Raw genomic sequence first — 72,089 nt, 5'->3', positions numbered from 1 at the left:
TGAGGGACCGGTCTCCCGAGGACCGGTCTCACCACCAGGGACCGGATGCCTCAGTATTTCCTGGCAGGCTACGCGCACGGGGACTGGTCTCTCCTTCAAGGACCGGTCCCCGAGAGCTCAAAATCTGGGACTTAGCCAGATTTTCAGATTACTCTCTCGGGTCCCTTTTAGTCTCACTCATGGACTCTAATGTGCTTAGGGTCCACTCAAACTCGTTCAATTCTGCGTTCCACTCGTTTTGACGGAACTCGGCACGATTTACGAAGGATGTGGTATGTTACATTCTCCACCCCTAAAATTCAGTTTCGTTCGCGAAACTACGAAGATTGAAATTTAAATTTCATACCTCACTTCGGATCCTCGAAGAGGTGAGGATAACGCTCCCTCATTTCGCTCTCGAGCTCCTACGTTTCTTCCCGGTCATCGTGCTCGCGCCAATGAATCTTGACATATGGGATTTTGCAGTTCCGAAGCTTTCACACCTCCCGATCGACAATATACGCCGGGAACTCCTCATAAGTCATATCCTCTTGAAGTTTATCGGTATGTACGAGAGAATATGATCCGGGTCGTACACATACTTGCGGAGTTGAGATACATGGAATACATCATGTACTCCCGCCAACCTCGGTGGTAATGCCAACTTGTTGGCCACCGCTCCAACTCGTTCCAAAATCTCGAAGGGTCCGATATAGCGGGGGCTCAATTTCCCGCGAACACCGAACCGCTTAACTCCTCGCATCGGCGATACTTTTAGAAATACGCGGTCTCCTACCGCGAACTCAATATCCTTTCGCTGCTTGTCGGCATAACTTTTGTGCCTTGATTGCACCGTCACTAACCTTTGTCAGGCAAGGCGGACCTTCTCTTCCGCCTCCCGTACCACGTCCGGGCCAAGAACCATTTTCTCGCCCACATCGCTCCAGTGTATCGGCGAGCGACACTTCCTTCCATACAGGGCCTCGAATGGCGCCATCGCAATACTTTCCTGATAACTATTGTTATATGCGAATTCCGCCATCGGTAAATGATCATGCCATCCGCCCTTATAATCAAGTACACACGCTCGAAGCATGTCCTCAAGTATTTGAATCGTCCTTTCCGATTAACCGTCACTTTGAGGATGGAATGCCATACTAAAGTCGAGCCGCGTGCCTAATGCCTCTTGTAAGCTCTTCCAAAAATGAGATGTGAACCTAGGGTCCCGATCCGATACAATAAACACCGGAACCCCATGAAGTCTCACCACCTCGTTGATATAGACTTGAGCTAACTTATCGCCCGACCAAGTAGTGTGGATCGGCAAAAAGTGTGCCGATTTTGTCAACCGGTCCACCACTACCCATATCGCGTCATGTCCACCTTGTGACTTAGGCAGCCCCGTCACAAAGTCCATTGCGATGTTTTCCCATTTCCACACGGGTATAGGTAGGCTCTGCAATTTTCCCGCTGGAAATCGACGCTCTGCCTTCACCTGTTGGCATGTGAGGCATTGTGCCACGAACTCCCCTATATCCCTCTTCATGCCCGGCCACCAATAATGCAATTTCAAATCTTGATACATTTTGGTGCCGCCCGGGTGGATGCTATAAGGAGATTGATGCGCTTCTTGCATAATCGCCCTCCGAAGATCATCGTCCTTGGGCACGCACCAACGGCCCCGATATCGTAGTGCGCCGTCGGTTTCAATGTCATAATCATCGACACTACCACTTTCAACTTTGCCCCGCACCTTTTGGAGAAACTCATCCGATGCCTGTAATCCTTTGATTTTCTCCAACAAGGTTGGTTGCACGATTAGGGTGGCAAGTGTTGCCGGCACTCCCGGCGCCACAACTTCTAGTCCAAACCGCTGCATCTCCTTTTGCAACGCCGGTTGAGGCGTAATCTCCGCCGCCAAATTTTCTGCCGACTTTCTGCTTAGAGCATCGGCTACGACGTTAGCTTTCCCGGGGTGGTAGAGAATCGTGACGTCATAATCTTTAAGTAACTCTAACCACCGCCGCTGACGCAAGTTTAGCTCCTTTTGGGTGAACAAATATTTGAGACTCTTATGATCGGTGTAGATCTCACAATGTTCCCCGTATAAGTAATGCCTCCACAGTTTTAGCGCGAATATGACAGCCGCTAGCTCAAGGTCGTGCGTCGGGTAGTTCTTTTCATAATTCTTCAGTTGGCGCGAAGCATAAGCTATGACTCGGCCGTTTTGCATCAAAACACACCCGAGACCGATGTATGAGGCATCACTGTATACGACATAACTTTCTCCCGGCGTCGGCAAAGCAAGCACCGGAGTAGATGTCAATCTTGTCTTTAGCTCTTCAAAGCTCCGCTCACACTCGGGGCTCCAAACAAACTTCACCCCTTTGTGCGTAAGGCGCGTTAGTGGAGTTGTTATCTTAGCAAATCCCTCCACAAACCGCCGGTAATAGCCCGCAAGTCCAAGGAAGCTACGAATCTCCGCTACACTTGTCGGGCGAGGCCAATCTTTAACCGCCTCAACTTTCTTTGGGTCCACCGAAATGCCATCTCCGGATACCACGTGGCCCAAGAAAGTAACCTCCGAAAGCCAAAACTCGCACTTCTTTAATTTTGCGTAAAGCTTTTCCTTCCGGAGTATGTCCAACACGAGCCTTAAATGCTCCTCGTGTTCTTCTTCGGTCCGAGAATACACCAATACGTCGTCAATGAATACCACGACGCACCGGTCCAATAGCGGACGGAAGACTCTATTCATCAAGTCCATGAATGCTGCTGGGGCATTAGTAAGCCCAAACGGCATTACCGTGAACTCATAATGGCCATACCGCGTACGGTACGCCGTTTTGTGCACATCTTTGGGCCGTATCTTCAACTGATGATACCCCGACTGTAGATCAATCTTCGAGTACACTTTTGACCCTTGCAACTGATCGAACAGGTCATCAATTCTTGGCAACGGGTATTTGTTCTTGATCGTCACTTTGTTCAACTCGCGATAATCAACGCAGAGTCGAAGTGTGCCGTCCTTTTTCTTAACAAATAGCACCGGAGCTCCCCACGGGGACACGCTCGGCCGTACGAAGCCCTTGTCGAGCAAGTCTTGTAACTGAGCTTTCAACTCTTTCAATTCCACCGGTGCCATTCTGTACGGAGCCTTCGAAATTGGCGCCGCCCCGGGAATCAAGTCAATCACGAACTCGACTTCCCGATCTGGGGGCAATCCCGGTAACTCCGCTGGGAATACATCCGGATACTCCCGCACAACTCGAATATTCTCCAATTCCGAGTACTCTTTTCGAGAGTCTACGATGGTCGCCAAGTAGGCCTTACAACCGCCCTTGATCATCCTTTTCGCCCTTACCGTCGACACAGTGGCTGCAAAGCGTTTACCCTTGCACGCCCGGTAGGTAAACTCCTCTTGGTTGGGCTCACGGAACGTGATCACCCTTCTTTCACAATCTATAACCGCGTAATACTTGGAGAGCCAATTGATCCCCAAGATTACCTCGAATCCCCACATTTCCTTCAACACTAGAAGGTCGATCGGCATAATCCAATCACCTATTTGCACTGGGCAGTCCAGGCACTCATCATAGACATCGATCGAGTGCTCGGGAGTGTTCATCGACCAATACTCCTCATTATGAGTGATCTCTATGTTATGGGCTTGTGCAAATGATGCTAATATGAATGAATGAGATGCACCTGTATCAAATATGGCTTTAGCCCTAGTGCCTCTGATTAGAATAATACCTGCCACGACGTCGTCGGGAACGATGATTGGTGGCTCCTCCACCTGAGTGGCAAAAACCCGCCCACTAGGTGCTCGAGAAGCCTCCGGCTCACGAGGCGCCGACGAGCGTCCAGCAGATACGGCGGGTGGCAGTCCCGCCAACTGTCGCTGTGTGTACTGAGCTGAAGCTGATGACGGGGCTGGGGACGCGCCGCCCGGGCACTCTCGGCTCATGTGCCCCGGTTGGCCACATCGGTAACACCGCCCCTCCCGCTGAGGGCAACTGGTGGCTCTATGCTCCCCGCCGCATATCACACACGGGTAGGTAATCTGGCCCTGTGTCTGACTCCTACCTCCCCGCCATTGCAATCGTTGTGGTCGCGAGGGTCGCTTAGAACTCGACTGACCCGCCGATCCACCAGCAGGTCGCTTCTTAGTCTTCTCCCTTTCCTTATCCTTCTCAAATGCCTCGCGTTCATCACGCGCGATTGCATTCCCGCGCTCCACCCAAAGCGCGCGATCGAGCAGCTCCTCGTAGGTCTTCAATCGGAAAGCATGTATGACCTTAAAAATCTCGGGTCGCAACCCACGCTCGAATACTTCCGCTCGGTCCCTATCTCCATGGACCAAGTCCGGCACACAGTTAATCATGTGCGTGAACTCCCTCTCGTACTCCCGCACTGAGCGGCTTCCCTGCCTCAGCTTCCTAAAATCCTCCTTGATTTTCCTTTTGTCGCTTTCGGGGAAATACTCCATCAGCAGCATCTCCCGAAACGCTTCCCAAGTAAGGAAAGGGTGCCCTAACGAGCGATTTTTCCTCGCTTGGTTCCACCACAACCGAGCCGACCCATCGAAACAATGGGCTGCCAAATGAACCTTATCCTTCTCGAGGGTATAAATGTCCTCGAATAAGGCCTCCATCGCGGCTAGCCAATTCTCCGTCGTCCACGGATCCTTCACGTCACCGTTGAAGGTTGGAGGGTTGAATCGCTTAAATGCCGTCAGCGCCGCCAACGTGCGCTCCTGCACGGCCTCAAGTACATCGAAAATAGGAGCCGATGAACCNAATGCCCTTTTGCTCACAATAAGTCTTAAACGGATCAGACAAGTACTCACGACCTTGATCAGTGCGAAGAGCCTTTATATTTCTTTCTATTTGATTCTCAGCCACTGTAACGAAGCGCTTAAAGCAATCTAAAGCTTCAGATCAGCGAAAAAGAAAATACACATAGTTATAACGGGAATAATCATCAATGAATATGAGAAAATAGCACGTACCATGCTAGTCCCTCACATTCATTGGCCCACAAATATCTGAGTGGATTAGCTCCAAAGGATGAGGGACACGAGTAGCCTTACCAAAGGGCTTTTTACATGCCTTTCCAACCAGACAAGATTCACACAGAGATAGATCAACTTAGGCGAGAGACTCAAAAAGGCATTTTCGATCCAGTCTATTCATTCTTTCTTAACCTATGTGGCCTAATCTGGTATGCCCTTTAACGGATTCATCACAAAGATTAAAAAAAGAAGCAAATGCAAACGAACCATCCTCCAAATTTAATTTAAAGAAACCATCAACTAATGTAACATATTCAAATAAAGTACCATGAAAGAAAATATCTAGGCAGTCTCTGTCAAAATGGTACTTCAAAACTTTCCAACTCCACCCTGAAGAGATTGATTTTGACTTTTTTGTCCTCTATTGTTGTGATGGTTCTTGCGCTTCGGTGTGATCCTATCGTATTTCTCAGAGCGTGCAACAAGAGCGACAAACCAGTTCACTCCCAAGCGCTCTTCCTCGAGCTCGAGATGATGCGAGATATCATTAAACGTTTTAATACTCTCACTGTACGCTATCAGGAGCTTTATCTGGGACCATTCATGATCCGACAGTGAACGAATCACCGCTAAAACTTGTTGCTCATCAGTAAGCTCGTTTTTAGCAACCTTAAGGTTCTGAATTATGGCGCTCATCACACGAAGGTGCTTAGCTATTAAATGTTTTGGGTCATGAGTGTATTGCTGAAACTTCAAATTTAAGGCACGTAGCCTCGTGGTTGAAGTTTGCCCAAAAGCAATTTTAAGATTGTCCCACATGTCCTTGGCAGGCCGTAGGTCTTAAACTGTCCAATGAGGTCGTCTTGCATGGCACATGACATAGTGTACCGAGCAGTTCGATCCTCCTTGAACCATTTATTATAGACCTCTTTTCATGCTCAGAAGTTGTCCCTTCGGCAGGCATGACTCTTTTGATAGAGAGAGTTTCGAGAACCCCTTGTTCATTAAGCAGATATTGTATTTTCCTATGCCAAATGTCATAATCTTTCCATCTAGCTTATTACCCCTGGTAAAGTCAGTTATGATATTTATGGAAGCCATTTCATTACATTAAAAAAAACAGATTTGGACATTAGGCACATTTCCAAAAATTTAACAAGATTGACACACTATCCTCGACACAACGGGATCAAAAATTTCGCTATGCTCATAATCATCACCCTGTGATGAATCAAAATATTGCAATCTTATTAATTTTTTTATTAATTTAGGAACTTATCCAAAATAATTGGAACTTATCCATTTTAAAAGAACACATCCCTTTTTCTTAAAAAATAATTTAGAGAACTTATCTCCATAATATTATCACACAGATAAAAAAAATAAACACTTATGCCAAAATTTAATTTGAAAAAACGTCAACACTGCGCAAAACATATTTCTTTACATGACCTTAGTTATTACATCACTTTTGTAGAATAAAATCTACTACATCACTATAAAGGTGTACATTTGAAAAGGAAATGTACTATAGGAATGCTGCACACGTCGAACCTGTTTTTCTAAAATTAAATTTTATTGAAAATACTGAAGACACACAAGTACTTATGTGCCCGAAAAAAAATACACAATCTTGCAACCATAATATGCTACATAAGCATTTGCATTTATATCCATATAGGATAAATAAAATAAACAACACACCATTGCTACACAAGCATAAAAAAAATGTATCGCACAAGAACATAAAAAAAATGTGTTGTTGTGTTGGAATTTTTACCACACAGGAAAAAAAATGCATCACAAAAAAATATACAGATTTTTTTTTGAGCAAAAACAAAACAAAATTAAATTAAAAATAAAGTAAACTGTAGCAGTGAGCGGGGGCGGCCCATAGCCGCATGGGCCGAGCCAGGCCCAGCGCCTGCGTGGGGCGGACTATGCTTTGGAAAGGGCCGGGCTGGGCCCGTTGCCCTCACTGGGACGCGTGGGCCCTCGCGGACCGGGCTGCACCAAGCAAAAGGCGTAGGCCTATGCGAGCCAGGTCGGGCCCAGCTCCCGATCAGGGGCGCGCAGGCCCGCTCGGGCCGGGCCGCACCCAGTGTAGGGCGTGCGCCCGCGCTTGCTGGGTCGGGCCGGGCCAGCTCAGGCCGGGCCGCTGGCTGCACCCAGGCGCGCTGGGCGGGCTTGGCTTACCCACCTGCTGCGCACAGGTCTGCCAGCGCACGGAGGGTTGGGCGGGGCTCGCGTGCCCTGTTTCACCGCGCGGGTCCGCACCCGCCTATGTAGCGGGCTAGGCCGGGCTTCGACGCCCACCCGCAGAGTGCGGGCACAAGCCCGCGCCACCAGCGGGCTGGGCCGGCCTACGTGCCTGCCCGAGGCCTGCAGGACCCACACGCTCGTACGGCAGGCTGGGCCGGGCGCGCATTGGAATCTGTGGCGCGCGGGTCGGCGCCTGCGTGCCTGCAAAGGGGCCGGCTAGCCCAATGCCCACGCGTGGCATGGCCCTTACAGCAATTTTTTTTAAAAAAAAATAAATGCAGGAAGCAGATTAAACAAAAATACAACTAATGAAAAAAAATTTGTATGTCTCATGATCAATTTGAAAGAAAACTGTAACTAATTTAGTTTTTTCTTTTTTTGTTTTTAATCGATTTCGCATAGAAAACAAAAAAAAATGTAGAACTAATCTACATAAAAAAAATTGATCGACGAAGCATGCGATCTAAACACACACATCACAGGTATGATCATAACGCGAAAACAAGCATACGGCTCTGATAACAATTGTTGGAATTAGAAGGCAGCGGAAACTTACAAACTGGATAGCCAACGTATCCAGGAACCGGAAGCAGATCAGGTTGCTTATTTTACTAGCCTTCTTGAATCGTCCTTGTCTCGATGCTTCTAGATCTCCCATGTATCTCGCCTTCTCTTACGCCTACGCCTTATGTCGCGGATTGGATGCATCGGACACGGATCGGATGCACGTCAGATGCGACAGATGTAAATCGATAAGGGCTGCCAGATTCCTCACCTATATTGTAAGGACTGAGATTTGGCAATGTAGCTAAACTCTCTGTTGACGATATTTTTGTATGTAATTTAATTACATAAGCACTCGTCAAGTTTCTAGAGAAAATGAGTTAGGATGGAGAAGTTATGCGACCTTTACTAATCACTTAAAGTGAATAGTAACTCCGGTTTTTCGGAAAGGCCAATCAGTGGAGATGGCTTCTGGTGCATATTGGGCACCATTCATAGTGATCCAATAGCTCGTTTTCGATGATTCGACTATCCTGGACCCAATAGCACTGACGGATTTCGGTTCTGATACACGATTTTCATGAAAAAGGGATTTTATCGCAAAAAGGAGTTTTTAGAGATTGGAGAGTGGATGGGTTTCGTCGCAAATCGGCGACCAAACCTGACGAAACAAAGTTGTAGATTCGATGCCCTAGTCGTGCTGAACGCGCTTGCGTGATCCGATCGAAAATCCAACAGACGGATCTCCGGGAATGGCATAATGTTCGCTGAGAGGTCGAAATTGGCAAAACGGAAAATTTGCAAAAAGCCCAATATTTTATGTATCGTTTTGCCCGATTTCGAACGTCGAGGTGCATACGCGCGAAATACACCCGCTGTGAAGGACTTGGCTGAAAAAAATCAGCTCTGGGGGACCAAACTGTAAATTGGCCAATATATATACTCAAGGCATCTAGGTTTTCTTGCACGAAACCCTAGACCTAGCAGTCTAGCTCCCTCCAGCTATGCCTCAGCCGTCATCAACACCTCTCCTGCCCTCGCCGCGCACACCCTGGCCGCTGGCGAGCGTCTCCCGCCGCCGGAAAAGCCGGTGTTGCTCTTCCTCTCCATCATCCTCTCCACCATCTTGGCTATGGACCTTATCGAGTAAACCACACTGGTCGGGCCACCTCCCACGGCCGAGACCCGACCTCTGGCGCCATCCCCACCAGCCCCCGCCGTCCGCTCGCGCCGCCGACGCCGCCTAGACGATCTGCGGCCACCTGCGGGCAGCTCGAGCCGAGCTTGAGCCAGTTCATGGCCGCGAGCTGCCGCCGCCTCGGGTTTGGCTGCGCCGCCCTTCTAGACCTCCGGCGACTTCCCTGCGCATGTCCCCGCCATCCCCGTTGGCCGCCGCCGCCACCCTAGCTCCCCGTGGTCGCCTAGATTAAGCCCATGCCGAGGCTCGGCCCGCTTCGCCTCCTGGTGCTGCCGCGCACTAGGTTGGCCGTGCCGCTCTCTCTGGCCTTCGGTGACCCACTGTTGTCGCCCCTGAGCACCCTCGGCCGCCGCCTGGCCGCAGCTGCACAGCTGAGCCCGAGCCAAGCCCGTGCAGGCTCGGGATGCTCCGGCACCGTCGCCGTCGCCTTCCGCCGCCGGCCGGCATGAGTGCCGGCTCTGCCTGGCCTGCTGCACTCGTCCACCGCCGGAGCTTCCTGTCGGCTGAACTAGGCCTGTGCTCTCCTAGGGTTTGTGTGGCTAGGGCATTAATGCCCGTCGTCGCTGCTGCCTTCCGTCGCCGGTCGAAGGATGCCCTAGCCTCCCTACGTCGCCCACGCCTGCCTACCGCCAGTGCGCCCGGTCTTCATTATACCTCGGGCACATTTCAGCAATCATCACATTGGGACACGGTTATTAATGCTATTTGCAAGGCAGGGACAAGGACAAACCGTGTATATATGGAGTCCAAGGATCTAAAGCTCGAATATCATATTCTGTCCTTGGTGATTTGCTACAACGTGCTACCTACAATCAGGACAAAAAGGATTCGCTGGGATAGGCTTGTCCTTCTCTACTTACTTGGCCACCCGAAGCGTGCTAATGGGTTGAATGTCAACATTCCATTCCTGATGTGGCAGAAAATGGTGCACGTTATTCAGTCTTCAGGGCAGCGTGAGCTACTTCCTTTCCCGATTCTGATCACGAGTATTCTATAGGATAATGGAGTAGACATTACGTGTGAAAAATACGACTATGGCCTAGGACCTATTGATGGAGTGACTTTGGCCAAGTCTGTTAGCACTTTGAAGACTTTCCAACTAACAAAAGCACATCATACAGATGCTTCTAGTTCAGCTCCTCGACCTGCAGAGCACGAGGGTTCGTCGAGCTCAAGGGGAGTTATTACTGTGGAATCGCTTCACCATGAGGTTTGAACTATAAAGAAGCGGGTCGAGCAAGGTTTCAAGAAGCTCGAAGAAAAGTACAAAAGGTTAGAAGATGGAATGAAGAGAATTTTGGAGAAACTTGGGTGTCGCCACGACAATATTTTTCCTAGCAACGCTGGCCCAAGTTCCTCACATCTGATTGAGCCACCCACAGCTGGAGCACCTGAGGGTGTTGGTGGAGAAGATGATGATGATGATGATGACACTGAGTGATTTCTTCTCCATGATTTAGTTTGCATGTCTTATCTTTACTTTTAGGATGATGTTTAGTTTATTTCACTTGTCTTTGCATTTTCTTTTGGTCTGTACATATGACATAACTGCGTTTATATTTCCTAGTATGTTTTCTTTCTATATGTTATCTTTGGCAATTTTTGACAAAAATGGGAAGAACATAGATGGACAAGAGAGTTGATCAACGGTGGAGAAATTTGAAGAACAAAGAGGGAGAAGAACTTTCGACAACTTTTGACGATGAGGATGTAGATGTGAGGTTAATGGTTAATGTTTTTAACTTTCTACATCATTTTGCAGAGTTTGTTTTGCAGGAAAATAAGACTTCAAGACTCCTAGTTGCGTCTAAGTCATAGAGTTTGTTTTAGGAGTTTTTATGTAATTCTTGAATCATATGTATTTTGGATCTTACACGCGAGGGGTTCGATGTTTTTGTGATGACATTGAACTACGTTTTTCATTTATGATGTATTTTTGAGTTTTGTTACAAAATTGGCAAAGGGGGAGATTGTTAAGTATTTTGTGTTGGCAAATTTCGTGATTTGGGTCGGAGTCTTGAAGGGTTTGGTGCGTGATTGTTGAAGATCGAAGAATCCAAGATTTCGAGAACTCAGAAACATCTCACTGCATGAATCACGATACTCAGGTAAGTTTTTAAATCATGTTATGGTGATTCATACTTATTTATGACATTAGAATCATATAAATCGATGATATATGGATTATAAGTGGGTTTTGGTACTTGTGAAATGAGTATAACAATATTTGATATTGTGTACCGGTACTAGATTTCAGTTCCTCAAAACCGTATTGGAAAATTCAGTTTTCAACACTGAGTACCGGTACCTCATATTGGTACCTCAAAACCCGAGAGAACCCGAGAGATGCAATTTTGAAAATTGCATTGAGTACTGGTACTGCATTGGCCGGGTACCGGTACTGCGGTACTGAATTGGCTGCGTATCGGTACTGCATTGACCTGGTACCGATACTCAGTCTCAGGAATTTTTTGTTCCGTCATGAGGTATCGGTACCAACTTACTGAGTACCGGTACTCAATATAAAATTCCTTATATAGCTTCTAATCCGACTCTAATTGATTTTAAGGTCTATAAATAAGCTATAGGGGTTTTCTAATTCATTAAGAAGCACGAGCATACATGATAGAGTAACCCTAGAGGCTAGGTTTTCGTTCTAAACCTATTTTCCACAAATTAACCTCTTTTAGTTTAATTCGAGGTATTGAATTCAATATCTATATGTCGAATTGATCTAAGCTTTGCGGAGAGTTTTTATTCCTGGTTCTTCAACGACTCTCTAAGCAAAGGATCACCATGGACATGATATTCTTCATGTACAGCGTCGTGGATTCGGCGTGATCAAAGGCGGTTCGAGGATTCGGATTGTGAGCTCGTGGAATCGAGTGGCTTTTGTGGATTCAGACGTGTGCGTGGCGTTCGTGGATTCGAACGTGAAGGCGTGGACAACCTGGAGGCTTGCACGAGATCCATAGGAGGTTAAGAAAGGTCGAGTCCGTGGAGTCGGTAATCACCCTGTAATCTTTTCTATTAGTGGACTGTGTTTTGTGTGTTGGTCCCGTGGGTTTTTCTTCAAATTGGAGTTTCCCACGTAAATCTCAGTGTGCTATTTTTATTTTTCGCATTTATTTTTATTGCATTGAGATTTGCGATTTGGACTATACACCTGTTCACCCCCGCTCTAGGTGTGATATTATTTAGATAGATCCTAGGGTTTCCGTAACCAACATCATTCGGGAGTGGTGGCGGTGTACCTGTATTGACATCAGTGGCAGGGTGACATCCACCAGGTGTAGCCACTCCTGTCAGCCTAGGCGATTGTCTTAACTACCGGTGCCCCGGACACTCTCCCTACTTAGGACACAAGAGTTACTACGAGCGTCTCTACGGAGACGATACTAATATCTGTTACGGTCACGACTTATATGGGGCTACTAGAGTGTAGCCCAAGGTTTTGATAGCGGCCGTTTAGGCAATTGCAATGTTGGTTTTGCTTTCTCAGAGCTTGGGTAGGGTTGTGATGCCTACCCCTCATTCTTGATTGTGGAATCTCCGATGTGGGTCTTTTGAACTTTAATTTGTTCAATCGTCAAACTAACGTGTACTAGAACTGGATAGACACAGTTTGTCGTCAGATTTTATTGTGCATACATAGTATGCAGTCATCCTAACACCTAAATTGGTGTGTTATGAGATAACTAGTGGTTTTTAGTATAATTCGTCTTGACTCGAGATACTCCAGGGTATTGTCGAAGTTCTCGGAGCTTTGGGTATAGTTCGGTTGTGGTGCGGAAATCAGTTAGAGAAACCGTTTCCTAAAGCCTCAGTTTGTGCGGTTCGCAGCTTAATGTTACTAGCAGCTTTTGGATGTTGAAAGCTAGGGGACTCCCAGTAAGTTGGTTCAAGGTTGATCTGATTTCGAATGTCGACTTGCAAAGTTGATGTTTCAACGGTTTTGATTGAGGACTTTTGTTTCAGTAAAGATGTATCAGGTGGCTTGATACTTTAATATGTCACGCTTTCAATTTGTTGTTGGTAGTGGATCTTCGAATATTTTGCTTTTCTTTTGATAAGTACATTGGCTGCAGACAATATACTGTCGAAAGTTGGGACGAAATACTCTTTCCCCGTTTGGGACTTTTGGATTGGGTCGGTGTTTTCTCTTGCAAGACGAACTATAGAGATTGTCTTGTGGCAAAGCTTGAGCAATAGTCACCTCTGACCACGTAACGAGCCTTGGATTATTCCCTGGCAGATTTTGTGCAATTGATTTATCGTCACTGCAGCTAGTTTTGTCTCTGGTTTGAGCTTGGTTGTTGGCTTTGATTATCGTGGTATGATAGCGTATAAGGTTTGCGACTCGACTTATCGTGTAAACCTCGGTATGGTATGCTTATCCGGTTATTTGGTGACAGGTGCGCTTGGGTCTCACGGAGATAGGTGTTTGGTGTTGCTGGGAACATTGATCACTAGGGTCTCTCCTGAAGGATCAAATGGCAACTAAGAAGGGGGGTGAATTAGTTGATAACTAAAAACTCAAGTAAAATTAAATCAAGATAAAAATTGCACAACCAAATAAAAGAAAAAATCAAACTCAGAAAACACAGATGATTTATCCTGATTCGGCCTTTCTACCTACTCCAGTCCGGTCCTTCTTCTCCTTGGGGTACTGATTTTACTATCACTTGGCCTTTTGAACAGGGCAAGACCAAAGCCGCTTACAATCACACAAGACTTCTTTTACAACCTCTCAAGAAGCTCACAATTACAAATCAATGAATAATTAGAACTTAGAGAATTTTTCTAAAGTTGTATTACAAACAACATTCAAGCCCCTCTTTAAATGCACTAACCATCATTTCAAAAATAGTACAAAGTATGATTAAATCATAATTGGTTTTAATTTGAATTTTAACCATATTTGCAAATGTATTTGAATTAATTCCAAAAATAAATTTGAATTCATACCATATTTGCAAAACTCATTTGAAATATTACTATCACTACAACAAATAAGGTTTGTTCCAGCGATTTTTTAGCCAGCAATTATACTAACTGCTGCTAAAACTATATTATACCAGCGCTTTTTTATTTTTTTCATAACATTTAGTAAACCGTTGGTATAGTCACTATAATATGAATGGTCTAATTATACATTAGCGACCATTTTTTTAAACTATACATCTTTACTAACTATTATTTATATATTAAATAAATAAATTTACTTGTATCCTAATAAAACCCTAACCCTAATCCTCATCGAAACCCAACCCGATCCCACTCCCCTGCACCCCTTCTCTCCCTCACCCCCTCAACCACTTCTCTCCCTCACCCCCTCCTCCTCAAACCTACGGCGACCATGGCCACCACGGCGGCGGCGACGATGACGATGACGACCCCTTCCTCCCCACCGGCTTCGTCACCGCCTTCTCCGCCTGGTCCCTCAAGCCCGCGCCCGTCTTCGCCCGCTCCGCCCTCTCCTTCTCCGGCTACCTCGTCGACCTCGAGCGCGCCCTCCTCGGCGGCGGCTGCGAAGGCGGCGGCGGTGGAGGCAGTGGTGGCGCCGATCCCTCGGGGCCGTTCGTCTCCGTCGACTACAACATCCAGAAGGGTTCGCACTCTCTTTCGCCCTTCCAGTTTACCTTCTAAATCAATTTTTGTTGTTATGTTTTTTATTTTGATTTCGACGATGATGCGATGCGACAGAGTAGACGCTGCATCTGGTGCTGAGGCTTCGGGGTGGGATCATCGAGCCCTCTCTGATGGCTCTTGCGAGGAAGTACAACCAGGACAAGATGTTTGCCGCAAGTAGGATCGCTGCTTCCTCTATCTCTCTCTCGCACGATTTCCATTTGTTTGATTTCTTAACCCCTATGTATGTATGTATCTTGTTTTTGTATTAGATTATTCATGCTATTAGTTCTTGTAAGGGAGTAAGATTATGTCAACCTCTAGTGCAATGGAACAAACGTTTTGATTTGATTGGTTCGGCACAAACAATCCCCCTAGTTAATGACCGAAACTTAGTTTAACACTTTACTTATAGTTGAATGTGTTTTAGAAGGGCCTTGTGCTGATTAAAGTACATGGTTCCATGCAAACTTTTGGAAGTAATTAAAGTAGTAGTTGAGGTCAGTTTTACTACTTGCGATTCATTACTGCTGTAAGGTTCATCTGAGTGAACTTAATCTCTTTAGCTTACTACCTATGCTTCAATATATTCGGCCACGCTACACTAGGTTTTTCTAATGTAATACCTTATTATTCGATGACTGTAGTCTACTTCAGGACAATATCTTTGGCAAACCTCTTCATCTCTGTCTTACCACCTGGGGACAACATGTTCTTACTGCTGTAGTTCTTGTAACGCATGCTCCAGTAATGCCATCTACTGTCATATTGTTGTTAGAGTTCTATTTCTGATTTTAGGTTGGAAATGCTTCGTTGGGTTTTTCATTTTATTTTATTTTATTTTATTTTATTTTTACGTTGCAGGTCTATGTGTGGAGCAAGCATAACCCTTTCATCCACATGAGTTTCTTGGGCCATTTTACCTTCACTACAACTTATCTACCATGGCTGAGTTTTCTTGCTGATTCTTCAGTGGCCTATTATTCAAAGTGACTATCTGTCACCATGGAGCGGCTGACTGCAGCTTACTATTAAATCTTATCATTATTGATGTGCAAGCTTTTCATTGTCTAAAGGCCAAAAATTAGTTTGTTTTTTTTCCCTTTTTTTCCTTCAAATTTGCAGGTGCTTCTTGGGTTCTCAATTCTTGTTGGTAGCAGTACATGGGTGGATCTCTTGGTAAGCTACTTTTAAGGTCTGAGATAGTTGTTACCCGTAATTATTGAGAAAATTTTATTCGATGACTTGGTATAAATATGAAGTTAGAGACAGTTTGTCGAAAATGAAGTAGAAGATAAAACTGTCAATAGGTCACTGATTCGAACTAACTGTCTTATTTGAATGTGGGAAATTGAATTGTTGTTTTACAATTGTTTGCATCTATCAAAGATCAGTTTCTTATAATCAGAATCATAGCTCGATTGTGTCTACAAGGTATTATAGGGCATGTAAAATCCGGGCTGTCGCTACTTGTGTGTGCGTGAGCGTGAGAGTCTAATTAAGGTGAATCCGTTTTTCTCTTCTCTTCTTATCCTCTTTCTCTATCTCCCTCTCTCAGATTTCATCAAAGAAAGAGAGAAAGTAAAAGAAAAAGAGAGAAGAAGAAAAAGAAGAAGAAGAACTTGGAAATGAGGGCGAATTCTCTTATTTTCTCCTTCCATTTCCTTTCTTTTCCTTCTTCCCTTTTTTCTTTCTCCTCTCCGGCGTATCCGTCTACGGCGAGAAGCGCATCTCGGTTCAGGTGATGATTAGGTCCAACGGCCTTCTTTTTATGTGTTTCTCCTCTTGGAATCTCAACGAGGGTTTAGAAGGGTTCAGCTTGTGAGATTCGATGTTGGTGTTTGTGATTTAATTTACGTCATTTTGTTTGCTATTGTGATGTAATTAGAAATTTCTATCTTGTAGAACGAGGACGGATCGAAAGTTGAGTACAGGGTGTGGAATCCCTTCTGCTCGAAGCTCGCCGCAGCTATTCTCGGCGGCGTTGACAACATTTGGATCGTAAGCTTTCTCCCTTCTTAATTTGGTCTTATTATTAAGTCTTTATTGCAGTGTATAATGAAGTTTGGATTTTGTTTATGTTTGTATTAGTGCTGTTGTTGTTCTAATAGCTAGACTTGTTTATGTATTTCAATACTAAGGCCATTGATTTGTTCAGTTATGGGAAAGCATAAAATCATTTGTACTCACCTTAGAATTCTAGAGTACAGTTTAAGCCTCTGTAACCATTTTGTTTAACTGTGACTGGGTTCATGTGTACTCCTTTATAGTTGTCTCTTCTAAACACATTTTTACTCTATTGTCACCTTCTCCGCGTTGAGCTATTCAAGTTGTCCTACTTATGCCATTCTGGTTAAGCTATCTTCATTCATCATCTTACAATATTTCTAAATAACTTTGTTTAAAGTAAGTAATTGTGGATATTAGATACAAGTTATTCTAATGGTTCCTTAAGCTCTCTTTGATTGACATCATTTTTATGGGATACATGAAAATATTGTCTCTCTATCTTGATTTGTTGCTGATTGAACTGATAACCAATCCTTTTCTTCACAAAATTAGCCAGGTTGTGCTTGTTTTATCTTCACTACTAAAAATTTCTTGCTAATATTTGCTTCTTCTTTTTTTTTTTTGCATTTCTTTCTTCCTAGGATGTATTTGTTTGTGCTCACTCTGCTTTTTTTGTTTATACGCTCACTCCGTTTCTCTATCTATGATCTCTTCCTAATTGTGCTAATTTTGTCATGTTCTTTTCTTCTTTTATTTGTTAACCTCAGGCTCCCGGAACTCGCATATTGTACCTTGGAGTTGCATTGGGTACCACCGTCTCTCATATGTCTGACCTTGTTGGACCTGTGAGTTTTCTCGATTGAGCCATGTATTCTATTGCCAAGTTTGCTAAATTATATCTGAAACTAAATTGGTTTGATAGACTGGAGTGGTCTTTGCTGTTGATTGACCTTGTTGGATACTGCATGTTGGAGGAATTTGGATGTCTTTTCATCGCATTTTGTTTCCTACTGGTATTTTCAACTGTCTTCTGTCAATTGAGCCTCTTATATATTTATTTAGTCGATATGGTCTCTTAATCTGCCACCATGCATTTCCTATGTTATTAGTATTCTTCTTATAATTTTTGGTGGACCTATGGTTCGTTTGTTTTCAATTTAATTTCCAACGTTTTGCAACATTTTTTTTTTTTTTTTGTGATGCGCCAAGCATACGAAGAGCTCACTCGGATTCCCCTTTAGGACATCATAATGGATGATGCAATTCGAGTTTCTGATGTACTTTTTCTGCTAGATTTTTTCTTTATTTTCCCTTTTAACTTTTGATTTTGATTATCCTATATTTGCTCTCAGGGATGTAGGCTATGTCTTGCTTTCTTTTTACTAATAACCTATGCATTTTAAACTTTCTTAAAAAAAGTTACTTCTCATTTTTCCCTAGTAATGCTTTTCTTCGTTTATGTCGTGCAATTGAATTAATTAATCTGATGTGTCCTGATATTTATCAATCCTCATTTGAATGGTGTAGCTCCAGAATTTGTTGTGCAGCAGTTCATTTTTTTGTCATTGATTCTATTGAAAGGGCAAAACTAATATGTTGCCTCTAAGTAATTTTGGGAGCTGGAATGTGTAACACATTTGTTTCACATGGAGAGAGAGAGAGAGAGAGAGAGAGAGAGAGAGAGAGAGAGAGAGACTATAGGATGGTTGCTAAGACTCATTTGAGCAATGCGACCTCAAATGCACGGAGGGCATTATCCTTTGTGGCCGTGATCAGTCTGATGCTTGTGATGATATATATGTTTTTTCTTAATCAATTCCTCATTTCTGTAGATACAGAAGGAAGTGTTCTTCATCGGTTCATGGGCACTATAGTTATATAAATTCACATGCGGTAAATGTGAAGATTTATTTGTATCTGTAATTGTTCTTATCTATCCATTCATTTGCTTTTAGGATCTGTTTTATTCAGTTAGATTCCTGAATTCTTTTATAGTAGTAAGCTTGTTGAGTAGAAAGTACTTTAATAGATGAAATTCAATTTTCGATACTTTTTTTTTTTTTGCTATATGTTACTTATGATAGATTTCTTGTTGGAATGAGCTTATGCATCTCATATGTTTTAATTTTCTTTGTTTCAGATTGAAGCAACAAGCAGGATTTGATGTTCGCATTTGAAGAATGTTTAGCTGGAGCTTTTTACTCTCTTTTGTCTTTGCTTTCGAACATTTGGAGTTCAAATAAATTTTCTATTGCATTAATTTCTATTAGAACATAAAAACTTGTTTTGCTGCATTTTATCACTGCTATAGATCAAGATTGTACCATCTGATAGTTTTGTTGCAGCCATTTTATTATTTTGTTATAGACTTCTCTATTGCAATTTAGTAATATGACTTTATTTTTTCTTTCAGATATTACAGATTGTTGGTTTTACAATTAATATCAAATGGAAAAGTCCTATTGTAATTTGTTGATATTAGTATTTTTTTTCATATAGTTTCAAATTGCCAACGGTCAAAAACTGTCGGTATATATACTTTACGCCAGTGTTTTTTTAGTAGTTTTAGCGACAGCTTAAAAACTGTTGCTAGAGATCATTTTCACCAATGGTTAGTAAAAATGCTGGAAAAAGGTTATACCAGCAAGGATATTGTAACGGTCACCTGCACTTTTACCAGCAGTTTTAGAACTGCTGGAGCAAATATTACCAGCGATTTTTGTATTCTTTACCAGCAATTTTGGCTGCTCGTATATGCCTATTTTTTTGTAGTGTATATTGAAAAGCTCATCTGAAATTATACCAAATTCGTAAAATCCTTTTAAATTAATACTAAAATGCAAAACTTTTGAATTCATTCTACATTTGTAAAAGCTTTTGAAATAATGCCATACTTATATTACTTATTTATATCATATTTCATATTTTTTTAATTCATGCCATAATAAAATCAATTTTGAATTTATACCATACATAAAATCTCTTTCATACTATATTAAAATAATGGCTAATTTGACATTAAGCTCAAATCAAACCCAAAAGGTGAATTGGTCAACTTGACTAGGTTGACCGGCTCAAATCCGATAGATTGTAAATAAGTCCTCCAAATTATTGTTGTGGCACTTGCATTCAATTTGGTATAATTTGATCTTGTCTAGGCCAATTTGAACAATTTGATTGAATAGTTACCTTTGATCAATTCTGGTTCGGCTTGAGCCACTTCAAATTCAATTACAACCTGAAATTGCTAAGTAACAAATTAAATCCAAAATTTGTTTGTTATTATCAAAATTTATTATTGGATAAAATCCAACACCTTCTAGGACGGCAGCGACAGGGTCTCGTCGAGACAGGTGTTGGGCATCACCGATGGTTATTATTGCATATTGCGACTAGCAACCTATGCATCAAGTTATGGACTTACAAGGACCATATATTGGTTTGATTGTACCGGATTAAGTTGTTGAGTAGACAAAATTGTCGAGCTCGATTGGTAATATCATCCTTGGACCTTTTTGCCAGGCAGAAAGTGAGGTCTTGGACCTGGGAGTGTCGAATGCCGCAGATGGCTTTTCGATGATAAGGGTCTGACTTCGGTTGTTTTTGTTTTAAACTGGTGGGAGACCGTAGTCTCCGAGGTGAGTGTTCTTGACTCAGGTTTTAGGACAACGATATGTATTCGCTCGTGGTGAGCTGGTTGATGTTGTTGGCTGGTCAGAGTGTGTCATTTTGGCCTACGAAAATATACTCCAGACTTGTGGTGTTGCTCCGTGACTTTTCTACGTAAACTTTTGACGTAGTCAAGTCGGTTACTGCTACGCGGACCAAGGTTGGGTGAACCTAGAGTTTCTGAGTGGTGAATTATTATCTCAGAATTGGCTAATCTTGAAATCGGATAATCCTAGTCGCGGAACTGTTTTGTCCGCAAGTTATATAGGATGGTATTGATCCTGGCAGATTTTGGTCCGTAGATTTTGGAATGGTTTGTTTTCCCTCGTTTCGTCCGAGTGGAACCGCAGTTCTATTCTCCCCTACTTTGAAGGTTGATCTATCTAGATTTAAGGCTAAATAGAATTTGGATTGGGAGTATCATTAAAACTCGAAGGAGGAACCATATTAGCGGTTCGGTATACAAATTTGATTATGGTAGGTGCGTAGTCAAGTTTCGAGAACGAAACTTCCTTTAAGGGGGGATGATGTGAGGGCTAAGAATTTGACTGTGTAGCTATACTCTTTGTTGACNAAATCGATAAGGGCTGCCAGATTCCTCACCTATGATGTAAGGACTGAGATTTGGCAATGTAGCTAAACTCTCTGTTGACGATGCTTTTGTGTATAATTTCATTATATAAGCACTCGTCAAGTTTCTGGAGAAAATGAGTTAGGATGGAGAAGTTACGCGACCTTTACTAATCACTTAAAGTGAATAGTAACTCCGATTTTTCGGAGAGACCAATTAGTGGAGATGGCTTCTGGTGCGTATTGGACTCCGTTCATAGTTATCCAATAGCTTGTTTTTGGTTCGACTATCCTCGACCCAATGGCATTGACGAATTTAGGTTCTGATACATGGTTTTTGTGAAAAAGAGATTTTATCACAAAAAGCGGTTTTTGGAGATTGGAGAGTGGATGGGTTTCATCGCAAATTAGCGACCAAACCTGACAAAACAAAATTGTAGATTCGATGCCCCAGTCATGCTGAACGCGCTGGCATGATCCGATCGAAAATCCTGACAAACGGATCTCCGGGAATTGCATAATGTTCGCTGAGAGGTCGAAATTGGCAAAACAGAAAATTTGCAAAAAGCCCAATATTTTATGTACCGTTTTGCGCGATTTCAAATGTCGAGGTGCGTACGCGCGAAATACACGCGCTGTGAAGGACTTGGCTAAAAATAATCAGCTCTAGAGGACCAAACTGCAAATTGGCCAATATATATACTTAGGGCATCTAAGGTTTCTTGAACGAAACCCTAGCCCTAGTAGTCCAGCTCCCTCCAGCTGCGCCCCAGCCGTCATCAGCACCTTTCCTGCCCTCGCCGCGCTCACCCCGACCGCCGGCGAGCATCTCCAACCGCCGAAAAAGCTGGTGTTGCTCTCCCTCTCCATCACCTTCCCCACCATCTTGGCCATGGACCTCATAGAGTAAACCACACGGGTCGGGCCCCCTCCCAGGGCGAGACCCGACCTCCGGCGCCGTCCCCGCTGGCCCCTGCTGTCCCTGTGCGCCGCCGGCGCCGCCTGGGCAATCCGTGGCCACCCACGGGCAGCTCGGGCCGAGCTTGAGCCAGTTCGTGGCCACGAGCTAGCGCCGCCTCGAGGTTGGCCACACCGCCCTTCTAGACCTCCGGGACCTCCCTACGCACATCCCCGCCGTCCCCATTGGCCGCCGCCGCCACCCTAGCTCCCCGCGGTCGCCCAGATCAAGCCCGAGCCAAGGCTCGGCCCGTATCGCTTCCTCGCACCGCTGTCGCACTGGGTCGGACGTGCCGCCCTCCTCCGACCACCAGCGACCGACCGCCGTTGCCCCTGAGTACCCCCGGCCGCAGCTGCACCGCTAAGCCCGAGCCAAGCTCGTACGGGCTCGGATACTCCAGCATCGTCGCCGCCGCCTTCCGCCGTCGGCCGACGTGAGCGCCGGCTCTGCCTGCCCCGCCGCACTCGTCCGCCGCCGGCGCCCCCACCGCCGGAGCTCCCTGTCAACCGTGGTGAGCCTATGCTCTCCTCGGGTTTGTGTGGCTAGGGCATCAATGCCCGTCGTCGCCGCCGCCTTCCGTCGCCGGCCGACGGATGCCCTAGCCTCCCTACGTCGCCCGCGCCTGCCTGCTGCCGGTGCGCCCGCCGCCGAGCTGTCGCCGGCCGTGCCATGGCCCCCCTTGCCCGGTGAGTTTTATTTTAGGCAATTTGTGCATTATTTCTGATTGGGATCAATGTTTCGGCGACCCGAGGCTGTTACGATGCCTCCGGAGGTAAGCACGATGATCGTCGGTCAGTGCTGATCACAGTGCTCAGCTCATTTTGGGTCAACGAGCGCCGGATGAGCAAATTAGAAGCGTTTTAGTTTCAGCGCGAAGTGGTCGTTGAACTTCGAGTCGCTCCCGCGCCTCCCACAGTGGAAGGCCATGCTCTGAATCATGAGTACGACTTCCGGTACGTTGAGACCTATCAGCGGGTGTCCGGCCAGGCTCGAAAGTCCTCGATTTGCGTTGTCGGGCCGTAAAACCCCGAAAATCATATAAAATGATTTGATTTTATTCAACCACAGGGGCTTATATGCAAATTTACTCTCCATGGCTGCTGTGGGCAGTTTGTACGGGTAGCGGGTGACCTCTAGACTGGTTGTCTAAGGCCCCAGGCCTTTTCGGAAATCGGATGTTGATTTTCAGTGCGTTTTTCGGCGAAATCCGCCGACGAAACGCGATTTCGGTTCGAAATTCTTCCGACGGTGCCTCACAATAAATTATGTTGTCGCTGAGCCTTGTTGGCTGGTCACCGGCGTCGTTTCGAGGGTTCAAAAATGACGAGTGAGCAATGGTGGGTTCTAGTGTCGAAATTGACACTTTCGGGAATCCGGATTGGAACGATTATCCGACGATAATCGTTTCGATGTGATGATATGCGTTTGCTGCCAGGTCACACAAATTATTGTGTTTAGTGGTAGCGGGTGACTCGTGGCACGAGTTGGTGAGTTTCGGAACAGTTCGTGGGTCCCGGCGGAGTTCCGGTGCGATTTTCGAGACTTCCGACGAGTTACAGTAATCGGTTTTGGAAAACCGATTCCCGTGGGTTTTACAGATGGGATTGTGAGTTAGTGTTTCTCATTTGTGGGTTAGATACTAACCCGGTGGACCCTCCGTAGGTCCGGTTGACGTTCTTCCACAGACGGGAGATAGGCGCTGCACACGTACAGGTGGGTACTTCGACCCGAAGTCAGTACAGTGGTGCACACTAGGTGACATCTTCTTCCCTCTCTTTCATTTTACTACCCTGCATATATATGTTGAGCCTAGTGCCCTTGTTATTTATTTATCACTCTACTTGGTTGTTTACATATTTAACAGCATGAGTAGAAGTAGAGCAAGTTTATTATTACACGTGAGATCTGTGACCTAGTCGGTCGGTTCTTGTATCTCGTACTATAACCTATTCGGTCGGTTCATAGTATTTAGCATTATGACCTACTTGGTCGGTTGGACTACTTGATAACCTATGAGGTCGGTATACCCTGAGGGGTAGGATTGTTGGCTAGTGGCTGACAGCTAGTTCTAGATTATACCGATGCATGACGTGACCTTCTTGTGACCTATTTGTTGGTTCTTGTGCATATATGTTAGTTGACATTGAGTGGTCGGTATTTGCATACCTTCGAAAGGATGTTGAGTTGATCCATCCTAGTTGACCTGAGTGGTCGGTACTTGTATTCATACATGACATGATTTGACATTAGTTCACTTCATAGTCGGTGACATTCGTATTCATACTTGATATGTTTTGGCATTAGTTGACTATAGCTTGTACGGCATGAAGGAGTCTTAGACAAGGTTACTAACCCGGGGTACTTCAGTTGCCTGCCCAGTGGGAGGTGAGGTGTCATAGATAGGGTTCGCCACCTTGAGTTCTCACCCCCAGACTTGATATAAGCCGTGCTTAGATAAAGTTAGCGACTTTGGGTGCGGGTTGATGTGTCCCTCCGGAGTAGTACTTGATTTGCCGTCCATGAGACCTATGGGCGAGCTTAGGTCAAGTCTTCATGACAGGCCACAGGGATTTCGTATATTTTGGACTTCTCGTATGTCCAGTTGATGCATACATACTCCCTGTTTTACTTTACAGTAGCGGTAATTACCTGTTCTATCACTGTTCTCTTTCCTTCCAGTGTTATAGCTACTGTATTTGTATTATCTACTTATGACTTTGATAATCTCTTTCTGCCGGTGAGTACTCCTCGCCTTCATCGGCTTGCGGTATCTACTGGGAAGGGAGACATGTGTACATGTTCTCACCCCCCACCCCCTTTCAGGTGACATTGCTGGTTCGAGTTGGGACGGTGCGTGAGGCGAGTATTTAGCGGTCGATAGAGCTTCCGACACGGTTGGTTTGATTTAGTTTCTAACCTTATTTTTCCAAAATAAATGACTTAGACATGTTATGGTTCAGTTGGATTTACTTTATTTGGATTCACGTAGTTTTGTGAAATTAATAAAGTAATTATGGTTTTCATATGAGCTTATGAAAATGGTTTTCTACCCTTCGTGGTAGCGTGTTTTAAAAGAAAATGTTTCCGTATGGGAAACAATTTTAAAATGGTTTTTCTTAGTTTTCATGACTTTTAGTGTTTTAAAATGAGTTTTCGGGTAGAAAACATTTTAAACTAATAGATGTGAATTTATAATTATTTTTGATGAAATGATTGGTGACTATGAATGGTGAATGTATGTGTATGCTCATACAGTTGTGGTTGTATATTGTACTTGTGCGATGCCGTATAAATACAGAGGAGATTCTGTCCGTGTGAACAGTAGACTCTCTATATTTGTGACGGATTCGATATACCTTGGGGTCAAGGTTTTCAAAAAAATAAAAATAAAAATGGACACTTCCGCATTGACCGCATTAATTTTTAAATCAAAAAAGGACCCCAGGGTGTGACATATATCCAACTCCAAAACCTCAGGAACGTAAGTAGAAATTCGGAGAGAAAGAAGAGAGAGAAGAAGGAAGATAAATCATAGATTCTCTTCAATCGAATAATACGTGAGAGAAGGGAGGATGTATTTATAAAATATTGGAACCCCCTAAAATATCCTGATTCTCATATAGAGATTTAGATTAGGATATCCATAATAGATATTCACTAGGAGATACGTTTCTTAACTAACAAGAAACGTATAATCTATTCTTATACTTAACATATTAGGATAAATCACAATCCACATCTTATGCGGATCGGGTTAAATTAAGACCCGCCAATGTGGACACACCACATGGCAACATCCTCTATGTTGAGATGCTTTTTCTTGTATCTTAAGTTTGGCTTGAACCTATCCTCCAGTTATGCTTAACCTTCATCCGGTGTTGCTGAATCTTTCCAGTAAATGAACCATCTTTCAATAAAATCATTCAAAAAAGGCAATTAGGACATCAATGGATGATTTATTAGCTGCAAAGCATTGATTTTTGAGCTAACCAAGTCATTGCATAGGCCACATGCATTTGTGTAATTTATTAACTGTATATGATTTTGTGCCTTTTAGGCCGATCTTGCTCTCGTTCATGCTCTTAATTCTTGCCAAGGGGCACAAGATCAATACGATCTTTTCGCTGTCTCAACTGGCTCGTGCAATACTCTAGCTTTTTCAGGCCTCGGCTCTAGCTTGGGCCGCGCACCGCTCGCCATCGGAACGCCCCGCGAGGCCGAGCATTGCAAGTTCGGAACCACTTCGGCCGCGCACCAGTCGCCAGTCGCCATCGGAATCCTTCGCGAGGTCGAGCGTCGGAAGTTCGAAACTACCAACCCCCGCCGCGCGCCGCTCGCCACCGGAACCCCCCGTGAGGCCGAGCGCTGCTCACCATCGGAAGTTTGGAACCACCCCGGCCGCGCGCCGCTCGCCGCTCGCCGCTCGCCATTGGAACCCCCCACGTGCCTGCGCACCACTCGCAATCTGATTTCGAGGTCCGCTGCCGCACGCCCACTTCATCTGGTACAAAACTACAAATTTATATTTTCCATGAGACCATGACTATGAGTGAAGTTAATATTTACTATTATCTGTATGTGAATTGCCAAATTTACATTTTTTTTTTCTTCCTATTCTGTAGCTCTTTATTTTTATATTCTTAAAAATTATGATTATTTATACTAATAGTATAAATATAGAGGAAGAAAATTTAATTTAATAGCCGAATTTTTTATCCCAAATTTTTAATTGGTGAACATATAATATCTGTATAAATCACATATTTGAATAATTGACGAATCTGTATTTTAGCTGTATTTTTTAATAAATTTAAAAATTAGGATCTAAATTTTATCTGTATTATACCTGTACCGAATTTTTGACGAATCCGAATTAACTACTAAGACTGAAAGTCTGAAACTCGCTAATAATAACCCCCAACTGATGGGGAAAGGGGAGGAAACTGCAGATGCTCTATTCTTCGGCTCCAGTGGGCGGCGGCAGCGGAACTAGGGCACGCACCGTCATTGCAATGCAGGCGGATCCCAATCCCATGAAGCGAAAGAGAAAACCCATAAAGAGCAAAAATCCGAAGAAGAAGACGACGATGACGAAGCCCTCGGGGGCCATGGCGGCGGTGGCGGAGGCGAAGCGGAGGAAACCTAGCAAGAGGATGCTCAAACTTTTTAAGAAGAGGGCCCAAAACTACCACTCCGACTCTGACGACGACGATGAAGAAGAAGTTGTCGAGGAAGGGAGAAGAGGAGAAGCGACGCCCAGTGGTGGGAATGATGAGGATGGGTCGACGGATTCCGAGAGAGGAGGAGGCTCCGAAGGCGACGACGAGGGTGATGGCGAAGGAGGACATCGCGGCGGGATCACGAGGTTTGATGAAGGGTGTAGGGCGTTTAGGGTTGCTTTCTCAAAGATTATGAAGAAGAAGCTCCCCTATGATGCACTGGTTCGTGTTCTTCGAAGCAATTTACATTCTTTTTTTCGTTTTTAATTTTTTATAGTTTGGTTATGAGGGTTTGGTTTCCTGATTAGGGTTTTGTTGTTTTTCTTTGTTTTTATTTTGGTGGTAGGGTCCTATGTTATCGGCGCACAAGAAGCTGGTAGTGGAGAAGCTGGCGGAGGAAGAAGCAGAGCACAAGGCAAAAGGGGATGCGAAGAAGGAGAAGATTTTGGTGGGTTATTTCTTCAGAAGCTCCGATCGACATATTATGCTTGTATATTGAGAATTTGAATTAAGTCATGTACTTGTGTTTGTGATTGATAACAGGCATCGGAAAAGGGGCATGTAAAGCTTGCAAGTTTCTTGGATGCAAAGGAGAAGTCTCTTATTAAGATCGCAACAAAAGGAGGTATATAGTTGGCAAATAATGTGCTACTTTATGTCTAAGTTAAAACTATTATGCTGCTTTGCTAACTAAAAACTATTCCACCTTGCATGTTTGGTGCTGAGATTTCAGTTGTAAGGCTATTTAATGAGGTAATTGAATAGTTTGATTGTGTTAGTTCCTTTTTTGTTACTTAAGATTTGAATAAAGAGTCTGGGGTTTAATTTTTACTTCAAGCTGTTTTCCACAGGTTAGCAAGGCACAAATTTCCCAGAGAGGTTTAAATCCTTCAAGAACAAAAGTTGCAAAAGGTACTTTTTTCAGTGCCTTTTACTGCTTGTGTTGTCTTTAACTCTTTGTTGGATACGTATTCGTAAAATCGTTGAATGTACAGAGGCTATAGGCTTCATCTTCTTTCTGTTTGAAAACGTTGTAGCATGGGAATTCCTCTATTGTAATTGTTGTTGTTGTTGTTTTTAATTTTCCTGTGATGGTTTATGCTATAATAAGAGAGTATGAGTTTGAGTATGTTATGATCCTATCAATTAGATAATCTGTCATATGTTCGAGTCAAAATTGAGCATAATCTGTAGTTAACCTTCCAGGGTCATCCACAAAGTAACATTGGCGAGCACGATCATAATCCTTTATATAATTTCTTACGTACATTTTATGTCATTTAGGATTATTCTTAGTCCAACTTTTTCTGTAGCCCTCCATGTTGAGATGCTTTTTCTCGCATCCTAAGTTTGGTTTGAATCTATCCTCCAGTTATGCTTAACCTTTATCTGGTGTTGCTGAATCCTTCTAGTAAATGAACTATCTTTCAATGAAATCACTTAAATAAGGATATTAGGCCATCAATGAATGATTTATTAGCTGCAAAACATTCAAGCCTTTTGAGCTAACAAACTCACTGTATAGGTCACATGGGTCTGTGTAATTTATAAGTGTATATGATTTTGATATAAGTGTGTACGTATAAGCTGTGACATGTAAAAGTAGTGCCCTTTACTTTGCACGAACTTATATATTCAAGCTAAGAGCTTTTGTAGAACAAGGATCTGCTATTGCCTAGGATATATAGTTCTGCTGTGCCTAGGTGGTGGACTTGTTGAAGCTCCTAAATAAGGATAGCATAGGGTGTTAGGCAGGTGCTTATGTGAGAATATATGTCTGTTTCTAATGTACACAGGACAAGGAGATTTATAGCTTGTGAATTTGAATAAGAAACACTGTTATGAGTTATTGTAGTAGGGAAAGATAGAAAGAACTCTTAGGCGGATCTTCTACTAATAGCTCTTTCAATTGAATTTGGTGTTGCTGAAGTTGTTCTGAGTTATAATATACTATCGAAATTAATATTTATGTGTTATATTATTGTGGTTAATTGGTCTTCTTATATTCTTCTGAAAATTGTTTCTTTAATTTCTTAGAGTTGGCAAAGCAAAGAAAACAGACCTTCTCTCCAGAGCTAAAGAAGTCATCAACTCAAGGTCATGGAGACCACTTGCCATTCAATTCATCCAAGGTACTCATTGTCACTTGTATGGTCACCTTTTTTTTTAAATGGATTACTTATTGCAAGAGTTGAGTATTTCTGTGTTTGACTTTAACTAGGAAGAAATAGTAAGTTTTTCAAGTGCCCTGCTTCTGATGAACTTTGTTACCTTTTCTCTGCTTTACAATTCGCAGATGTTCCCTTTTTGAGTGTTTCGTGTCACACATTTTTATCTTGCTTCTTCCAGATTTTCATATAGATTAAGCAATTATATATTGTTGGAAAGAAGATGTTTCAATTTTCTTTGCAAAGATGTTATCAATTTTCGTTCTTATTTTTTAAAAAACTTTGATTTAATGATGAACAAATTAAACATTTCCTATGATGCCCACATTTGGCATTTCATTATTTAGTATAATAGAGAAGCTGACTCCCTTTGGAAATCGGAAAATAGGATTTAAAGACCATTTGGTCAACTACATAAGGCCACTAGTTGTTGTCAGACAGTAATTTGGTAGACACTGCTTACTTTGCATTATGCTGGAGATACAGTTTCTTGAATATGTGTATGTGATATCCTCACACTATGTAATCAAACAGTTGGGATAAAATGTGGTCGAATTTACGAGAAGTTGTTGTCGAACAGTAATTTTGGCCTTTTAATTTATCTAGTCATGTCCTAATCAAATGGCTTTTTATCGTTTGGCTGATTTTGACTATCTTGGACTGTAATTCTAATAGCGTGGCTGCTTTCAGCTTTCTAATTCTGTGGAGAAAGAAAATGATGATGAGCCTGGGTGGGCGCCATTACGTGATAGTTACATGCTTACGAGTTCAAAGTTGAAGGACTGGGACAAAATGCCAGTAAGAATTAACTAGGCATTTATTTATTTTTCTTTTCTGCAGAATTAACTGAAGGTGTATAGTTTTATTTTCAACTATTATTTCCCTAAAAACATAATAATATTTTCATTCAGGATCCTGCTGCATCAGTTGGTCAGGATGTGTTTCCTATGGAGAGTAGCTCCTCTGACGAGGAATAGAAGTCCCAGAATAAGGTAAATGCAGTCATTTCATCATTCCATAGAAATAATATTCACTCTTATGAAGCTCAATCCATAGGTGAATGTAAATTTTGTTCTTTACTACCGTATGGAAATAGAGTAGGGTGATGCTTACATCTAATCTATGATGGGAGCAATTCAGAAGTACTATATAAATGCTAGATTGGGCCAGAATCAGGCCAACCACATTTAACTTGGCAAAAAATATGGCTGGGCTCAGACATTGCTCAGATCTATTAGCACAGCTATTACACAAGCTGGGCCAGATGTGCTCAGAAGCCTTGCTATTCACTGTTTTTTGTGCATGTATCAGAAGACTGCATATTCCATTATCCCCTGGACGACAGAAAGCAACCAATAAGAGGACTCCTGTCGCTCCACTGACAGATTTACCTTGATTTCTTTGAGCATTGAGATGCTTTTTTTTTTTTGATATCAAATTTGTGGTTTTCTTCCATAGCACATCATGTTTGGGTGTATTACCTTAGTCATATAAAGTCTGGGTATCATGATAAAAGTGTAGCATCAAATTCATAAGTGAGCTTATCTTCCTGTTCTTTTGCATATATATCAACTAATAATCTATGTTCCGCGTTATTGTTATGTTATTCTTCTTTTTAAATCTCCAGGTTGTAAGTGGCTTAAAGGCAAGGTCACCAGAAATTTTTGTAATGATAAATCTCAGTTTGTTATGATGCTTAAGTTATTGAAATCAAGCTGAAGAGTTATTTATGCAAAGTAAAGGCTGTTACTGTGTCATGTGAAGGATGTACGGAGCTTCTCATCAATTTGGATATTTACCTCTTATAATTTCTAATTACGTTGTACCATTAGGAGTAAATGAACCAACTACAATTCCATTTAAGCATGTTGCAGGTTCTAGTCAACACTTATGTGGCTCCTTTTTTATTTTTTCTCCTTTTTTTTTTTGGTTGGCTAAGCAAGTTGCAGATGGTTTAGTTCCTTGCTAAAGGTTCCCATTGGTTCTGTGATGATAGTTTTGTTTGGGGTAACTATTCTTCTTTTGACATGTAACTGCGAATTATTCAAATTGTTCATGGACAAAAGAAGTGTACAAGCAAAGAACTTGTCAGGAGTTTGTGTACATATAATTGCATTACAGAGGGATGAGTTGGTGCGTCGAAACATGCAACCCTGGATTGGGTTAGAATCCTTGTCGGCTGCATGTAAGGTCTTGTTTTGTATCTCAGATGATATATTAAGAGCTTACTTAGGCATTCGAGATTGGATTAGATAAGAAGCTCCACTTGGGAGAAATAAAGTCGTGCTTTCGATAAGCTTTTCAGTAGTCAAACAACCTCTTCCAAAATTGTTATTCTCTTTTACATTATGCACAATCTGATCGTTTGATGTGATGCACATACATAGTTGAAATAAATGTTTATTAAATAAAGCTTCGTTTTGAGTATTGTTGTTTTCATTCTTTTGTAACTTAAAAGTGTAGAAGGTCGAATGTTATAGACATTTATTATGGTATTTATTAGGCAACAAAAATAAAAATATTTTACCAAAACAAATTTATTTATTGATAATAATGAATTTATATTGGAGCAACATATGTATGTATAGTAGGTGAGCACACCTGGTACTCAATTCAATATATAATTTAATGAAGGATTGGCTCGAGATCCGGTTACTTTACTAAGTTTGGTAAATAAGCCATTAGCAGGCCTATGTTGGGCTTGTTCACAGCCCATTATTTACCAACTGAAACTTGCTAATAATAACGCGCAACTGATGTGGGGAAAGGGGTGGAGGAAGCCGCAAATGCTTTATTCTTCGTTTTTAGCACTGTAGACGAGAGAGTGGGAGAGACACAAACTACTCAGCTGGCGCGCGCTATTCCTCGGCGGAGGCCGAGGCGGAGGCGGAGACGGCGATGGTGGCGCCGCCGCAGCCGCAGCGACGGCGAGGATGCTGGTGAGGTATTTCTCGAGGAAACAGGGCAAGGACGTGCGGTGGATAAACCCTAAGGTGCCGAGGGAGGAGGCATCGGAGATCTCCAAGGGACTATACCAGATCTGTCAAGGATCACGGGCCTCTCACCGCCGCCAACACCTGGAACTTTGCCAATGTAGTAAAAATGGCGACTTGGCTACTAACTCTTCTCTTCTCTTCTCTTCTCTTCTGTGGCGATGAAAAAAAAGATTGTTTTTCTTCTATTTTTTTGTCAATGAAGTGGCTTTTTGTTTATCTGACTTAATTTGGAGTTTGTAGGGTTTTTTGATGGGTGGAATAGTATAGGTGTGAGGGTTGGGCATGCACGTAATGTGTTTGATCAATCGCCTGTCTGATCCCGAGTCTCGGAAATTTAACCTTTAATAGTTGCTATAATCGATTTGTATTGCTGGCTCCTTTATCATTGTGTTTTCCTTGGCATTTCTATATATTTGTGTTAGTTTCATGTTGTGACCTGAATTTCAGTTGGTTGATAAGGAATATATCATATATGTTATTGATTATACATAAGAGGAGAAACCTGATTGGTTTAATAATGCACTTAGTGGGAATTGATTGGACGGTTACTCGCCGCAAGTTCACTTATGTTGGTTAATGGTCAGAATGGAATGTTAAATCATTGTGTACTAGTTTGTCATTTAAAAGCAGTTATTTTTTTGTTTCCTGCTTTTACCATTGTGCCTATATACTGTTTTAGTGTGCCGCCAAGTCCTTGTAATGTCGTAATGCATCTTGATTTCTGAAATTAAGGTTGTAGGGATTTATTCAGTAGTTGCATGTGCTGTTGCTCGACATATTGGGAAGAGAAATTCATATGCGATAATCTGAATAATGATTTATAATTTCGCTAGAGAGATCATTTGGTTACTAATATTTCATTACTTTCTAGTTGTGGTGGTAAATCTGATCATTTGGTTACTAATGTTTCATTACTTTCTAGTTGTGGTGGTAAATCTGATAAAGCTTTTCCAAATGATGCCTGAGAAAGGGTGATGATAATGCAAAGGAATGAGTAGTTAAAAGGTTCCCAGTTTTATACTTGAACACCTAGCTGGCCGATCGGATTTTTGCTATGTATATTGGTTTTGGCTAGCTAATTTGTTGACTACATTTTACCTGGGAGAGGAAGTGATATCTCTTCAATATCAATTTGTAACTTTTTCCGCTTGACTAGCTTTCATTTACACCATGACAACCACAATAGAAATACTTGTTTCAACCATCAGAAGCTCTCTTCTCTTCTTTTCTTTTCTCTTTCTTTTCTTCTTCTTCTTCTTCTTCTTCTTTGGTATGAGCCAATTTATGGAATATTCTTATTTACTTACTGGAAAGTCACAAAGTTTTAATGTTGTAACTTTACTTTTGACATTTTTGTTGTTTTTTTTTGGTATTATGCAACTAGCACTCGATTCATTCATTAAGGAATCTAGGCCCTGAACCTTTTTCTAAACAACTCATCTACCATGATTAGTTATTGACATGAAGAACATATGCATGCCTATTTCTCTTCTAATAAACAGAGTTCTTAGGTGTTTGGCTATCCTCTTTCATTTAATGATGTGTAAGATTCTTCTTTATCTAAAGGCAGAAACTTATGACACTATTTAACTTTCAATAAGGATGTGAGTATTAATGGCTTAAACAGCAAAACCCACATGAAGATAATGCTTAAATGGATGACAGGTCGGAAGATGCTGAAGCTGTCATGTACCCACATTGGCTCTGCCAAAAAGTTCCTTTATTCGACTCTTCCTGAAGATCTGAAGGATGCTCAACCGACGACTCCTTCGCCGGTGACTGAGACCTTGCAAATTTCAGTACAGGGTAAGAAGGAGAGGAGGCCGAAACCGCCCCCACCCAAAAAAGGAGGTGAGGCTTTATGTTGATCTTATATACCAAGCTTATATTCTTAGCTTTTTTGTTGGATTTGAACTTCTTGTTTGAGAGGGAAGTCACTGTTAAATTTTCGTGTTGAATCTCACTTGAAAGCATTGATGAACTTACTGATTTCTGATGAAAAACACTGCATGGATAATTTTGATATGCCCCTGTTGGTGATCATTGAGGTATTTTAGTGTTCTTCTCTGGAGGATCATCGTGGTATTTAGTTCAATGGTATCTTTTAATATTAAACTGTTATTCATTAGATAATGATACACTGGTACCTGATTTTATTGAGCTGTTGTTCATGTTAGTTTTGTTTTTCATTGCATCAGGATGTGCTATAAATTATTTAATCTAGTGTTTATCATGTACTTTTGCCCTGCAAAGTGTCGAAAACTCTTCACCTATATACCAGAATTTGCACAATGAAGGAGAAGGAAAAAAATTCCATTTGATCCATTAAAAAGAAAAAGTATAGGATACAAGAGTTCATCCTTGTTTGCTCCAATTGAATGGCGGATTATCATGCATCTCTTGTTCCTTGATGAAGCTCAGCTAGTCTTTGAACCCTCAGAGGCGGCAGCCAAAGGGTGATCCACAACTTGAGATCTCTTCTCCTCTTCTTTGCTCTCTTTTGCTACTTCATTTGTTGGTGCATCCTCCTTGTCCTCGGGCTTTTCCGGCACCGCTGCTGATGACTCGGGCTTCAACTCTTCTTCACCGTTCGTTGTGGCTGGGTCGACAAGTTGGGGCTCTTTGGCTCTTGCAGCCTCGGCCTGTCAAGTATGCACTTTGCTTCACGGCCTCTCTCATGAGGAAAAGAATACAAAGTGTGAAGAAAAACGAGGCCTTGTATTATTACCTACTTGATATTCTCAAGAAGGATTTCAAATTGTTTAGGTTGATTTATTCGGGGTCTGTTTCAGCCGGGGTAGATCTTGTGCAGAATTGATATCAAAACTCTAGCCTGTGCTTTTCTTTGCTAAATGCTGACTATATCATTCCAAAGTAGAGAAGCTTTTTCAAAATGGAGGCACATAGGTGTAACTATTTGGCATTTCAGATTGGACTAGATTGATTAAAATGACAGACGGCTGTTGGGGCAGGAGGTTTAGAGATTTGACAGCGTCGGCTTGATAGGGAGTTGAATTTGAAGCATCCATCCTCTTGTATTCCATTGAGGACCACCCTACTCCTAGCAGCTCCTGATGCCTACGAGCAGTCGCTAATCCCTTCTTGTGACCCAACATTGCTCTCTCATATCATATCATATCATATCATGTCATCTTATCTTATTTTGTTTAATCTAATTTTGAAGGACCGAACGGGACTTCAGAATGCTAGATCGGTTTTCCAGCATAGAGGAGGCCTATTATAGGGTAGTGATAGAAGGGTAATAGACGTATGAAATTGTTACCTCGGTTGGAGCATCACCGCCTTCGACGGGCTTCACCTCAAGCTCGGGGGCGACTGAGTTCTCAGCCGGCAGGGCCTCGGGGTGGGGGCCATCTACCTCCGTCGGTCGGCTTGTGCACCCACCCATCGAGGCTCCTGCCGCTGTCGGTCTTGTGCCGGGGTCTTTTATTTGCTGGAGGAATGGCAATGGTGAACTCCTCTTGCGCAGAATATATAGATAGAGGTTCCAAATGGAGGATTGAAGGGTGGAGAGAGAGAGAGAGNTCGGTCGGCTTGTGCACCCACCCATCGAGGCTCCTGCCGCTGTCGGTCTTGTGCCGGGGTCTTTTATTTGCTGGAGGAATGGCAATGGTGAACTCCTCTTGCGCAGAATATATAGATAGAGGTTCCAAATGGAGGATTGAAGGGTGGAGAGAGAGAGAGAGAGGAGGATGGGAGTGCCTATTTTTGGAGGGAGGGGAAGGATAGGGTCTATTTTGACCATTTCAAATTTTCGTTTTTAGCAAATGTGATCTACTGATATAATTGGCCATCCGAAATTATTTTTTTATAGTTCATTACATGGCCATCTCCTGTCCAACGAAGCAGCAAGAAATCGGATCAGGAGGTCTAAATCAGATCGCAAGGTCTTACTTGGATATTAAAATAAGTTATTCACAAGAATATTGATAGGTCTTATTTAGACGTTGAAATAGGTTATTTATAAGAATATTATTTTTTGATATGAAAATTTCTATTTATAATTGGAAACTAGGAGTCAAGAATAAAATATATAACTTATTCAACTTTATAATTTATTTTTTCCAAAATAAAATAAATTGTTTTGTAAATAACACTATTGTATCATATTATAGATGCTAAGATTTTTTCAGAGGGAGAAAGAAGAAAAAAAAAAAAAACTTGTACCTTCCAATTATTTTAAAAGATATTCACACTAAACTAATGATGATCATGATCGGAAAACTTATTATGACATCCTAACAAGCCCATTTTGGCGAGGAACCAAATTTGCAATTTATCAAAATTTGAAAGAACATACATACTTTCATTTGTTAGTAGAATAATTAGAAACCTTACTAACTATTCACGTGAAATGATGAATCATAATCATTTTTACGTTTGTGAAAAATGAAAGGATTGCTAGCCCAAACCTCAATAGGGCCATCGTGATGAACTAAATAAAATGCAATGTGATCCATGTTATAGGCCATTTCTCTAGATTCTTACATCAATCAACCAAACACATGCACGCGTTAAGTAACTAATCATACACAAATTCCAAAAACAAATATAAGGACAGTACAGAAACTTATCCATACACTTTACCCAAGAGTTTTCATTTTAACCGGCCATAATTCCCTATCCAATTTCAGGTTCAAAATATTGAAAGCTAGAAAACCAGTAAAAATACAATTATTATCGATGATGCGCTTCTTCAACTAAAAATCTCCTCTCGCACGCTTGAGTTCATTGATCGAACAACCGAGAATAATCAAATAATCTTATATACCGCTATCGACACACAGCTAGTATTATTTGCAACGTGACCATTGTACCAGCGTAAAGGAGCACTGCATTACCACCGGAGCGATAGGCTTAACTCCCTGGTAGCAATGAGCCTATGTCTGATCTATTCTGTGCAACTGTTCAATACTAATCTCCCATCAATGCGGTGCCACACTCAACAGAAGGAAAAAAAAAAGAACAAGAAAGAGAAACTGTCGATAGGCAATATGAAAAGCTTTTCATGCAACCATTTTATGCAGTGTAATAGAATCCGAGAAGCTGTGCGTGTTTGTGAGGCCTACTCCAAGAAGCTCATGCTAATTAATAACCCATACTCCAAGCATTCACTAGTGAACCTTTTAAAATATGTTTATCCATAGACGATGCAAAAATGCCATTGTAAACAAAAACTATCGGGTGTAGGGCTTAATTGCAACCTATAAACCTTTAATTTATAATGTTTGCTTTCTTTGATCATCATGGCATTAGAGCACTAGTATAACCCAAATACAAGAGACTAAGAAAAAGAAGATCCAATTAAAGGGGAGGATAGCCCGACCAGGATCAACCAAAAAAAAAAAAACGAAGTAAAGTTCTCCAATATATTCAAAAGGGAATAACCAATAATATATAGAGACAATAATCTATATCTATATCTATATTCTATTCATTATTTCTCATGGAGTTTGCCACGTGGCAATTTCTCTTTTACCCCACTCTTTGATGTTTCGCCTTCTCATTCCTATTTCTACCCGATGCTTCGTCTTCCCATCCGCCCACTTTTTAATTAATGTATCATTAAGAAAAAGCTATTGATATTTATATTAATTTATTATCAATTTTGATGTAAACTACTTTTTATTTTATTTGTATTAAACTTTTATGCCTCACTTATATGTATTTGTGTAATATATATAGTGTGATCACAAAGTCTATTTAGTGAGCATGTAATGTATTTATTTATTTTTGAATTGTTGAGCTTAAATGTAAAAATTATCTATACGTTTGAATAATTTATAAATAATAAAATATGAAATTTTTAATATTCTTATGTATTGACTTAAGAATTTGTAAAATAATATATCATTATTACTTTTTATTTTTCTTTATATTATCTACCCGTTGCATTGCACGGGGTACTAAACTAGTAATATATTAAAGGGGATAAAGTTCAATCCACTTGGATTAAGGAGCTAGAAAGTAATTCGGAGCCATCACATTAGCATGCAAATGCAGACTTGTTCGCAACGTTTGCAAGTCTAGTGTTAAGTATCATTTTGCGCACACTAGCCCCCACAGATTCAAGCATGTAGAGAGAAGTAGGGCCCGATTGAGCATACACTGCATTGCGGTATCTTAGTGGAATTGAGGTGAATTCGTTTGGCGTGAAATTGGCACGAAAATAGATGAAATAGGCCAATTGTTCATGAAATGGACTAAAGTGCAAGTAGGAAAACTTAGTTGGCTAAAGTGCAATGTGGTATCTTAGTGGAATTCCGCTAAAGAGAAGTGATAAATATCTCTCTCTTTTCCTCTCAGATTTTTCTAAGGAAGAAACCAAAGAAAGAGAAAAAAGAAGGAAAGAAGAAGAAGAAGAAAAAGAAGCAAAGAAGAAGGTGGTTTTTTTTTTTCTTCTTCTCTTTTCCCTTTCCTTTCCTTTCTTTGTTTCCTTTCTCTTCCTTTCTTTTTCTCTTTCTTTTCCCCTTCTCTTCTCTTCTTCCCTCTCCTCTCACTACTATTGCTACTGTAGAAATTGCAGCAGCAGGCACTAACGGTTGAAAACTTGATAGCACCATGCGAGTACTTGGTACTATCGATAGTATAGTAGCATAATTCTACATATATATAATATAATATTACTATATAACTGTATTATAATATTATTAAAGATATATATTAATATATATGAAGATACATATAACTAAACATCTAGTTCTCATATGAGGATATATTTATAGGGGATAATTGCTTATATAACTTTCAAAACTTCGGAAATATCTCATTTATCCCCATTTTTTTCTTTCTAATATACCCCTCATATGTTCCTCCGTTATTCAAAAATACCCTTACAGTTATCATTCGTTAAGTTAATTTGGATTAAAGGTGAGTTAAATACTTACAAGAGTTAACAAAAAAATCAGAATGTCTCTTTTGCCCCTTAGGACAAATAAGAGACTACGAGCGGGAGTTCTCTCAAATCATCAGCTGCGTTCTGTATGTGGTGCGGGATAACTAGGACAATGCTGACTGCTTCTTGTATAGACTTCAGCTGAAAATTTTCAAGATTGTGCACTCCTTCAAGTTATAGACCTTTGCTGAGATCTTGGACCGAACCTATGGATGGAACAGGGCAATGCATTCGTGCAGGAGGAACGGGAGTCCACTGAAAATGAGAGGGACAAAAGAAAGAAGCAGATGAGTGGCTCAGAGGGTTAGTCCAGCTCCAGGAAATCCCCTAGGCACCCGCACTCGCAATCTCGAGCTCAAGTGTTTTAGTCTACTCGGTCTGTGCTGAGATGCATCATATACGACAGCCTCCATAAGCCGAACCAGTGTGACCAATGCAAGGGCAAGTGCTACCGGGGTGGGCAACCATGGCTCATGTTGTTTGATTGCCCTCAAGAGTGCATACGGGCCCCATCGGTGGCATCAACACTCTCCCCTTTGAGGCAGCTTACAGGCATTCCACCCACAGCGATGTCGGCGGGACGCGCACCATCGGCGAGATAGGCAGAGGGTTCGCGATAGGCACTGAGTGGCCGAGTATTCGCGACCCACGTAGAGGAACCTGCTTTAGAGGACGTCGTGGTAGGTATCATTTTAATTAATGACATAAGAGGCAGAACATTGTTTGACACGGGAGCATCACAGTTATTCATTAGTCGATCATTTGCTTTCACTTATGGAATAGGCAAAGTAGACACCGAACAGTTTAGATGGGTTCAAGTGCCTGAATATGTATTCTGTGTCAAGAGTATATATTATGATTGCCCTATTAGGATGAGGGACTCGATCATACCAACAGACTTGTTGGTTTTGAACCGAATGCCGAGTTCGATTTGGTGTTGGGAATATATTGGCTCTCCAAGTATTGTACTATAATTGATTGTGAGAGCTAAGTGGTAATCTTTAGGGAACCGGATTACGAGGTGCTCATTTACCGAGGGTGTAAGAGCTCACTCTTCGCCACCACATTGTCCACGTCACAAGCAAGAAGGCTCATCAATAGTGGTTGCATTGCCTACCGGCAACGGTAGTGGAAGTTCAAAGTGAGAGTCCGGCACTCGAGGACATTCCAATAGTTGAGAGTTCCTGGATGTATTTCCGACAGAGTAGTCCGAAATGCCACCGGACAGGATGATCAAGTTTGTGATAGATCTACTTCCGTGGACGGCCCTAATCTCGAAGGTCCCATATAGAATGGCAACGACTGACCTAAAGAAATTGAAAGCTCAACTACAAGACTTATTAGATAAGGGCTTCAGTAAACCAAGTGTGTCACTTTGGAGAGCTCCGATACTATTTGTTAAGAAGAAAGATATTTCACTACAGTTGTGTGTAAACTACCGTGAGCTAAATAAAGTGACCATCAAGAATTAGTACCCGTTACCCTGAATTGATGACTTGTTTGATCAACGTCAAAGGTCTAGGGTATACTTGAAGATCAACTTGCAATCCGACTATCATTAATTGAAAATCAAGCGAAGATGTGCATAAAACCACGTTTAGGAAGTGGTGTGGACACTATGAATTCATGGTCATACCATTTGGGTTTACGAATGCCCCGGTGGTGTTCATGGATTTGATGAACACCACCGGCACATCAATGTATTTATCTGAAAGTTAGTGGGAGTACAATAATTTTCTTAGTCTTTTATGTTGATGATATTTTGTTTTCCAGCAATGACTTGGGCTATTGCATAACACTAAAGATTTTTTTTCAAAATTTTGAAATGAAAGATTTAAGTGTGGCCTCATATGTTCTTGGTATTGAAATTAAAAGAGATAGATATAAAGGTTTACTCGGTCTATCTCAAAAGGCCTACATAAAAAATATTTTGCAAAATTTTGAAAGCATAATTGTAAGCCCAGCGTTGCTCCTGTCTACAAAGGGAATAAGCTTAATGATTTTCAGTGTCTCAAGAACCAATTAGAAATTGAACAGATGAAAAACATACATTACGTCTTTGCAGTTGGTAGCCTTGTGTATGCACAGATGTGCACACGTCCAAATATTGTTTTTGTTGTTGGATTGCTTGACAGGTATCAAAGTAATCCAGGTATGGAGCATTGGAAGGCTGTGAAGAAAGTTATGAGGTACTTGAAAGGAACTTTGGATCATATGCTGATATACAGAAAATCAGATCACTTGGAGTTGATTAGGTTCTCGGACTTTGATTTTGCTGGATGCCTAGATACCAGAAAGTCTACAATTGGGTATATTTTTCTGCTTGCTAGTAGAGCAATATCATAGAAAAGCAGCAAACAAAATGTTACTGCTCTTTCGTCCTTGGCTGCTGAGTATATTGCATGTTACGAGACCACATTACAGGTTATTTGGCTTAGGAACTTTATCACAGATTTAAAGATTATGGACTCCATTACTTGTCCAATAAGAATTTTTTGTGATAGTTCAGCTGCAGTTTTCTTTGCCAGTAACAAAAAGACTACGACGGGATGTAAACACTTGGATACCAAATATCTTGTTGTAAGAGAGAAAATAGAGGAAATTTACAGTAAGATTGAATACGTCAGTACCAAATGTATAATTGTAGACCCAATGACCAAAGATGTGACACCTCAATAATTTCACATCAGATAGTTATGAGCTAGATGTGAGAGTATATAGTTTGATTGGGCTAGACATAATAACTGCGCTTAAGCATTTTGGGTTGGTAGTTTGAGCCCAACGAGTTATTATTGCTAGCGGGTCAGGTCGTTACATTTGGTATCAGAGCCAGTTCACCAGCCGTAAGTGTGAGATGAGTCTTGGCTGAGGCAAGGTCGGAATGACAGACTAAGCTAGGGTCGGTAATTGATAGGCTAAGTCAGGGTCGGAATGACAAAGGCTAGCGAGACAAGTTTCACATTGCCTGGTGATCTTGGGCTGTGTGTGTGTTTAGGGTTGACGAGGATGCCAGGGTCTAAACAGGGGGAGTCTGTGACACCCCAATAGTTTCACATCGGATAGTTATGGCTAGATGTGGGAGTATATAAGCTTGATTGGGCTAGACATAATAACTAGGCTTAAGCATTTTGGGCTGGTAGTTTGGGCCCAACGAGTTATTATTGCTAGCGGGTCGGGTCGTTACAAAAGGGCTAGCACCTAGGTCATATACAGGTCATGTTAGAAGTATGCTTTGATTAATTCTTTTGATGTATAAAGTTGTAACATTTATCTTTTTTCAATAAAGCTAAAGTTTAATGCAGCTGTGTTGAACCATTTAATAAGCATAAAATTTTATCTATTAACGAATGGACATATAGTTTTGAGTTCATTCATAAAGTTGCGTCATATAAAGTACTCGGCTAAGAGATGAAAATGACATGGTAATTATGGAAGAAAATTTTCAATATGAAGAGATGATTGACCATCGTTCCTATCATTGTAGTTTTTTAGTTTGAGATAAAGATCAAGTAAGTTGTAAGGTATTTGACTATAAAGTTTCCAAAAATGCATAATAAAGTTTCAAATATAGAAAATCCATTCGGGAGTATGATTAATATGAGCCAAGTAGGAGATTGTTAGGATTTTCATAAATGTGGCTCAATTAATCATATTCAAATTTAGATTTGGCTAACTTACAGAAAACCCCCCTATCAAAATTTGATTTTTCACTTTCACTCCTTGTCATTTAATATCCTACATTTTTGCACCCCTAAAAAATAAAAAATATTCACTTTGGACCACGCCGTCAGTGTTCCGTTAGGGTTCCGTCTATATCCCATTATTATATATTCTTTTATACCGAAAATACCCTTCTACAAATAAAGGAGGGTTGGGGGAGGAGAGGAAGAGGGAGAAGGCATTTTGGTCATTTTATCAATACTATTAGCATCGTACCCCCTGTGAATATTTTTTATTTTTTAGGGTGGCAAAGTGTAAGTTTTTAAATGATATGGAGGGAAAGTGAAAAATCGGGTTTTGATAGGGAGGTTTTATGTAATTTAGCCTTTAGATTTATTATAGATAAAGATCAATCCTAACAGTTATAAAACTACTTGATATGATATATCTTATCTCTTTCCCATCGTTTTAAATTTATATAGAATCCTAATCAGACTTTGATGGGAAGTCGTCTGAACTCTATATAAAGACGGGTATTGGTCCTGCCACCTTCTCATGTGCATTCTGATAAAAAATTACCATCGGTTCCACACTATACAGGAGAATGCCTGAGAAAGGAGGAGAAAGCAAATTATCCAAGTTCGGTTGGTGACGTTCATATCGGTACCAGACTTCTCACTTCCGCAGTTGATCGATCAGAAATTTCTTCTCTATGGCGCTCTGCAAGTTATTTATTTTTATTGGTGATCCTGAATTTTGATATGTATTTAATTTATTGTTATTTTACATTCCGATAAAGATCTATCAGTTTTTTCACTTCTTTAGGCACTAATTCTATTTAATTTGATGTGTTCGAAAAAATATTTATTTATTTATTTATTTATTTAAATGATAGAGTTACTTTCAATTTTTTATTTTTTATTGTCATGTACTGACCTTGAAAGATTACAAGCAATCCACTATTTACTCGGTATATTTTTTAATACACAAAATTGTATTTAAAAAAAATCCAGGCCTAGCTAAGCTTTTTACTTAATTAAATGAATTGGTATGGAGTCGTTGCAGGTTTAGGATAATGATTTTCTAGTAATGCTAAATACAACACTACAATAAAAACGGTCTATAGCGACACTTTTAAATGCAGGTACATGTCAAAAAAGTGCTGCTAACTAAAATTACCGACACTTTTAAAAAGTGTTGCTATATGTGGGGTCGCTAGGTATATAGTGACAGTTAAAGAGTGTCGCTATAACCTAAAAGAGTGCTGCTAATTTACCAACACTTATTTAAGGATTTAGCAACTGCCGAAACTCTATCTCGTTGGCTGCGGTGGCGGAGGAGGACGACAGTAAAGGCTCTTCGTCTAGAATTTCAGTGGATTGAGTGAAGAGAGAAGAAAAGATGGTAATTGATTTTTCTTTTTTTTTTCTTTTCTGTTTGTAATCGGGCCAAATGGACTGGGTGTGGTGGGTTGAGTAGAGTAATCTTTTATTTTTGGTTGGATTGGGCTTTATATTTAGGCATTAGTAGATGTGTTTTTAAGTTTTAGTATAAATGGGATACTTACTCAAAAGTATCCCAAACATGTGTCCCTATAACCTAATTGTGTTGTAGTGCAAGGTCCAAATTAATTTGAATATGTACATGTTAGTGTGTTAGCTGTTTTTTTAGATTGAGAAGTAAATTGTTTTCCAACACATTTAGCTAGCTGGCTTGGTTAGAACGTGGGAAGCTCAACATTTCAAATAACTTGAAAATCTCTTAGTCGTGGTTTGTTAGTGGTATTATTTTTTATAGCAAAAAGTCAAAAATGCAAACGCGCTTGCAGCTGTATCCTGCATATGTGGTATAGTGAGTAAACTGTAATGCATGTCTAGTTATTAGGTGGCTACTAATATACAGTGTTCCGCATTTTATCCTATGTGCTGCGTATTTCGTTTATGCAGTCGCAAATTGTATACATATATATATATATATATATATATATATATAGAGAGAGAGAGAGAGAGAGAGAGAGAGAGAGAGAGTGTGAGGCTACTATGCTATCGGAAGCACGGAGTCTTCCGTGCTTCCAGTTCTTTTTCGATGTTGCGACTTTCGAATCGTCGATCGGCTCCGTTAAACTTGATCTAGAGTATTTGGAGTACCTATAAAATAAATTTTATTATTTTTCGATATCATTTGCCTAGTGATCGAATGTGCTCAAAATCAACAAATTTCAATGGCCGTAGTGAGCCGTTTGCAAGTTTAACGGTGTAGAAATATCCAAATCACGTGAAATTTTGATAGAAAATTCTTTATACTATATAAAACAAGATCAATACCTTTGATTTAAAATTTTAATGTCATATTATTACATTTTGTAGATCTTTTATTTTTCAGCCAGCACGGCCGGCGCCCCCCCGGGGGGCGGTTTTTATTATTTTCGGGCCGCCGTCGCGCGGGCCGGCGGGGCGGCGGGCCGTCGGCGGCACTGCGGGCCGGGTCGGGGCGGGGGCGGACGGGGCGCGCGGCGGGCGCGCGGCGCCGCCCGCGGGCCCGGCGGGCGCGTCGACATTTTGAGCCCCTTTGTTCACTAGACAAAGATATCATGTAATATCATAAATTATTTTCTAGGTTACTTCAAATACTCCTAGATCAAGTTTAACGGAGCGATCGACGATTCGATAAGTCGCAACAATCGGAAAACCGCGGAAGCACAGAGGCTCGTGCTTCCGATAGCATAGTAGCCTACAGCTATATAGTATATTATATATAATTGAGCTTGCCTATGCTTTTTAAAGAATCAAGACATGATGCTTGTAGATTTTCAGCCTTGTGGATTAAGAAATGTATGGTTAGGAATAATGTGGCCCCCTAGGGGGTTGAGTGGTGGTTGCGCATAGTATAATTAAAGGGTGTAAATGGTCAACAATGCCAGATCTACGGCTAAAAGTACGCTATATACTATATTATATATAGTATATATATATATTATATTATATATATATATATATAATATATATATATACATATATATAGCAGCAGGCCTGCTGTTGTGTCAGCAGGAGACGAAGCACGGAGGGCCTATCTCTCTTGAGCCATTTCGATAATAGATTTCTTGAATTCAACGATCGCTCCGTTGACTTGACATCTAGCGTATTTGACAGTTTCTAGAAATATAATTTTTGCGATTTTCGATATCATTTACCTAGCAATTGAATTGATTCAAAATAATATTGTTAACGCGCCTGAAATAAAAATTTATAAAAAGTGGTGACATAGCAACTAAAATTTATCGATCAGAAATATTGATCTTGTTTAGATAGTTATAAGAATTTTGTATCAATATTCATCTGATTGAATACTTCTAACATCTGTTAAACTTTGAAAACGGCAGATTAAACCATTACAAAATTATTGATTTTGAATCTTTCGATTCACTAGGTAAATGATATCAAAAAAATCACAAAAAATATTTTCTAGAAACTGTTAAATACCGCAAGATCAAGTGCTAACAGAGCCGATCGTCGATTCGGAAATTCCATCATCGATAAACGGCTCAGGAGCACGGAGGCCTCCTGTGCTCCTGAGAGACAGCCAGTCCTGCTACTTCTCTCTACTCATCTCTCTGTCTCTCTCTCATCTCCTCACATCCATCACTACCCGCTGTCCTTTATATATATATATATATATGGATAGTGCGGCAGGGGTGGGGGGTATCTTATTGGAAGCACGGAGTCCTCCGATTGTTCAAGTTGTTTTCGATGTTCGGATTTAAAGCGTAGTGATCGCTCCCGTTAGAGTTGATCTAGAGTACTTGAGTTACCTAGAAATTAATTTTGTTGATTTTTCGATTCATTTGCCTAGTGATCGAAAGAGCTCAAAATCAATAATTTTAACGGCGTGTGATGCCGGTTGCAGTTTAACGGTGTAGAGAATATCCAAATCACATGAAATTTATGATAGAAATTCTTTATACCATATAAACAAGATCAATAACTTTGATCTAAAATTTAATGTCATATCTCATATTTTCGAAGATTTTTTTTTCACCGTTGATTTGAGCCACTTCGATCACTAAGCAAATGATATAACAAAATCGCCAAAATTTATTTCTGCATAACTTCAATTATCGTTAAATCAAGTCTAACGGAGCCGATCGTCGATTTGAAAGTCCGAACATCGAAACAAAGTAGTAAGCAGCGGATCCTCGCGCTGGTTGCTTTTATTCCATAAACATCCTGCCGCGACTATATATATATATATATTATATTATATATATATATATTAAGAGACGAGAGAGAGAGGCGAGATGGAGACGAGCCGACGAGGATCGTTTGTTCTACGAACACGACGGTGTCGGAGGGGAGAGATCGAGATTGGGCCTGTGAGCGGGAGAGACGGCGACGCAGACGAGCGAGAGAGAGGAGTCGGCTTATGCCTATTAATAGCACGAAGCACGTTGGTGCTACAAGTTCTTCACGCCGTTAAGATCTCTACCCTTTTGATCATTTTCACCCGTTGAGATCTTATTACTATTCAACCAACAACCACTCAAACCCTAGAGGGCCCCACATCATCATACCGCACATACCTCTTTAATCAATAGGCAAAAACTGGTGCACAAATGATTGGTGCTATTAATAGCTTAATAGCTAGTCCGGTATATATAATATATTATATATAATATTAGTAAGGGCTAGATACTTGTTAAGGTCTCACCCAAGTGATCTGTGTGTTTTTAGCCCTTGCGATATGAGAGATGTGAGGTGAGATGGATTGGTGGGTAGGGATGTGGTTAAGTGCTGGATAGGATGGCAATGCGTTTGATCCAGGGCTATTTGTATAAAAAAAGTAGATCAATCGGCTAAAACATAATAGCAAATCGGGGATGATACTTGTACAAATATCCTAGGATCAAAACTATATATATATATATATATATATATATATATATAATTTATTTATATAATAATATATTATATATCCTATATAAAAGTTTCCATGAGGTTTTCAGATATCTGCAGTGAAATTTTTGGCATATTCAAGTAATCTCAACCAATATGATTTATACTCAAAGTCATTCGATGAAAGGACGAAATAGGAATCTACATTTGATTCATATGTTCATAATTATAAATATCTATGTTAGAGTCCAATCTTGTACTTTCGAAAAAAATAGAGGTCTTCCCACTTTCAATTTATTTTTGATTATAGTACATCTAATTTAACGATCGGGCCTGCTAGACATGATCTACACATTTTAACTATTTAGAAATTAAATTAATAATTTTTCAATATCATTTGTTAAATGCTCAAAACATCTCAAAAATGACAAGTTTAACGGATAATGTTGCATTGCATGTTTGTAAGTTCTGAGGATCGAAATAGCAACCTAAGGAGGTGAATTAGGTTTCTAAAATAAAAATGCTAAAAATCAGGAAAAGAAAATATATGAATCAAATCAAACAAGAAGGATAATAGAGTTGGAGAAATACAAACTCAAGAAGCACACAATCCATTTATTTCGAGGTTCTGCATTTTGCCTACGTCCTCGCCAATTTCTCAACACGCGAGAACATTGGATCTCCACTAGATGATACTTTTGTGGGCAAGCACCAAGCCTTCACACCAACAACTTCTCTCAAGAAGATTACACTTTTTCACAGTATTCTTCTCTCTTTTACAAGATTGTATCTCACTATAGAAGTTTAGAGAGAGAGTAGATAGCTAAGAGTATAGAACACTAAGTTTTTATAGGCTCAAGAGCTCAGTTGGATACCTCATAACCACCCAAACCATCTATTTATAGCCTTGGATTTGTGCTAGAGGTTCCACTTTCGGGCACCTACTTTAGGGGTTTGGGCGCCCATAAGTCCTTGCACATGCGCTACAATCTTTGACAGAGTCAGTGCATGTGTGCCGCAAACCTGGACTTTGGATATTCGGGTGCCCAAAAGTCAATTGTGGATGCCCAGCATTCCTGTGCTCGCGCGCCAAAATTTTTCTAACACAATCAGTCCACGTGCGCCGAAATTTTGGACTTTGACTTTCAGGTGCCCAAAAATAGTTTTCGGCCGCCCACTTCTGCTACGCCGAAAATTTCTGACATAGTCAGCACACACGCCACAATTGTTGACAAGAACTTTTGGGAGCCCAGAACTTGTTTTCTGGGCGTCCGAATGTGCCTTCAGAATGCTCCATAACAGCTCAAGTAAGCTTTCAGTAGGATCCAAAAATATTCTGATCCATGTTTCAGGAGCCCAAAACTTGAGCCTGTGTCATACCCAGGAATTCTCCAAATCCGAGAGTCGTTCTTCGTCTGGAATCGACCAAGGGTCGAGTTGATAAGCTTTGGTAAAGCTAATGATGCACGAAACCCAAGAGGTGCATTGGAATGTAGTCCGCGAGAGCAAATAATGCGATCAGCATTTTGGGCTGAAGTTGCTCCCGGGGACCGGTCTCTGGAGGTGAGAGACCGGTCCCATCAGCTGAAGGCTGCGGGGTTGCGGATGCAACCGGTCCCTGGCAGAAGAGGGACCGGTCCCAGCCTGTGACACCAGTGAGAAGAGCCGAAAATCGGCTAAGTCCCGAAAGTTTAGCTCTCGGGAACCGGTCTCTCTGAGAGGAACCGATCTCCCGAGGACCGGTCTCTCAGGGAGAGACCGGTTCCCGAACGCGTGTCCGCGGGGAGAGGCCCCGGGGACCGGTCCCTGGTCGGGGAGACCGGTCCCTCAGCGCGCAGAATGCCCAGTAAGGACTGTGTAAGAGGTGAAGAGTGGAGGGGCCTTTGGGGATATTGTTACAAAATGAGAGAGGGTATTAGAGAGACCTTTTCCTCTCTCTCTCTCATTCCCTCAGCCTCTCTCCCTCTCTCCGATCGTGCAAGGGAGGAGAAGAAGAAAAGAAAGAAAAGGGAAAAGAGAAGAGAAGAAGAAAAAGAGAAAAGAAAGGAAAGGAAGGAGAGGACCAAGGAGGAGATCCTCTTCCTCATCTTCATCTTCATCTTCTTCTTCATCTTGGAGCTCTTGGAGAGGTAAGCTTCCAAGCCTCTCATAGTAGATCTCTTGTGATGGGTTTTTTAAACCCTAGAGATGGTTTGTTTGGAACCCTAGCATGCTATTTTGATGGTTTATACCCAAATCATAGATGGATTTGGTGGATTTGTTGGTGATGGCATTCTAGGGCATCCAAGTGGGGTTTTTATAAATAGATGAGTTCGATCTCATTTGACCCTTCGTAAACCTAATTGGTAGGTAACGAAACACGCCGGCGAAGTCGGTTCGGCAATCCGACAAGCCGTTGCGAAGACGTTGAAGAAACGGGGGCACGGAGCTTTATTTCCGCCTGGGAGGCCGAGGCGACATTCATAAATCGTGAAATCGGATCCCGAGCACCGTAGCAGCAAGGCAAAGATCGCTAGCACTTGAAACGGCGAAGCGGCACGCTCTTGGAGAACAATTGTGAGATCGGGCCCAAATGGGTGCCGGGTGCCGCGGGAGGCCGATTGCAAGTGTCGACAAGCAATCGAAAAGCTAACTAAGGTGGGTTGTGCTTACCGAAGCGACTAGGTCGCCCTTTATGTCTTAGCAATGTAATCTCATGTTGATGCATGTGCATGTAGACAAGACTAAATGGTGCATTAATAAATATGCATAAAGTAAAGGCTAAGTAAATAGAATGCATGATGAATAAAGATGCATAGAGTAAATGCCAAGTAGAAAGCATGAGATAATAACTCTAGTGTGAGTAGAGTTGATTGGACAACTAGGTTGTCAGATAGATCGAGTGGCATCTAACCTAGTGTTAAAGAACATAGGTTAAACAAGTGAACCTAGAGTCGAACAATCTAGGTGTGGCATCGAACCTAGTGTTAGTAAACCTAGGTCGAACTAGTAAACCTAGAAGGAGACATCTAGGGAAAGATGACAAGAACCTAGCAAAGGCATCTAGGTCAAGTGACATGGACATAGGACCTAGAGTATTGGAACCTAGGTTGATGAGCATAGTGGTATAGCCACTAGGATGAGATAGGTCGAAAGTATAGGGTTGGTTATGGACCCTCGACCTTTGGAAAGTGGATTCCGGAATCCTATGACTTGTGATGACCCTGGTAGAAGCTAGGGCGTTTGTGCGACGACTTCGCCGCCGAGCTTGGTACCGAAGGAGGATTGGGGGCGATCACATGGAGATCACCGCCCGGGGCTTGAACCATTGCCGTGGCGTTTGTGCGACGATTTCGCCGCCAGGATGGTTGAGCCATTTGAGGATCAGACCGCCAGGACAGACTGAATCCATGCTGGGTAAGTACGATGCGGGTGCCTCCAGGTGGCTGAGTCTGACATGTACCGTTGTTGGGTGTGGTGCGATCCGTTCGCCGCCAGACGGTGTGTCAGGACTCGAGCTCACGCTGGGTAAGTGCAACGCGATCGCCACCGGATGGTCAAGTCGTGCGACTTGAGCCGAGCTTAGCGTGTGCGACGACTTCGCCGCTTGGGGGCTGAGACAGAGAGGGCGGTAGGCTGATGAGCAGCCGGTGCGCGGGCTATTCGCGGATGATTGACTCGAAGCTGAGTCGGGTGGTTAGCTTCGATAGGGTAGAGGAACCCTTATGAGCTAGAGATAGAGGCTTGAGCTAAGGTAATAGAGACCTTAGGAGCCAGGGGACTCGAGTGTGAACCTAAGGTAGTAGAAACCTAGAGTAAAGATATGTGCTAAGAGTAGCCAAGTAAATGTAGAATCTAATGATCTACTAGTTGTTGCATAGAGTTGCATGATTTTCATATCGCATATCGTGAGGCATGGCATATATTTCAATTGAATATATATCTGGTGTATATTGTTGAACTAACATGTTGCAGTGCCTCCTCGTACCTATCGGTCGAGCTTTTCCCTTGGGTGGCCGTACCCACTGGGAACCATGGAGTTGGTTCTCACCCCACGTGGTTTTGGGGTGTTTTCAGGTTGTACGTATGCAGCGCGGTGGCGCAAGGCGAGGGCGTAGCTCAATAGATAGCGCCCTACCACAGAGACCGAGGTAGCAGTACCCTGAGTCTAGCTTAGGGGACTAGAAGGCAAGAATCAAAATGTATCAAGCTTGTAAACTAAATGATGTAATAATTAGATTGTAATTTGGAAGTAAAATGTAACTGAAACTCAGTTGTACTAAATGAATGCTTGTAATAGCAAGTAGTTTATGTATTTGATACTTCCTTATGCAATCTGGATTGATATCCGTTCCTGGTTGGAACAATCGTTGATTGTTTGGATTGCGACGCCTAGAACGTACAGGGGAGACTCTGTTCGCGTACAGGGGAAACCCCGGTCCGTTCGGCGGTTTGTTGTCGGCGCCGCGACCCGGTCCAAATTGGCGATTGGTCGCGGGGCGTGACAGATAAAGTGGTATCAGAGCATAAAGTAGAAAATGGGAAGAAAATAGTTTAGACAGACCTAGGAGACCCTAGAATAGTGAAACCATAGGAGTAGAAGGCTCGTGAGAGACGATGACTCGTGACTTGTGGCGAAAGGTAATGGATTGGGTTGTGTCATAACCTCTAAGACGGACATTAGAGGCAGACTCAAGGTATGGCTTATTCTCGACCAAGTGTGTTTATGTTGGGCATGCACAACATAAAGCCGAGTGACGAGAATAGACGTCCTTGCTTGACTTTCGCCTGATTGGCTTTTGAGCCGGTGTTAGTGGTCTCGTGTTCAACCCGAGTTGGTTGAGAGCTAATCGAGTTGTCCTGTTTCAGGAAACGATGGGACCGCGTAGGCGATCTTCGTCCAGATCGGCGCGGGAGGGGACAAGTGGTGCCCCTGAGCAAACCGACGCGAGCGGAGACTCGAAGCTTCCTGATCAGTTGGCCACACTCGTTGGAGTGATGAGACAACAAGTTGATATGGTGCAGCACCAGCAGGAGGCTGCCATGCGCCAGGAGGAGCGAATGGAGCGACTCCAAGAAACTGTGGATCGGCTAGTGGCAGCACCAGCTGCGGTTGGTCGAGGACAGCCGGGAGTTGCGGCGGAGATGTTTCCGTCAGGGTCGGGCGACCCGACTTTGGTTAGTCCGGAGGTAGCGGCGGAGAGGGAGCGAGCTTTAGCAACCCTCATGACTTTCAAGAAATTTGATCCGCCTACCTTTGATGGTGAAGATCCAGACCCGTGGGTCGTTGAGATGTGGATCGATTCCATGGAAACACTCTTCGAGAATCTGTACACGTTGGAGCGAGACAAGGTAAACCTAGCCGTGTATTATCTCAAACAGTCGGCGAAGGTGTGGTGGAAAGGCGTCAAGCGAGATCGACTGCCTAGTCTCCCTCCTATGACATGGGAAGAGTTTCGGGGAATGATATTCTCTGCTTATTTCCCCGATAGAGAGAAGCGAAAACTTCAAGAGAGGTTTCTTAAGCTGCGGCAGGGAAGTCGCACGGTCAGGCAATACGAGCGGAAATTTTCTCGTATCGTGCATTGTGTCCCGAACGTGGTGCGGGATGACGAGGACAAGGCTGACTGTTTCGTGCGGGGGCTTCGGCCAGACTTGTACCAGGCAGTGCTGGTGCTTAAGTTGCAGACTTTTGCTGAAGTCCTGGATCGGGCCTTGTGGATAGAACAAGGCAATGCATTTCTGCGGGAGAAGCGCGAGGAGCATTATAAGGAAAAAGGGAAAGAACGGCCAGTGAGGCGACATGATAGTCAGTCAAGTTCCCAACAGACCTCAGTGAGGATGCGCTCTCGATCTAGAGCTCCGGGGACGTACCACATTCGGTCCTCGGCGAGATGTATGATTTGTGGGGGCTCTCATTTCCCACAACAGTGTGAACAGCGTGAGGGCAAGTGCTTCAAGTGTGGGCTACTGGGCCATGTGCGGGACGAGTGTCTGCAGGGTGACAGCTGGGCCTTGACACTGGCAATGGCCCATACCTCTTCGGGACCGCCGGCGGGTATGCCACCTGCGGCATGGTTAGGGGAGCAGCCATTGAGGGCATTGCAACCAGAGGGTTCGCGACGAGCGCCGAGTGGCCATGCCTGCCGTTGTCGACGTCGTCGTGGCAGGTATGAGTTAATTGAGCAATCATATGTTTTTGCATGATCTCGAGTTGTTGCATTGCATGCATTCACCATTGGTCAGTTGCTCCTATTGTTGCATTGCATAGTAGGGACCAAGTGGTTGGGTTGGTAGGTACCCGAGCATACTAGCAGGATGAGAGTATAGCGCCTGCTGGAACAGGTAGAGAGCCAATGGGTACTAGCAAATGGCTAGTGGTGATTTTGAACAGAAAACGAGCCTCGCAATGGAAATCGAGTGGTGAAAGGACTCTCAAAGTAATGGATTAGAAATTGCGAGAGTTGAGCCTTGATGTTCGGGGACACCCGAATATCCCAAGAGTATTTTGGATATGGATTCGATAGATCGAACAGGGTAATGATCCACCGTTGCGAAATTGGTCGATTAGTGCCGAGTTTGGCCTGTGGGCCTAGTTGTATTTCAAGTTGAGGTGGACGAGTTGTTGCTCGTGTGGCCGGTGCGCATAGGCTAAGTTGCCTGATGCGAGACTTCGTGTGAGACGCTATAGAGGCGTAGAGCGCTCGAGTATAGTTACTCGTGAGGTGCGGTTCTGTTCAGCCGGTCGAGTGAATTGGAAGTAGCACTTCAGCAGGGCTAAGTGTAAAGCGCGCCATGGATCACTCATAGGGTTGGTAGCTCTGTAGAGCATGTCGTGTAGGACGACGTTGGCGGGTAGTGCTTGGGGACGACCCGTGCCTGGACCATTTGTGCACTGTGGAGCCTGGGCCCATTGGGCAGGCGCAGTCAGCTGTGAGAGACAGCGACCCGATACCTATTGGTAGGGCGGAGAGTTTAGGTCAGGACGGTAGTCCGAGCATAGACCCGTGTACGTGGAATGCCGCGTGCTGAATCGCGAGATCGATAGTACACCGAGGGTGTAGTGACCCGTACTCGAGGACTTGACGAGGTTTGAGGACTTGGATGCTCCTGTTTGGAGTGCGCGTGAATTCTCCAATGAGAATGTCGCCTGATGCTGAGTAGGTTTACGTTCGCGAGCGAGAGACGCTAGGCGTCGTTGAGATGAGTTAGGTGATTGACCTACGCAGGATTGGTGACCTTTTTGGTCCACTTAAGGAAACTGACAATCGGTATAGCCGAAAACTCTATTAGTGAGTTGGGCTCGGATTCGAGAACGCAGGGGTCGTGTGGTGATGAACGTGGCTTACAATATCAAGGGACAAAGAGAAAGTAAAGTGGTCTCTAGGAGACACTTGAATAATGGATAGCCACGTGGAAAGTTGGAGTTGAGAACGATGCTCTCAAGAGGATCGGGAATCTAAGATGCACGAGAGAATGCCATCTCGTGATAGATGAGAATGTGGTAGTACAGATAAGATGATAGGGTAGCATCAGGCTCCCAAATGTCCAGGTTGGCGAAGTGCCACCTGGTGAATATTTGAGTGAGTCGAGAGGGTCTACCCGTGCACATAGAGTTGTGGTGGTGGATCATTCATCGAGTTGATGTGATCTTGCTAGATTCACACCACAAGGATAAAAGGGTAGCCCTGATCTTGAACGGTGATGATGTTCGCTAGAACCGCGAAGGAATAGGTCCTTCTTTAGCCGAGTGGCTGGTGATGTTAGTGTGTGGGGTCTTGAGTATTGACTCACACCGCCATTGAGGTTTGTAAAGTGATAATGCACTTTTGATGTTGCAAGAGGAAAATGTGAGTAGACGTGGTCTCACATTCTTCGTCGTGGGCCTTTAAATGAGTTCGATGAGATTAAAGGCCACTCCGAAGTACAAAAGTGCATTAGGACCCTTGAGTACTCGAGGAGTGGATCGAGGAATAGAAGGGGGTTGGAAACGAGTAAGTTTCGCGGACGAAACTCTTTTAAGAGGGGGAGAATGTCATACCCAGGAATTCTCCAAATCCGAGAGTCGTGCTTCGTCCGGAATCGACCAAGGGTCGAGTTGATAAGCTTTGGAAAAGCTAATGATGCACGAAACCCAAGAAGTGCATCGGAATGGAGTCCACGAGAGCAAATAATGCCATCAGCATTTTGGGCTGAAGTTGCTCCCGAGGACCGGTCTATGGAGGTGAGAGACTGGTCCCATCAGCTGAAGGCTGCGGGGTTGCTGATGCAACCGGTCCCTGGCAGAGGAGGGACCGGTCCTAGCCTGTGACACCAGTGAGAAGAGCCGAAAATCGGCTAAGTCCCGAAAGTTTGGCTCTCGGGAACCGGACTCTCTAAGAGGAACCGGTCTCCCGAGGACCGGTCTCTCGACCGGTCTCTCAGGGAGAGACCGGTTCCCGAACATGTGTCCGCAGGGGGAGGCCCCGGGGACCCGTCCCTGGTCGGGGAGACCGGTCCCTCAGTGCGCAGAATGCCCAGTAAGGGCTGTGTAAGAGGTGAAGAGTGGAGGGGCCTTTGGGGATATTGTTACAAAATGAGAGAGGGTATTAGAGAGACCTTTTCCTCTCTCTCTCTCTCATTCCCTCAGCCTCTCTCCCTCTCTTCGATCGTGCAAGGGAGGAGAAGAAGAAAAGAAAGAAAAGAGAAAAGAGAAGAGAAGAAAAAAAAGAGAAAGGAAAGGAAAGGAAGGAGAGGACCAAGGAGGAGATCCTCTTCCTCATCTTCATCTTCATCTTCTTCTTCATCTTGGAGCTCTTGGAGAGGTAAGCTTCCAAGCCTCTCATGGTAGATCTCTTGTGATGGGTTTTTTAAACCCTAGAGATGGTTTGTTTGGAACCCTAGCATGCTATTTTGATGGTTTATACCCAAATCATAGATGGATTTGGTGGATTTGTTGGTGATGGCATTCTAGGGCATCCAAGTGGGGTTTTTGTAAATAGATGAGTTCGATCTCATTTGACCCTTCGTAAACCTAATTGGTAGGTAACGAAACACGCCAGCGAAGTCGGTTCGGCAATCCGACAAGCCGTTGCGAAGACGTTGAAGAAACGGGGGCACAGAGCTTTATTTCTGCCTGGGAGGCCGAGGCGACATTCATAAATCGTGAAATCGGATCCCGAGCACCGTAGCAGCAAGGCAAAGATCGCTAGCACTTGAAACGGCGAAGCGGCGCGCTCTTGGGGAACAATTGTGAGATCGGGCCCAAAAGGGTGTCGGGTGCCGCGGGAGGCCGATTGCAAGTGTCGACAAGCAATCGGAAAGCTAACTAAGGTGGGTTGTGCTTTCCGAAGCGACTAGGTCGCCCATTATGTCTTAGCAATGTAATCTCATGTTGATGCATGTGCATGTAGACAAGACTAAATGGTGCATTAATAAATATGCATAAAGTAAAGGCTAAGTAAATAGAATGCATGATGAATAAAGATGCATAGAGTAAATGCCAAGTAGAAAGTATGAGATAATAACTCTAGTGTGAGTAGAGTTGATTGGACAACTAGGTTGTCAGATAGATCGAGTGGCATCTAACCTAGTGTTAAAGAACATAGGTTAAACAAGTGAACCTAGAGTCGAACAATCTTGGTGTGGCATCGAACCTAGTGTTAGTAAACCTAGGTCGAACTAGTAAACCTAGAAGGAGACATCTAGGCAAAGATGACAAGAACCTAGCAAAGGCATCTAGGTCAAATGACATGGACATAGGACCTAGAGTATTGGAACCTAGGTTGATGAGCATAGTGGAATAGCCACTAGGATGAGATAGGTCGAAAGTATAGGGTTGGTTATGGACCCTCGACCTATGGAAAGTGGATTCTGGAATCCCATGACTTGTGATGACCCTGGTAGAAGCTAGGGCGTTTGTGCGACGACTTCGCCGCCGAGCTTGGTACCGAAGGAGGATTGGGGGCGATCACATGAAGATCACCGCCCGGGGCTTGAACCATTGCCGTGGCGTTTGTGCGACGATTTCGCCGCCAGGATGGTTGAGCCATTTGAGGATCAGACAGCCAGAGCAGACTGAATCCATGCTGGGTAAGTACGATACAGGTGCCTCCAGGTGGCTGAGTCTGACATGTACCGTTGTTTGGTGTGGTGCGATCCGTTCGCCGCCAGACGGTGTGTCAGGACTCGAGCTCACGCTGGGTAAGTGCAATGCTATCGCCACCGGATGGTCAAGTCGTGCGACTTGAGCCGAGCTTAGCGTGTGCGACGACTTCGCCGCTAGGGGGCTGAGACAGAGAGGGCGGTAGGCTGATGAGCAGCCGGTGCGCGGGCTATCCGCGGATGATTGACTCGAAGCCGAATCGGGTGGTTAGCTTCGATAGGGTAGAGGAACCCTTATAAGCTAGAGATAGAGGCTTAAGCTAAGGTAATAGAGACCTTAGGAGCCAGGGGACGCGAGTGTGAACCTAAGGTAGTAGAAACCTTAGAGTAAAGATATATGCTAAGAGTAGCCAAGTAAATGTAGAATCTAATGATCTACTAGTTGTTGCATAGAGTTGCATGATTTTCATATCGCATATCGTGAGGCATGGCATGTATTTCAATTGAATATATATCTGGTGTATATTGTTGAACTAACATGTTGCAGTGCCTCCTCGGACCTATCGGTCGAGCTTTTCCCTTGGGTGGCCGTATCCACTGGGAACCATGGAGTTGGTTCTCACCCCACGTGGTTTTGGGGTGTTTTCAGGTTGTACGTGTGTAGCGCGGTGGCGCAAGGTGAGGGCGTAGCTCAGTAGATAGCGCCCTACCACAGAGACCGAGGTAGCAGTACCCTGAGTCTAGCTTAGGGGACTAGAAGGCAGGAATCAAAATGTATCAAGCTTGTAAACTAAATGATGTAATAATTAGATTGTAATTTGGAAGTAAAATGTAACTGAAACTCAGTTGTACTAAATGAATGCTTGTAATAGCAAGTAGTTTATGTTTTTGATACTTCCTTATGCAATCTGGATTGATATCCATTCCTGATTGGAACATTCGTTGATTGTTTGGATTGCGACGCCTAGAACGTACAGGGGAGACTCTGTCCGCGTACAGGGGAAACCACGGTCCGTTCGGCGGTCTATCGTCGGCGCCGCGACCCGGTTCAAATTGGCGGTTGGTCGCGGGGCGTGACAGCCTGAAACTTCTGTTCTCCCAGAAACTTGATTTTGAGCAAATTTTGGATAATTTAAAGCTCTTTATAATGCCTCAGTTGTAGTGGACTAAGATCATTCATGATTTATTTTACATTAGAAGAAGACCGCTGAGGGAGGGAAAATCCTTTAGACCTTTCTCTCACTGGTGGAAGGGAGTCCTAAACCTGAGTGGAGTCTTCAAATGGGGAGTATCATATAAGCTAGGTAACGGGAGTAGCATCGACTTTTGGTCAGACCGGTGGTGCGGAGAAGTCACATTACAATCACTTTTTCCAGATTTGTACGCTATGGTAGCACGCAAGAAATATGCGAGTCAATGACTGTATGACAAGCGATGGGTGGAAATGGAACAAGATCATGAGAGGTGTCAACAACACTGGTCTCGGTATGGGAGCTAGCTATGCTGTACTAATGGAAAGGATTTTGGATATTAGAGTAGAGCAAAGATTAGATAGCGTGATATGGCGTTGGAATCTTGACGATAGATTTACGATGAAATTAACCTCGCTGAGCGACGGGGGTACGAGGGATGTACGAAAAAGTAAAATATGGAGGCTCCGTATACCCTTGAAAGGAAAGGTGTTTTGCTGGCTAGTTCTCAAAAAGAGGGTGCAAACAATAGATAACTTAATAAAGAGAGGGTTGACCAGCAGTATAACATACTGAACTTTAGCAAATTGTAAGGTTCGAGTGTTTGATCAGTGTTCCGAACTTTTCTAGGTTTTCTGGAGGGTCGTTGACTGTGTTCCGACTTATGACTCGCATCCCGAGGAGCGAGAGTGAAAACTTAGCACCAAAATCTCAAAATTTCAGATTTTGGACTGCTCTCGAGTTGGACTCTGCGAGGCTGCGTACCGGTACTGCATTGGCAGAGTATCGGTACTGGACTTGGTACTGGTACTGCATCGCGCTTGTACCGGTATCCAGTGTATTTTTCTGCTTGGCCGAGGCTCGGGTTTTGGCAGCTTTGTGACCTGGTACCGGTACTCTTCCCCGTGTCACCGGTACGCAGTGCTGCGTGCAGACTAGATTTTTTAAGGTTCTTTTTGAGATTGTAGCATCTCTTTAAATAGCACCCCACCCCTTGAGGGGCTCTTTTGAACTACAACCTGAGGAGGAGGAGGTTAGTTCCTCCACCATTTCTCTTTTGATTTCATTTCTTTTCTTAGGAGATTTCAAGGTTTGATCTCCTCTTTTGTTTCTTCTTCAAGGGTTTTGCTTTTGGACCATTGGAGAAGCCTTGAAGTGAGGGATTGAGCTTGTTTGAGGGAAGGACTCCAACCCTAACACCTTTCTGGCTTGGTTGGGAACTGTAAGAGAGGTTAGTAACTTTAATCTCTCATTTGATTCATATTTTGATAGTTTTTTTGAGATGAAAACCTAGTTTTGTAGAAACTAGGATTTTGTTTGGGGCTTTTCATTTGGGAGCTTTTGGGTTGAAATTGATGGGTGTAGAACACTCTTATAGGTTGGATTTGAAGCTTTCTAGATTCGATTTGGGTTTTGATCAAGTTCTTCTTGACCCAAGGTATTTTACACTTTTGCATGTGTAAATTTTCGATGATTTTCAAAGTTGTCATTTTGGAGTTTTTAACCCTTTAGAATTTCTTTTAGGGTGCTAGGAGCTTGGGGGACAACTTTGTTCGAAGGAACGAAAGGGTTCAAAGTGTTTCCGGTGGGTTTGACCTCACCGAAATGGGTAAACTCCCCCTATATCTTCTTTATGATTTTAAGACATATTTAGGTGCTTATTCATACTTAATATGATATGCTAGAATTTATGAAAACATAATACATACATGTCATGTGTAGTAAAATTTATGCTCTATGTGGTAGAGGCATATATGTGGATTTGGGCATAAAGTGACCATTCATGATGATTACTCTCTTATACACCTAAGGAGCATGTTAGAGATTACATGTCATGTATAGGATCTTGATACTCTATGTAGTAGAGATATATAACGTGGACTTGCGTTTTAATGACATGTGGGTGCATTACCTATTATGTAGTAATAGAGAGCATGTTAGAGACAAACAAGGGTTTGATTTTATTAACCAAGCATAAACCGTGAAATGAATGAGGCTTAGCAATTAGTTGCATGATGAGGCATACTTGTGATAGACAAGGAAAATATGACATTGTGACATAAGCACATGTTAGGATCAACATGGAACTAAGTTTGGTAAACCTAATCTAGTTGAACAACTAGTTCACAGCATTGTGATAATGCATTCGGTCTAGGGATCGATAGTTGCCTTCCATGTGTTGGACATGTGAATTGAGATTGGAACGCCCTTGGGCGAATGAAAAGATGGATTATTGCATGTAGTACTAATTGTATGAAATCATTTGCATGATGGTTTATTTCTCCATGTAGTGAAGGCATTGGTAGAAAAGTATATGCATGGCATTCGTTATGGGCATTGTAAATATCTTGTAATACTTATGCATATAGCACAAGAAAAGGACTTCCTTAGCTATAGTGGAATAGCCTAAGTGTGAACCCTCCTTCAGAATTGAACAATAGTGAACTAACTTGAATAGGATAATGACAAGTGCTATGTGCTTATAAATTAGTGACTTATACTTGACATAGTAAACATGAGCGTTATGTAGTGACATCTGGGTTAGTAAATGACAAATCTTGACAATGTGATACTATATTGGACCTTTGGGGTCGTTGATACTTATTTCATGTTTTAGACATGATGACCGAGAGCTGGATACTATTGATCATGCTTGCTTGCCATTGTGCTCATTCGCACATGCTTGTGAGGGTCGCTCCCCACAAGCCGGCATTTCGGAGATAGCCTACGCGACACAAACTCGTTCGTGCGGGATTGGGTGCCGAAATAGAATGCCGTGGGGGAGGCTCACTCCTAGGGTGGGAATGTTGACTACTATGGGGCCATTTTTGGCACGGCGCAAGCCGAACTACACACGTGTAGATCCATGACGAGGATTGAACTTTGATACTTAAGGTATAATATGGAAACTAATACTAGAGAGTGCATCCTAGTTGGATTAGTAGACATGCATGATAGTGCATATTGTGGACTTTATGTTTGTAACGTATCACTTCCCCGTGAAATGTGCCGACTTTCGTCGAAAAGAACGGGACGCGGAGTCGATCCTATAAGCATTAGGACCATTGTGTAGTGAATTGGACCCGGGTGAGTGAAATCTGGGAAAGTGGCTAAGTCCCAGAATTTCAGCTCTCGGGGACCGGTCCCTGAGGGGAGAGACCGGTCCCCGTAGGTTGGAAGATTGCCCAACGGCTAAGTTCTGGAAATCGTGCTCTCGGGAACTGGTCCCTGGAGGAGAGACCGGTCCCCGTGCACGTAGCAAGCCAAAAAGATGAAAATTTGGCTAAGTCCTGAGAGGAGTGCTCTCGGGGACCGGTCCCTGTGGGGAGAGACCGGTCCTCGTATGCGAAAAATGCCCAGTGAGGGCTGATTGTAAAAATACAATTGAGAGGGGCTTATGTGCTAATGTGACTTGATGAAGGGTTATATGGGTTAGGGCTTGTGTGAGAGCTCATTTGCTCTCAACCCTACACCAAAATATCTCCCTCTCTCTCTCTAAAACCCTTCTCTTCTCTCTTCCTCTCTCTCTAGAGCTTGGACAAGGAGGGGATTTGGAGGAGTTTGGAAGTAGAAGTAGGCAAAGTTGAAGGTGTTGCTTGCAAGAGTGCAAGTGTACAAGGAAGGCTTGGACTCCAAGGTAAGTTTCCATGAGTTTTGAGTTAGGGTTTTGGTTTGTTTCTTTCTAGCATGCTTCTAAGAGATGAGTTGAGGATTTCCCCCATGTTATTCATGTATAAGGACTAGTTTGGGGAAGATGATAATGTACAAGGACCTAAAGTTAGGATTTTGAGATTTTGAGGTTCAATCTTGGGATTGATCTCTTTTTAACCTAATTGATAGGTCAACGAACGCGTTGGTGCGCTCGGTTTGGTGATACGACGAGCATGCGCGGAGAAATTGAGAAAACGGGCTAAATTGGTATAGATCGTCGTAGCTTGCGGCGTGGAAGTCTAAAAATCATGAAAAATTGGATTACGGCATCTTGGCATCACCAAAAGGTGGGGGATGCTGTCCGGAAACACCGGATTTCTCTCTATGTCTATGTTACCTTCTTTGAGCATATTGGCGTTAGCATTCATGCATATAGGATAGTGTGATATGTGTTCTTGGTTGAATTGCATTTAGATGTTTAAAGAATATGTGAAATAATGAGAAACCATGGGAACCATGTATGAAAGAACCCTATGTGTATGTGAATGCTAGAACAGACTATGACAATAGTAAATAAAGGTGACATTGACATTAGTGACCAGATTGGCACCGAAAATGAGAACGGCTAAACAAGGTTTACCTTATTGTGGCATCAGGACCATTGTGGCTCAGGTATAATGGAAATGTGATATGGTAATAACCTATCATGAGCATCGAGGCTTTGTGCATTGAGACAGGTTTGGCTACGTCCTCAAATTGAGGATTGGATCGTACTCACACATTAGTTCCGGCTTGAGAGAGGTAGCTCATCCTCAAGCGGTGTACTCGGGGGTGTAGACACCACGGGGAGAGTACCCCGGCGAAAATCCCTCGGGTGGTTGAGCCTTGTGCCTCCCCCGGTAGACAGGATGTGTGGATTGTGAGTTTGGGGTAAACCAGGAGCACCCCAGAATGATTGGGTAAAGGCCAAAGAGAATGAGACATGAACATGCATGCATAATTATCATGATTATGGATTATCTATCTGCTGACTATTTTCTTGCAGGCATTGTGTTAGTTGCATTAGCTGGTTTGAATATCTATCCTTATTGAAATACATATGCCTGAATAGACCTAGTGGGCGAGTCGGCGCGGTCGGCGGCCGAACCCACTGGGAACTTCGTTTAGTTCTCACACCACCACTAACCCTGCAGATCCGTGTGCGAACGGTGCAGCAGAGGATCGAGGCAAGGGTATCGCGCCGTAGATAGCGGCCTCGGAGTTTATAGGCATACCCTATGTTTTAGTAATCAACTTTTGTATGTTGAACTAGAAATGTTAAATGATGTAATTTATGTATTTGGATGAAAGCTAATGTGATGTAAATGTGAATGAAAAAGAATATGAATGTAATAGTTTAAATTTACTTGTGTTTGATTCAAAGGAAATCAAATGACTTGTATGTTGTATGTTTAGTTAGTTTCGATGCTTTCACTTGTGAATTAGTTGTTGTTTGCCCTTATGCAAACCTTGTATAATTGTATTTATCCTGTATTGAATTACTAGTATTATACATATTGTTGGATCCTTGGGCGGACAGGGGAGGTGCTGTCCGTTCGGCGTCTGTTCGCGTGCCCGAACCGACCAAATTGGCGGCCTCGGGACGTGACAATGTTAGTCATTCTTAGCATTGACACTCTAGTGGTAGTATGTCATACCTATATTGATTGGCATATTGTATGGTTAGAATGGTAAAGAAAAGCATAATTATTCATTGTAGCATTATGGACATCATAAACATGCATGTAAACTAATATTGGCATATAATTGAATGTGCATGTAACCTAATATTGGCATATAGTGAAATATACATGTAAATCGACATTGACATATAGTTGATCAAATGAAAATAGACCATCATATACATGATAATTAAACTTGTAGTGGAGTCATGACTATGTTTAAACATGATTATTATACCTGCTTATTATACATGTTGCTTACTTACCCCTTTATAGCATGCCTCAGTTGACCTAGTGGTGTATTTCGCCACTCTCGGCGGCTTACCCACTGGGAACTATTATTTAATAGTTCTCACCCCCATTTGTTGTCGGTTTTATTGCAGAGCCTTTCGCGGCGGGAGAGGCTAGAGATCATGGCAAGGGGTTAGCGACGAACTAGAGCCCCTACATAGTTATTTAGATGGATCTGTTATCATCTTTCTTTTTGTATCTTGTAGAAAGATGTATTATGTACTTGAGAGATGTTGTTAGACTTGTGGATTTATGTATACACTTTGTATTTTTTTGTGGACCTCTTTGTGATAGAACATTAGTAAATTTATATTACTCGCTCTGATAGCCTTGTTAGGACTTTATCTTGTTCATTTCTAGTTTTTGGTAGACGCCTTGTGTGCATCGTGGTTGCTTGGCGTACACGGCGGGTCTGTGCACATGTCGGGCGGGCTTCCACTGGGTCCCATGGCGTGACAGATTATAGTGGTATCAGAGCCTAGGGTTGAGTCTTAGAGGACCTAGCAAACCTTAGGCTGGTTGGACGATAAGGGATAGGAACATAAGAGACCGGGTCTTTTGGGACCATTTGTGGGCGAAAGTATTATGATTGGGTCATATTTGTAACTCCAAAAGTGTTAGAGTTTGATCGAAGTGAATAACATCTATGTCCTTACAAGATCACGTTGGCGGCCGACAACGTGATATCGAGGAATGATGGGAGGTCACTTCATTACTTTCACATGATTGGGATATTGTACTTATGAGTGGGGTTGCAATAGTATGGGTTGTTTTAACCTGTGCTTGTTATGTTTGTTATAGCTTGTGATGTCGACGACACGCTCTACGGCAGCCGGGGCGACCGAGCCAGAGAAGCTTGCATCCCCCTGATCCGGCGAGATTCGGGAGTTGAGAGAGCAGTTGGCCACTTTAGTTGGCGTGGTGGAGCGACAGACGAGCGTGGCACTACTTCATGCCGAAGCCTTGCGCCGACAAGATGAGGGAATCAGGCGATTGGAGGGCCTGTTGATCCAACAGACGGCTGACCTTAAGAGATTCCGTGAGGTTTCTGATCGCGCCTTGACTTCGGGGAGAGGCGCGGAGGGTATCGAGACGGCAATGGAGACCACCCCGAGTGACAAGTTGTATGTCGATGGGTCTCATCTCTGGCTACAAAAGGAACACAATTCAGGAGAAGGGTAAACTCACGAGTGTACTCCTGAACTGATCACTCCCCCTGCTGAAACTTCTTCAGGTCCTCCTCGAGCTTTTGCTTTACGCTGTTTGGGAACGTACAGCATTCCACAGAACTCATCCCACTTCATTTGCAATGCCACCAACCCTGTAAGATATTGATTCACTGTCCAATTAAACAACTTTTGGTCAAAAGGACCAAAGCGTGGCGAGAGAAATGCTTGGACATGTTCCATTTAACATTCCAATAATGTTCGAAGGGTTAAAGTTGAACTCCAAGTGAGATAGTTCGATATTAGCATTGCTTGGTGCGAAATAGAAGTTGAACAAATGCCAAAATGCAGTCTGGGCACTGTGTACCGGTTAAGCACCATGGTGGTACCGGTACCAGGCAGGCAACTGCGAGCAGCTGCTCTCGGGTTTGGGCAATTCGGGGCTGTGTAACGGTACAACATCAGGGTAGTACCGGTACCCCGTAACAAACCGAGAGTAGCAACTCTCGGGTTTGGCCTCTGCGTAGCGGTGTACTGGTGACAAAAATCCCACACACCGGTACCAAGTGCAGAAAACTGCAGGTGGCAGTATGTTGCAAATAGCAATTGTTAAGGGGTTTTATTGCAATTATGGCAGCCTATAAATGGACCCCATCTCCCTCTCTTGCGTTCATAGCCAGAGAACACTTCCCTTCGTGTGTTTTTTCTCCTTCTCTCTCTCTAAGCTTTTTTCTCTCTTTCTTCAAGGGTGGAAGTAGGAGAGAGACTTGGGGGAGGAGCAAGCTAAGAAGAAGAACTTCATCTTCTTCATCTTCTTCCTCACCGTTGGAGCAAACTTTTGAGGTAATCTTTTTGGGCAACAATGGTGGATTTCTAGGGTTAAGTTTTTATACTTTAGAATTGGTCTTGGGTGAACCCTAGGATACTAGGTAGATGATTATTGCTCGAATCGCGAAGCTATACGTCGGATTCTCGCAATAATTATGCTTTAGGGTTCCAAATAGGGGTTTTGTTAAAATGAGATCTAAAGTTGGGATTAATCTCTTTTATACCTAATTGCTAGGTATTCTAATGGGCTGGTGAAGTCGGTTCGGCGATCCGTCGAGTCTGCGCGAAGATATTGGGAAAAAGGACTGTTTGAGCTTCGTTTTCGCCTGGAGAGCCGAGGCGACGTCCAAAAATCTTGAAGTCGGATTTCTAGCATCTCTACATCACCTAGTAGTGGGTGGTGTCATCCCGAAGCAGTTGGACTTCCTTCTATGTCCGACTTAGATTATCGATCATATTTCACATAATGTTCTTATGCATTATAGGATGTATGGTATAGTTGTATTTCTGTTTCCTTGCATGCTTTCTTAGTAGTGTAGCATTGTAGGCTTGACACATGAACCTAGGGAGCATGAGGATTGAGTCTTGTGACATGTAATCCTATAGTGATAAGAAAAGGGTGAACTTGAACTCGATAATGAAAACGAGGGACATGTAAACTAGTGTATTAAAGGCACTATGACATGAACGAGTGGCATGTAAATAATGTTGATGGCATGACGAGTGGCATGAACCTTAGTGTAGACGAAACACTAGACAAGGACTATGATATGTGGCATAGAACATAGTGTAGTTGAGACACTTGACATGGACATTGGGATAGTTGAGTTCCCGAGTTTCTATTAGCTCTAGTTGACAGGGTATCCTCAGTTGGCGAGGATTGAATCGTACTCACATGGTCTGTTTTGAGCTTGAGGTGGTCGCTCCACACAAGCAGTGCACTCCAGAGGTGGTCACACGAGGGGCAGACGTAGTTGTCCCGCAGACGGTCTCGGGTAGGGTAAATGCGGGGTAGCTTCTCACTTATGGGATTCGAAACGTGAGTCGGGGCGTAACCTTCGGGTTAGCCAAGTGGATTAGGTAATGATCTCATGAGAGATACGCATCTTGAGCATAGTAGATGTTGCATTCATACTTGATGTAGAGACATAGTAGCATGTTAGTAAAATACATTGCTATATTCATTCATTATTTTGTTCTTGAGGCATAGTAGCATGTTGCAGTTTTCATTACTATGTAGCAGTTTATTTCCGCATATCTATCTGCTTATGCCTGCTTATACCTAGTGGGAAGATCGGCGGAGTCAGCGGCCGAACCCACTGGGAACTATGGACAATAGTTCTCACCCCACTTTATTGCAGGTCCGAGTTCGAGCGTTCCGACCGAGGATCACGGTAAGGGTATAGCCCCATGGTAGCTAGTAGCTTTCCTTTCTGCATTAGAGTACCCTGTGTATATGACTGATGTATGATGTATAGTTGGTGAGAGGCTTTTGGAGAGTTACTTATGTTATTATGAGATGAACTTGTATACTTTTTGGAAATGTAAATATAAATCTGAAGTTGAATAGTTGTAATAGTTAGAACTCTCTCTTGTTTACTTGTAGTATGACATGCTTGTTATCTCGCGATGATCATGTATGTTGTTTAAGTTTTTCCTGGGCAACTTGTATGTATATGATCCTGTTATTAGCCTTAGGCGGATAGGAGAGGTACTGTCCGTTCGGCGTCTGTTCGACGTGTCCGAACCGACCAAATTGGCGGTTGCGGGGCGTGACAAACCCTCGGTCTCGCCTCATCCTCCTCCACCAAGAATGCGCATCGCCAGCCAAGCAGTGCACTCCCAAATGTACCTGCTCCCTCTCTGGTATGAACAAGTCTTCAAATAGCTTCTCCATCGCTGATCAAACAGATTATTGATGCGCGCGGCAAAGGATACTTGTTCTTGATGGTCACTTTATTTAGCTCCCGATAATCCACACATAATTGGAGTGAACCATCATTCTTCTTTACAAATAATACCGGCGCTCCCCAAGTCGATACATTGGGTCTCACATACCTCTTATCCATCAGATCCTGAAGCTGCACCTTTAGCTCTCTCAGCTTTGCCGGTGCCATCCGATAGGGTGCCTTCGAGATTGGTGCAGTTCCATGAACTACATCAATCACAAACTCGATCTCTCTATCCGGCGGCATAGTCGTCAACTCCGGGAGAAAAACATCCGGAAACTTGCGAACTATAGAGATATCCTCGAGTCCCGGGGCCGCCGTAGGTACCTCTACAACCGTCGCCAGAAAAGCGATGCATCCTCTACTCATCAGCTGTCGAGCCCACGCCAACGATATCCAAGTGGCAAACAACGTACTCCTGCAACCCCTGTATGTAAACTCCACCTAGCCTGGCTCGCGGAACGTCACAATCCTCGCTCCACAGTCGATCCGAGGCGTGACAGATTTGGTCGCTGATTTGCGACTAAACTCATCCACTCTCCAACTTTCCAACACCACACTTACATATATGTGTAAAACCCATAAACTTCCTTTTACTCGAAAATCGTGCATCAAATATACAATCCGTCAGTGCCATTAGTTCCAGAATAGCCGAACCGTTCAAAACGAGTTATTGGATTGCTATAAATGGAGTCTGATACGCGCCGGAAGCCAACTCTACACCGTGGCCTCACCGGAAAAGCGAGTTACTATTCACTTTAAGTGAAAAAATAAAAGTCGCGTAACTTCTCCATTCAAACTCGTTTTCTCCCGAAACTTGACAAGTGCTTTTGTAATTAAAATACACACAAAAACATCATCAACAGAGAGTTTATCTACACTACCAAAATCTCAGTCCTTACATCATCCCCCCTTAAAGGAAGTTTCGTCCCCGAAACTTGACCACGTACCCACCGTGATCGCATATGGATATCACTCCACCACTGCGGTATCACCTTTGAGTACTGGTCAATTACATTTCCTTGAATCTGGACAAATCAACCTCCGAAGAAAGGGAGAATAGAATTGCGGTTCCACTCGGACAAGACGAGGGAAGACGTACCAACCCAAAATCTATGGACCAAAACCCACCGGGATCAACACCATCATATAACCTGGGGACAAAACAGTTCCGCGACTAGAATTATCTGATCCCATATCTGCCAAATCTGAGTTAATAACTTACCACTCAGAAACTCTAGGTCCACTCAACCTTGGTCCGTGAATCTGTAACCGACTCACTACATCGAAAATTCACGTAGAGAAGTCACGAAACAATGCCACAAGTCTGGAGTATATTTTCACAGGCCAAAATGACACACTCCGACTAGCCAACAACGTCAACCAGCTCACCACGAGTGAAAACGTATCATAGTCCTAAAACCTGAGTCAATAACACTCTCTCGAAGACCACAGTCTCCTACCAGTTTAAAACACGAACAGCCGAAGTCAAATCCCCATCAGCGAAAAGCCACATGCTGCATTTCGACAGTCCTAGGTTCAAGACCTCACTTTTCTCCTGACCAACAAGTCCAAGTCTGACATTATCAATAAAGCTCGACGATTTGTTAGCTCAATATACCACTCAAACCAACATACATCTATATACACAAGTAGGGCTGGCAAATGAGCGAGCCGGCTCGCGTTCGACTCGCGTTTGACTCGATATTTGGCTCGCTTGAACTCGACTCGAAATTAAATGAGCCGAGCTTGAACAAAAAAAAAGGCTCGAAATTCATTTCAAGCCGAGCTTGAGTATTACTCGGCTCGTTCTAATTAGGCTCGAAAAACTCGAAAAGCTCGAATATATATATATATATATATAGAGTGAGGCTACTATGCTATCGGAAGCACGGAGCCTTCCGTGCTTCCAGCTCGTTTTTGATGTTGCGACTTTCGAATCGTCGATCGGCTCCGTTAAACTTGATCTAGAGTATTTGAAGTACCTAGAAAATAAATTTTATGATTTTATGATATCATTTGCCTAGTGAACGAAGGGGCTCAAAATCAACGGCTGAAAATAAAAATCTTACAAAATGTAATAATATGACATTAAAATTTTAAATCAAAGATATTGATCTTATTTTATATAGTATAAAGAATTGTCTATCAAAATTTCACGTGATTTGGATATTTCTACACCGTTAAACTTGCAAACGGCTCACTACCGTTCCATGAAATTTGTTGATTTGAGCCCATTCGATCACTAGGCAAATGATATCGAAAAATAATAAAATTTATTTTCTAGGTACTCAAATATTCTAGATCAAGTTTAACGGAGCCGATCGACGATTCGAAAGTCGCAACATCGAAAACGAGCTGGAAGCACGGAAGGCTCCATGCTTCGATAGCATTCACTCATATATATATCAAGTTTAACGGAGCCGATCGACGATTCGAAAGTCGCAACATCGAAAACGAGCTGGAAGCACGAAGCTCCGTGCTTCCGATAGCATTCACTTCATATATATATATATATAATATTTTAATTATGTATAGGCTGGAGTGAATAATCTGAGTTTAGTTAAAATTGGGCCAATATTGTTGGCCCATAAAAACAAACCCAATAGACAAATAAAAGAGCAAAATTTTACTAAATTTATACATTTTTCCTTTCTTTCTTTCTTTCTTTCTTTCACAGAGCTCTAAATTTTTAATATATTTCTCTCTTTCTCTTTTTCTGACTCTCACCCTATGTGGCCAAGCCGGAAGCCCTCTATATTACCAAATAGCAGCATATGTCTGTCGTTGCCTATTTTGCTATTAATTGTATGCTTGAGAAAACATACAGAATATTTTTAAAGTAAAAAATTATTATTCATATAAAATTTTAATTTTAGTTATATATGATTGGATAGTTTAATCCAATATTTATCTATATAATTTATTTATTTTTGACTGCATAAATGAAAATGAATAATATGGAGATTGAAGGCGGAAGAAAAGACGTGTGAGGCTGAAAAGATTAGATATTCAACTCATAATTTTTTTTTTTCATATTATAATACTATATTTTATATAATTATTTTATACTTTGAACTATTAGACATATTTTTGTATCAATGTTCTATACAAATTAAACTATTAATCGTATGATGTTGAGAATTTCAAGCGGCTCGTTTAGAGCTCGAGCTCGCTCGACTCAAAATTAGGCTCGCTCGAGCTCGGCTCGAATTAATTTCAATCCAAGCTTGAGCTTAAATTTAGGCTCGAAATTAATTTCAAGCCGAATTTGAGCCGAGGTAAGCTCGCTCGAGCTCGGCTCGTTTCCACCCCTATACACAAGAACTGACCAATAGGTCACAAGGATGTTACATCATACATCGGTATAATCTAGAACTAACCGTCAGCCACTAGCCGACAATCCTACCCCTCAGGGTATACTGACCGTATAGGTCATCGAATAGTGCAACCGACCAAGTAGGTCACGATAACAATGCAGTCAGCCGACCGAATAGGTCAAAGATACGAGATAAAAGCATCGACCAACTAGGTCACCGATCTCACATGAAATCATACAACTGCTCTACTCCTACTCATGAAGCT

General features: G+C 42.7%; 3 protein-coding genes across 4 annotated transcripts; 2 read left to right on the top strand and 1 right to left on the bottom strand.

The window, feature by feature from the left end:
• LOC109714606 lies at window positions 15,047–17,574 on the top strand. The gene is made up of 8 exons (XM_020239306.1): window positions 15,047–15,091; window positions 15,249–15,338; window positions 15,717–15,770; window positions 15,986–16,025; window positions 16,196–16,332; window positions 16,497–16,592; window positions 17,369–17,446; window positions 17,524–17,574. Exons 1-8 carry the CDS (start codon window positions 15,047–15,049, stop codon window positions 17,548–17,550), a joined length of 567 nt encoding a protein of 188 aa, XP_020094895.1. The 3' UTR covers window positions 17,551–17,574.
• LOC109714140 (RRP15-like protein) lies at window positions 26,714–33,991 on the top strand. 2 transcript variants are annotated; one of them, XM_020238589.1, is made up of 9 exons: window positions 26,714–27,239; window positions 27,364–27,465; window positions 27,561–27,642; window positions 27,751–27,770; window positions 27,869–27,929; window positions 29,055–29,149; window positions 29,876–29,983; window positions 30,097–30,177; window positions 30,813–32,559. In XM_020238589.1, exons 1-8 carry the CDS (start codon window positions 26,748–26,750, stop codon window positions 30,160–30,162), a joined length of 1,026 nt encoding a protein of 341 aa, XP_020094178.1. In that variant the 5' UTR covers window positions 26,714–26,747; the 3' UTR covers window positions 30,163–30,177; window positions 30,813–32,559. The 2 variants fall into 2 exon arrangements, with proteins under 2 accessions (XP_020094178.1, XP_020094177.1); XM_020238588.1 differs by lacking the exon at window positions 30,813–32,559 and adding an exon at window positions 33,847–33,991 and having other exon boundaries at window positions 26,715–27,239.
• LOC109714141 lies at window positions 34,474–35,684 on the bottom strand. The gene is made up of 2 exons (XM_020238590.1): window positions 35,465–35,684; window positions 34,474–34,823 (listed from the first exon to the last, which is right to left on the bottom strand). The coding sequence occupies exons 1-2, from the start codon at window positions 35,588–35,590 to the stop codon at window positions 34,599–34,601; spliced, it is 351 nt and encodes a 116-aa protein (XP_020094179.1). The 5' UTR covers window positions 35,591–35,684; the 3' UTR covers window positions 34,474–34,598.

This window comes from Ananas comosus, linkage group 8, assembly GCF_001540865.1.
Source record: "Ananas comosus cultivar F153 linkage group 8, ASM154086v1, whole genome shotgun sequence".
In the NCBI taxonomy this organism is placed as follows: Eukaryota; Viridiplantae; Streptophyta; class Magnoliopsida; order Poales; family Bromeliaceae; genus Ananas; species Ananas comosus.
The sequence above is the reverse complement of the archived record's forward strand: the minus strand, read 5'-3'. Positions and strand labels throughout refer to the sequence as shown.

What these genes read in the sequence shown, in the direction of transcription:
- LOC109714606 (XM_020239306.1), top strand. Translation starts at nt 15,047, where the DNA reads ATGGTTCCATGCAAACTTTTGGAAGTAATTAAAGTAGTAGTTGAG. An exon ending in GTACATGGGTGGATCTCTTG is followed by an intron (nt 15,771 to 15,985) that starts GTAAGCTACTTT and finishes ATCAAAGATCAG; the next exon opens with TTTCTTATAATCAGAATCAT. An exon ending in TGTCTGACCTTGTTGGACCT is followed by an intron (nt 17,447 to 17,523) that starts GTGAGTTTTCTC and finishes TTGGTTTGATAG; the next exon opens with ACTGGAGTGGTCTTTGCTGT.
- LOC109714141 (XM_020238590.1), bottom strand. Translation starts at nt 35,590, where the DNA reads ATGGGTGGGTGCACAAGCCGACCGACGGAGGTAGATGGCCCCCACCCC. An exon ending in GCGGTGATGCTCCAACCGAG is followed by an intron (nt 34,824 to 35,464) that starts GTAACAATTTCA and finishes CATACTTGACAG; the next exon opens with GCCGAGGCTGCAAGAGCCAA.
- LOC109714140 (XM_020238588.1), top strand. Translation starts at nt 26,748, where the DNA reads ATGCTCTATTCTTCGGCTCCAGTGGGCGGCGGCAGCGGAACTAGGGCA. An exon ending in AGCTCCCCTATGATGCACTG is followed by an intron (nt 27,240 to 27,363) that starts GTTCGTGTTCTT and finishes TTTTGGTGGTAG; the next exon opens with GGTCCTATGTTATCGGCGCA. An exon ending in TGCCATTCAATTCATCCAAG is followed by an intron (nt 29,150 to 29,875) that starts GTACTCATTGTC and finishes GGCTGCTTTCAG; the next exon opens with CTTTCTAATTCTGTGGAGAA.